Source organism: Boleophthalmus pectinirostris, unplaced genomic scaffold (assembly GCF_026225935.1).
Source record: "Boleophthalmus pectinirostris isolate CB_2022bp ecotype Guang Dong unplaced genomic scaffold, ASM2622593v1 HiC_scaffold_8, whole genome shotgun sequence".
NCBI lineage: Eukaryota > Metazoa > Chordata > Actinopteri > Gobiiformes > Gobiidae > Boleophthalmus > Boleophthalmus pectinirostris.
The window spans coordinates 39,589,645-39,661,733 of record NW_026571515.1 but is presented as its reverse complement, the minus strand read 5'-3'; the positions used below and the strand labels follow the sequence as shown (position 1 = coordinate 39,661,733).

Sequence of the window (72,089 nt, the reverse complement as noted above, 5' to 3'; positions counted from 1 at the left end):
AGTTTTCAAACTTTTGAGACGGGAGACTGGGACCCCCAAAATAACTGTGCAGCTGACTCATGATCCCCACTGGGATCTGGCACAAAATAGATGCTGATGTTTTCATTTCAATGGAAAAACAAAGTGGCAAGAGTTTATTTTTGTGCTTTTCTCCTGAATAGACTTAAAAATGACTTTACACAATTATGCTATGAGGCTAAAAATGTGTAAAATATATTTTGGAATCATCTCACAACCAATATACAACTACATTTACAGAAATACATGGAAATAAAAGTCATTCTCCATTTTGTTGCACCATTAAAATGAACACAAACCGACCTGTTTTCTGAGGACACACTCACACTTCAGTTGTCAGTTGGGATCTTCTCGAGTACTTTATGGTGTGGAGAGTGCGAGTCTGGACACTGGTGAATCTCCACAAGATCCGATTCATGTGATTGACAGGTGGATTAGCCAATCAGGATGCATGATTGGTTCATATCAAAACAAATATGGCTTAGAGAAATGTAATTTTGTTTGTAAATAATAGTTGACCAACAAGCTCCTTCACTTCACAAGTGTCACTGAACAAAACAGATCTGATTAGACTATATTTATAAATGGAAATGCTCTGGAACAGTCCAAAACGGCCGTCCAGTCTACCGGTAGTCGATCGTACTAACAGCAGAGGGCGTGAATATGATAATTTGCCCATTTGTTAAGCATAAATTGCAGAGGCCTAAAAGGTGAGAAAGAAAAGTGGGTTAATTGTTTGTTTTAACACGTGTCAAAGACGTCAAACAGAAAACGTAAGGATGAAGGTGGATGGGAAAAAGCTAAAGACAAAAATGCTTCAAAAGTCCCTTTGAAATGAAGTGATTTAGGTGTTTTTGGTAATAAACAATCAGAAGTACTTCATCTTTATATGTTTTCTTCAATAATTTCATTACTGATTTACTGAAATGAGTCATTATTATAATTGGCCTGTTTGTGGAGGAAAGTCCAGGGCTGTTTTTTGGTCCCAATACGTCCCTGTAAATCAGGCATGTCCAAACTATGGCCCGTGGGCCAAATGCGGCCCTCTGACAAATTTTTCTTGGCCCTCAGGCTTCCAGGTGAATTGGCCCAAATTACCTTGCATCAATGAAAAATTAACTTTTTACTGCAAGTTTTTTGAAAATGTACCTTGATAAAGCCAATATTTTATATATAGTGTGTGGTTTTAAGGATCTTAGCATGAATAAAGACTGACGTCTCAATCTAACGTGTTAAACAGGCACATATTTCAATTATTCACTGTACTGAGCACCAGTCTACGGCCCTCGATCAGCCCTCTGCTTCATCTGTGTTTAGATATGTGGCCCTTGATGCAAAAGGTTTAGACACCCCTGCTGTAAATGGACATAGCTCCATCGACCTTGTCTCCAACTGACTTTACATGAAACTAAATTGTCATACCTCTCTCTGTAACTGCTGCAGTGAGCCTCGTCATTTTGGTCTTAAAATGTATTAAATATATTAACACATTCTTTATGATTCTGATGTTTTAGGGTTAGGGTTGTCTGTACATAAATTTCTATTCCTAATATGGAACTTGCCTTCAAATTTGCCCCTATAACTGCTAGCCTCATGAGCTTCATTTGACTGGAGCCTAATGCTGTGGGTGTCTCCCTTAGACCACTTCTGTACACAGTTTATAGACGTAACAGAGGGCATGGAAAGCAGACTGATTTCCCTCAGCATAAAAATACAGAGATCATCAGTCTGGATTTTCCTTTTAACACTTAAGACAAAAGCGTTCTTACCTGGTCTGTGTGACATCCATTCTTTTAAATTTCAATTAAAAATGAAAAACAATAAAGTGGGAAAACAGTTTGTTATTTCATTATTCTGTTTTAGTGTCAAACCTCTATTACCAATATTTAATTTAAAGTTTATTTCAATAACACCAATCAACAAACAGTCCGTGCCTGTTTCAGTTCTGATATTTTATTCTCTGTGGTTTATTTGCTCCACATGTTCTGCTGTTTAGTTCGCCGTGTGTGAATAATGAAATAACAAACTGTTTTCCCACTTTATTGTTTTTCGTTCTTAATTGAAATTCAAATGAATTGGTAAGAAATGGTACATGGACCTTACCTGACCATTTCAGAATTAAAGTTTTAGAGAATTTGAGAGGAGGACCAGAGACATTGCATGGACACTTTAAAACAGGGTATCCCCAGGTTTGACTACCCCCAATTTAAGACCTTTTAAAGACCACTTAAATGAAAATTAAGACCAACATCGCACCCAATATGTGGGCGAACAACACCTGATCCAATTTTAATAATGAACAACCAAATACTATATCTACAACAGGTTTGTCCACACTTTTCAGCATGCGAGCTACTTATAAAATGAGTTAAAAGTTAAAATAAAATAATCTACCGACTACAAAGCCAAGTAAACTGTGCTACACTGAAACACTCTGCACCTCACCCACAGTTTGAGAACTTCTTCTTTAAGAGAACTTCCCCAGGCACTTTGCACAAAACCGCGAAAAAAGTGAAGAAAGTTGGTAGGATTTTTAAACCTGTTTTTTTTTTTTTTTTAATTCCAAACTGGAGTTACATTGTTTTACTGGTTTTGCAGTGGGATTTAGCCTCTGCACATTTACCAAACACACATCGTGACAGATGCATTTTTGCATTTTTATTAGGCAAACTTCAGCTTCACATGTTTTTTTTTCCTCCCTCTGTTTAACATTGTACTGCAGCCCGGTTGAGTAACAAAAAAATAGGTTAATGAAATTTAAGACCTTTGTAAAAAAATTAAGACTTGGACAACATAATTTAAGACTTTTTAAGGCCTTAATTTTGGAACGTGAAATTTAAGACCTTTTTAAGACTTTTAAGACCCCGCGGTTACCCTGTAAAAGTTAAACACACACTCTACAACATTTCTTTGTAAGAGATTCAGTCTAAAATTTCCCAAATGATGCCACAATATTTAACTACCATATTACTTATACTTAAAAATCCTATCCATCCATCCATCCATTTTCTTCAGCTTATCCGGGGCCAGGTCACGGGGGCAGCAGTCTAAGCAGGGACTCCCAGACTTCCTTCACCCCAGACACGTCCTCCAGCTCCTCCGGGGGACCCCGAGGCGTTCCCAGGCCAGCCGAGAGACATAGTCCCTCCAGTCGTGTCCAGCGTCTGTCCCGGGGTCCTTCCCAGTGGGACATGCCTGGAACACCTCCCAAGGGAGGCGCCCAGGAGGCATCCGGAACAGATGCCCGAGCCACCTCAACTGGCTCCTCTCGACGTGGAGGAGCAGCGGCTCTACTCCGAGCTCCTCCCGTGTGACTGAGCTCCTCACTCTATCTCTAAGGGAGCGCCCAGCCACCCTGCGGAGGAAACTCATTTCGAGTGCTTGTATCCGCGATCTCGTCCTTTCGGTCACTACCCAGAGCTCATGACCATAGGTGAGGGGAGGAACGAAGATTGACGGTAAATTGAGAGCTTCCCCTTTCGACTCAGCTCCCTCTTCACCACAACGGTTCGATACAGCGACCACATCACTGCAGACGCTGCACCTGCCCACCTGTCAATCTCACGCTCCGTCCTCCCCTCACTCATACTACTTGAACTCCTCCACTTGAGGCAAGGACTCTCCTAAAATCCTTAATACAAAATGGATATAATCCTTAATACAACATAAATTAATTAATACAAAAACAGAAAATAGTGTCATATGGGCCTGCTATATTCAACATCCTTCTCCTAAAACATTTCCACACTTATTTTAAATAGGTGCGTATTTCAGGAGCTCCGAATGCAGTGACAGAAGATTGACAACGAGAAAACAAGTGCAGGAATGAGTGACATGTTTTGCTTATAAGAATATATTTACATAAGCACCAATCAGCGCTCATTAAAAACCGTTCTGTTTCCAATAGCAACAAGCTGAGAACAAAAAAACAGCTGACATAAGGCTCTGTTTACAGCTCTGTTGATTTTATTGACAGAGATATTGATAACACACATTTAATTGTTTGTCAAGATGATTTAGTGACTCCGTTCTCCCTTAAATCAAAGCTCTTGTAATATATTTTATTGTTTTTTTAAGTAATTACGTAAGTTTAAGTCTTACGCATTCAGATCATGTATTTTCATGCAGTACAGATAGATTGTATAAGCAGCTCTTGAGGTCAAAAAAAGTCAACTGTATTATAAAGCCTGTTACTGTGGAGAGAACAGGAAATGCTCTGTTAGCATATTCGTGTGTTACTGTGACGGTGAAACTCCGAAAAGTGCTTACAGGACGCTCAGAACGTGTAAGGTAAATGAGGATTAACTTCAGATCACACAGCAAAAACACACTAAAATTGAATTGAACTAGGTCTGTTTTTCACATTTTTAAGAATCCAGTGAGTCAGAAATGTGCGCGAAAGTTGGCAGTAAATATTTTAGTTGAGGTAAGTACAACAATAATCTGTAAAAAGGCTGTAAATGAACCACAGAAATACAGTACTTTTTGGACTATAAGTCACACTTTTTTCATCGTTTGGATGTTTCCTGTAAATTATATATTAAAATGTTCACACTGAAGCCTCAAGGGGGCGCTCTAGTCTTGTGTGTCAGTATCTGCTGCTCCTATTAATCCTGCACCACTTCACGTCACTGTGCTGCGCATGGCTCCTACAGAAAGAGCCTCTGTCCTGCTGCAACAACTGAAATGTTCAGATGAAAACAGTAATCGAGCAGCAGAAAGAAAGTTTGAAGTGAGCGAGAAACTTGAGAGGGACTGGCAGAAAGCGGGGATGGAGAACACACATGCAACTTTCAGGGTCGACAAAGCCTGGACTTCAGTGACACCGAAATCATCCTGTCGAGATTCAGAAATGCCAGAATAATTCTAACTGGAACTGAAGCCGAGTTTGACGACAGCTACACAGAAGAGGAAGCGGTGCTCTGTTTTCCTCCAGAGGTCACAGACTTGTTCAGCAGTGACACCGAGGATGAAGAATTGAATGGATTTAGTGATTTGGAGTGAGATGGAGAGTTTGGTAAACTTGTTCTGTTCTGTTGTTTATGTTATAGTTTATCTGAAGAACTGTGACGTTAACAGTCTGTTGTTCTTTGTGCTTTCAACAGGAAATGTCGGTTCCTGGTCTCTAATTTTATAAAATAAATTTCCCCCAAAAAGTGCAACTTATAGTCCAGTGTGACTTATGTATGTTTTATTCTTCTTCATTACGCATTTTTTTGGCTGATGCGACTTATACTCGGAAGTGACTTATAGTCCAAAAAAATCGGTAAATGAACCACAGAAATAAGAACTATCACATGACACAGGTTTTTGAAGACTTTATAGATCATAATGCTGCTTTTTTTGAAGAAGCGTCCCCCACCTGCATGCTATTGCTTTGCCTAGATCAGGGGTGTCAAACATACGGCCCGGGGGCTGGATCCGGCCCTCCAAGACCTTTAATCTGGCCCTCAGCTGATTTTCTACTAAAATATTTGAATTATATTTTCTATTAAAATATTGGTAATTTTCTGCGGCGCTTCTGTGCGTGGCCCCTCCCACCAGAGCAGCACAAATGAAGACTTGTCTCTTTCCAAACTCTCTTAAAGGACGATCGTTTTGACTGTTGACCGTGACACCCTTATCAGAAAAATGACGCAGCCCCTGGACCAACATGAGTTTGACACCCCTGGCCTAAATTGTTCCATAGTGTGGCATTAAATTTATCAATCTCCACTGGGACAAGCAGCTCATAGGGCAAGTTACAGGTCAGATCTGTAAAAATGTATCTGTATATGTAACAATTGCCATATGGATCAGTTTAATTTGTACATTGGAGGTAAAGTAACAGCATCGCTATGGAGACAAGTGGTGAAACCCAGAGATATAATTAATAGACACAGCGTTCAGTGCTAATGCTGTCATCCACTTAACAACTCGGCGAGTCTGGGAAGATTATGAAACACCGGAGACTAGTATATTTTCCAGTTATCTTTAATCCATAAAAATGTGAAATGCTGGCAGGTACCAACACATCAAGCACATTTAGGTGAGGTCAAAGCTTTGTTCAAAGTCACTGTTGAGTGTGTAAACCTTTTGGTGTTTTATTTTAGATTACAGTCCATCCATCGTTTTTCTTCTGCTTTATCCAGCCTTCACTTTCCACGCACACTTCCTCCAGTTTATTTAGAACGTTTTAGATTATAGTGATCCAGTGTATTTCTCATCTATGAATGTGTGTGGTGGAACCCTCTTCACGACCCCAGAACGGTTACATAGTGCACAGTGTTACATGTGAAGCACTTTGTGGGTTACAGTGTTGTATGAGAAGCACTTTTATAAATACAGTTTCATAGCTTTGAGGATTGCCTACATTAGTATAGCCACTAGTCTACATTACTAAAGTGTTTCCCGTTCCTTTGGTTCAGACTTTGTGGCACAACTACAGGCTGTCCCAGAAAATTTGACATCATTTCGCAGACCAATAATTTTGGCAATTTTTGTTGAAATCACCTCAAATGTTCACAGAATGTATAGAAACAGATCAAGATTTTAATTAGTAATTTAATGTTTTATTTTTGTACTGTTTTCAGGTTGAGCCGTGCTGTTCACTCCTAAAGACAAGTCACTCAACACTGTGCAGCTTCAATGCAAAATTTGGAAAAACTTCACCAACTGGCAAACAAATCTGGACTTGGTACCAAAAATGTAAAGAGGAAGTCTGATTATGCAGGGCTAAAGGATCTGGTAAACCAAATCATCATTCAAGGAATCTGGGTTTCCAAACTTGTTCTCCTTACAGACTTCTTGAGTTTTTCACAAACTTGTTCAACCTTCTCTTCTGAAACTGATGATGACCTATCAGATCTTTTAGCCCTTTAACATTTTTAGTACCAAGTCCAAATATGTTTGCCAGCTGGTCAAGTTTTTCAAAATTTTGTACTGAAGGCTGCTCAGTCTTGAGTGACTGTGTGCGAGCAGATTCCAAGATGCAAATTGACTTCTCTTTGGGAGTGAACGGCTCAACCTGAAAACAGAACAAAAATAAAACATTAAATATAAAATCTTGATCTGTTTCTAAGCATTCTGAGACAAGAACTGCTAAAATTATTGGCCTGTGAAATTACATTCTGTACTTTGTATATTCAGAATTTCCTTCATTTCCTTCACTTTCATACAATTTGTGGAGTTTAAAAGGCCCTATATTACACAAAATTGACTCATATGAGCGTTTAGCTATTTTAGAACGTTGTTATCTCATTAAAAACGCGTCTGGAGTTGTGTTTTATTTCATTCACGCGTGTTTGAGTAATCCTTTATTATTATTCTGTCTACATCTCCAAAGCTCCAAATGCTCTGTTCCAGTCTAAATATGCAGGATTTACACATGTTTGAATGAAATAAAACTCAAGGGCATGTTTTTGATGAGAAAACATAACATAACATAAAATAGCGTAATATAGGCCCTATAAACGTCACTTATTGCCTGTACTTCATATTTCAGCAGTCTTTTGTAACAGTTTAGTTACTTTTTATGTTATGAATGAAGCGACAAAGTGAGCTTTTAATATGCCAAAGTCTAGTCCATGTTCTTTTTAGACTATGTGGGAGAATTCTAGACTATGGGGAGGCCACTGTAGTCTTTTCTATTAACGGGAAACACAGAATTTTTTCTTTAGCTATGGTACAATGGCACCACTCTGTCTATGTGTCTTCTACATATGGGGCACTTCTTGGGTGTGGGGAAAAATTCGTAGCACTGGAGACAGGAGCACACGTGTCCGCACTCGAGAAAAACGCAATCTCTTTCCCGACTTAAACAAACGGTACAGCTGGAGGGTGAAATGGCGGTGTCATCCAAGTTCAGATCTTGTATCCTCTGTCTCTGCTGCGCCTCGAACTCCTCCATCAAACCCCTTTCGCGCTTTTTCTGCCGATAATGAGCAAATTTCTTCCACAAGATATAGACCAGGGTCGAGCAGGCTGCCATACCGAAGATAATCGTGATAATTTTCCACATTCTAACGCTACTTTCTTGTTTTCTCAGTAATGCGTCGTAATCCAAGTGGCTAAGGAAGTAGCAGTAGTGTTCTTTAGGTGGTTGTAGCTTGATAAGGTTGTTGTCAAGAACGAGCTCGCCGACTCCAGTGATGCTGTCCCCGATTCGTAGCATCTCCTCTACCTCGTGAATGCCTTTGGGACGTTCTCCGCTGATAAAATGGCCGATAGTGCTGGTGATGGACTGAACGGCGGGGTGGAAGTTTTCGTAGGTGGTCTCTAGTTCGAGCTCAGAGGCCTCCAGGGGGCGCACGACCCGCACACAGACTGAGACGCTGTCGTCCAGGGAGCCGATGGCGAACGGGACGGAGTTGGTGCGCTGGTGGATGACTTTCTCTGTGTGGTTCCTGCAAGAAGAAAAGAGAAATAAACTTAAAGATGTATTTATTTAAACGTGATGGAGAATTTCTTTTTTTTTTTTTAAACTGCATTATTACTTTTTAATTTATAAACACAACAGTTTACAGTGACACAAAGGCCAAATGATTAAAAGCATCAACAACATAAATAGATTTTTTATTGAGTTCACAATGTGCTGAATAAATATTATCTACGAAGGTGAACTACGTGTTAAGTTCTCTGGTCTGCTTGTCTCCTTGGAGTAATTGTCCTGCCAGAAATGTTCCAGTCTGGTATGTCAGTGGAGATACAGATGACATATTTTTCATGCAATAAAAGCACGAGCATGTTGAATTTGCATGTTATAAACGGTGAATGTGTTTATTTATTATTTATCTTATTTAGAGGCAATCCTGGTTTAGTGTGCAGTCAGCTGTAGCCTTATTTTGTTTGGTAAAAATGTGTAGAGATTATCAGACCACATCACTTCGCTCTACTGAGCATGTATCCTGCAGAAAGAGCCACTGTCATGTCTGGTGTCATGTTAGTGTCTTGTAGGATTTCAGTAGATTTCAGACTCTCTCGGGGGCGGGAATAGGTGTATGGATCATGTATGAGTGGATGTCCAGCTACTGAAGTTTGAGACATTTCTTTGTCATTTACTCCCTCACCTGCATTTAACACATGCAGGTCATTAAGACTCACTAAAGTTCATTTAGCATCAGAACTGATTTTATCACACGGTAATAAACTGTTTTAGTGCTGAACAAAATGCTCGTTAGTGTTGCAAATTCATGTTCACCACACAGACAGTGGTGCTTTCTGCACTCAGGCTGTACACACATCCACTGTACTGATAAACAAATAATCTGTCTGCTTTACAAAGTCCACTGAACCTGTTTGCACAGTTACTGCCCTCTAGTGATCAGCATGGTTTTAACTCAAGACATGCTTCTGAGGGACATTTTTCATGTCCACTGCCCGGGACTAATGCCCTGAAAGGAACTGTTATGTACAGAGTGATAGTGCTTTGGAACACACTCCCCCAAACCGTAACTGTTCACAGGCATGAAGTCAATATATATTCATTTCAAATGACTGGATATTTTATGGCTATATTATGTTTATGATGTATTGTGCAAAGTAACAGGACTGTGTTATGTGTTCACTTTTATACTTCTATAATGTAATGTTTTATTGTAAATTAGATTCTAATTTGGACCCCAGGAAGAATAGTCTTTAACTCTGTAAAGACTAAATAAATAAATAAATACATCTAATTACTTTCAAGTACATTTTCAGTCAGATGACAGAATGAACTCTTCACTCAGGGTTGCTAGATCCTACCACTAAAACCAACTCGTACTAAACCCAAAAGAGCTCTCTTTATGATGTGTCCTCAATATATGACAACTAAAAGTATCAGAGTTTAGTAGTATTATAGTAGTAGCAGTAAAATATTGCTGCTTTTAAACTTTTAAACAGATATTATGTTATGTTACTATTACCACATATGAACAGTGAAGTTAGTGTAGTTACACATTGACCATACACTGTAAACCATTTCATCTAATATTTGTATCACGTTTCTTCATTTCTAATGAGTCACTGTTAAATGAGTCATGTGACGCGGGCATACGGAGGGGCACCCTGGGGTGACCGGGCGCAGGGCCAGACCGTCTCGCCCTGTGGTTTTAGCCTGACCCTCACGCCGCATGTGAACCTGGGTATTTATGGAACACTCTCACACAACTCTGCAGCTGCTTCAATCACTTTATGCTGCCCTGTTTGAGAAATACAATATAACCAAATCTAATCAGACACAAAAACTCAAATAACAAACCTAACAGTGCACTATGTAATCTTTCTGAGCAAAGGTCTGCCACCTGCTTCTTACTGTGGAGATGTTATAGTTTTGCCTGGAATGAAATAAACTTATATTTTGCAATTATTTGATTACATGTCTTTTTCTTGATGAAAACAAATTTCTCAGTAATGATCAGATTTGAACCATTACCACATACTCATGAGCCTTATTGGCCCTCGCCACTAACAAAGTTAGCTTTGAAGTTTAGCTTTGAGTTCCGGAGTTGCCATGGTAACAAGGCTTTATGGAACTTTACATGTATGATGTCATCGGCGCCGTGAACCTGATGGAACCGGGAGGTTTTCAGGTTCTAGAATGTGATGATGTCATACTCCCAGACGGGGCAAGAGCCACGTTTCCCTGTTGACTGAGGCCGAGTGTTGTTAAGAAGTCACTGATATGAGACAAACCTCGATACAGTGCGCTTTCGATTCGATACGGTTCAGTAAAAAATAAAGGCTAAATCATGGAAAATCTTTGTTAAACCACTTCTTGTGCAAAGTTCATATGAAACACAAACATTTTAATCCTCAAAACAGCGAAAATGTCAAACGAGTTTCCTTCCACTAAACAAACAACGAAACTGTAGCTGTAACAAAATCATTTAGTAAAATAAACCAAAAATACTCTTGGTGATATATCGATAGAGCAGCCCACAATATCGATACTGTGTCATCACATTAAACGATACGATATATCGATATTTCAAAATTTTTGCACACCCCTCTGCTCTTTATCACACGAAGACCACAGTTCTTTAGTTTAAGGTCATGGTTTAAGGTCAAGGGTATATTTCCTCTGTTATTTCTGGCCATTTTTGTTTTATAATTGAGTTGTTTTGTAAGTGTTGCTGTACTTACTGTTACGCAGATAAAAAGTGCGACCTACTCTGTGAAATCTACTCTGTAAAGTCTCCTCTGTGAAGTCTACTGTTTGAAATCTTTGTACGATTTGCTCTGTGTCAAGCTCAGCTAAATGTGCCTTTTCCGTTAAGCGATATGTGATTTTCGATTTGTGATTTGCGATTTGCCTACTCTTATAATCTCCCCGAGGCCAAACAAAGCTTTGAGTTAAAGCCCACAAAGCTTTGAAGTTTAGCTTTGAGTTCCGGAGTTGCCATGGTAACAAGGCTTTATGGAACTTTACATGTATGATGTCATCGGCGCCGTGAACCTGATGGAACCGGGAGGTTTTCAGGTTCTAGAATGTGATGATGTCATACTCCCAGACGGGGCAAGAGCCACGTTTCCCTGTTGACTGAGGCCGAGTGTTGTTAAGAAGTCACTGATATGAGACAAACCTCGATACAGTGCGCTTTCGATTCGATACGGTTCAGTAAAAAATAAAGGCTAAATCATGGAAAATCTTTGTTAAACCACTTCTTGTGCAAAGTTCATATGAAACACAAACATTTTAATCCTCAAAACAGCGAAAATGTCAAACGAGTTTCCTTCCACTAAACAAACAACGAAACTGTAGCTGTAACAAAATCATTTAGTAAAATAAACCAAAAATACTCTTGGTGATATATCGATAGAGCAGCCCACAATATCGATACTGTGTCATCACATTAAACGATACGATATATCGATATTTCAATATTTTTGCACACCCCTCTACTCTTTATCACACGAAGACCACAGTTCTTTAGTTTAAGGTCATGGTTTAAGGTCAAGGGTATATTTCCTCTGTACAGACATAGCTTCACTCAAATCTTCCATGTTTTTGGGATACTCCTTACGGTTCGCCCGTAGCACGCCGGCGAATAACGCCTTCATTTCCTGTTTTTTCTGTGACCTGTCACGGCCACAGGCATTGTCCTAGAGAACTCAAATTCAAATCACAATTGCGTGATCCAGGCCTGAATGTGATGAAATATGAAATTTAATAAAAGTGAACTCTATAGCGCCCCCTAGCATAGACGTGAAACGTCAACATTATCGGATTAGTACCAAATTCGGGACATAAATTCTATGTATGATTACAAGCAAAAAAGTCTATTACGGACATGATGCATTTTCCACCACTGGCCAGCAGGGGCGCAAAGACTCCCCCAAAAATAGTTAAAAAATGATTACATGCCCATGTTTAATTGGATCGTGCTGAAATTTGAATCACTAATGTGTGATCTCAGCCTGAATATAAAACACTATAAAACATATGAAGTGCGAACACTATAGCGCCCCCTACCATTGACATGAAATGTCAACATTATCAGATTAGCACCAAATTTGGGGATTAAATTCTATGCATGATTACAAGCAAAAAAGTCAATCATTCTGCACCCCTATGACGAACAGGAAGTCGGCCATATTGGATCAAACATTCGCCGCCGTTTTGACTTGGGGGTCTACAAAAAGATTCAAGTCCCCGGGGTTTGGTCCAAATGAGCTCAGATTTGACATGTCACATCTACAGACATAAACTCACAGAAATTTTCAACTTTTTTGGGGATACTCCTCCCCCGTAGCACGCCGCCGAAAAATGCCTTCATTTCCTGTTTCTTTGGTGACCTGTCACGGCCACAGGCATTGTCCTAGAGAACTCAAATTCAAATCACAATTGCGTGATGCTGGTATGAATGTGATGAAATATGAAATTTAATAAAAGTGAACTCTATAGCGCCCCCTAGCATAGACGTGAAACGTCAACATTATCGGATTAGTACCAAATTCGGGACATAAATTCTATGTATGATTACAAGCAAAAAAGTCTATTACGGACATGATGCATTTTCCACTATTGGCCAGCAGGGGCGCAAAGACTCCCCCAAAAAATAGTTAAAAAATAATTACACACACAGGCTTAGTCCGATCGTGCTGAAATTTGAATCACTAATGCCCGATCATGGCCTGAATATAATACAATATAAAACATATGAAAAATGAACTCTATAGCGCCCCCTACCATGAAATTTCAACATTATCGGATTTGTACCAAATTTGGGGATTAATTTCTATGTATGAATGCAAGCAAAAAAGTCTACTACGGACATGATGCATTTTTCACGGTTTGCCAGTAGGGGCGCAAAGAATCCCCCCAAAAATATTTTTAAAATTATTACAGGGACATGCTTAGTTCGATTGTGCTGAAATTTGAATCACTAATGCGGGATATTGGTCTGAATATAATAAACTATAAAACATATGAAAGGTGAACAGTATAGCGCCCCCTACCTTAGACATGAAATGTCAACATTATCGGACTTGGACCAAAGTCGGGGGTTAAATTCTATGCATGATTATAAGCAAAAATGTCTATTACAGTCATGGTGTATTTTTCACGGTTGGCCAGCAGGGGCACAGAGAATCCTCCAAAAAATATTGTAAAAATTATTATATGCACATGTTTTGTCCGATTGTGATGACATTTCTATCAGTTATACACTACATGACCCTTATTCCATTGATATGTCAAATACAGTTATCAGGGATACAGCGCCACCTATATGAATGCACACAATTTATTATTGTGTGACATAAAATTTGTTTTACATTCATTTGTAAAACTTTGCCAAAACATTCACTGACGTACTCCTCATCATAAAAGTCAGTAAGACCTATGCCCTAGTTTTACACTTTTGCCTCTAGAATAATGTGTGTCGGGGCGGTCGCGAGTCCCCGGCATTCGCCAGGGGGGGGCGGTGCGCGCCCGGGGCGAGGGCCACCATCGCCGCGCACGGCTTTAATTTTTATTTGTTACTTCATTCACTAATCAACTAAAGTTTCACAGAGAGATTAATACTTTTTAGACTTATTATATCACATAACTTGCTCTATGCAGACAGAGATGATCTACAAGGGACTGCAAATGGAAACTAGCTACAGAGCTTTTTCACAATGGCTGGAAGTCCGGCCCAGTAGGATGTGTGTGGAACTTCCGGTCAATGTTTTTTTATGGCAACATATCTGTGGAAATGTCTGGCGTATTCTCCACCAGCTTCATAAATCTGCCCCATCACCAAATCTTCAACCAACAAGATCCACAAAGGATAAACATTCTAACATGAAGAATTTATCCACAACTATTAAGATAAGAAAGACAAAAGCTTAAAAACAATTAGCATTAGAGAACTACTGAGCAAAATAAGGTTATGGTCATGAATAAAACAAATAAAATAAACTGTTAACTCAGACTGATTCTAGAATTTAAAAAAAGTAAATAAATAATCAATTTCATGATGTTGATATTAACAAAGATACGTAAATCTGTGCAGTTTAAATGCTGGACATGTAAACTGTGAACATCTCTAGTATTCAAACTGCACAAATCTCTCTATATATCCTAACACCTACATAATGAAATCAATTTTTAATTTTAATTCTAGAATGAGTCTGAGTTACCACGTTACTTTTAATGAATTAATTATAATTTACGTTATTCATTACCATTACATTAGACCCCATCCACACCAATACGTATTTGAGCCGTTTTCGTTGTGGATGCAGTGTTCGTCCACATTAATCCGACTGAAAACAGCTCCAGAGACAGAACGATCTGGTGCCACCAGCTCCCACGAATTCATCTGAGTACAGATCTGATTCAGCACTGTGTGGACGCCTGAAAACGCTGATACACCGATGTACCGTATTTTCCGGGCTATTGGACGCACTCTTAAGCCTCTAACCCCATCAAAAAACGACCGCGTGCCCCGCAATCCAGAGCACCCTATACACAAATCCACTCAGGTGTCCCAGCACGACTTCAGTAAACTACAAAGCTGCACCACCTGCAGAACACACAAACACACACGGAGCAGACAGCGAGCGCGCAGCGAAAAACACCCGCAGACACACTCATCACTCCACGCCGACGAGGAACGGAACGTAGGAACGAACCGAAAAAGCGAGTGCAATGTGCCACTTCTAGCCACAACTGAACTGAGTCACTGCGAACACGTCGACAATCCGTTGGTCCCAGACAGCACCCTCCCTACATGCCACAACTGAACAAAGCCCAGAGTCACCGTGAACAAAGTCCCACTGACCCATCCAACTGTTGTGTTTCCTTTAAAATCCTATGCTGTTTATTTGTTAAAAAAAGTTTGAAAATAGACCATTTAATGACAGTGCGTCTTATAATCCAGAGCGTCTAATAGCCCGGAAAATATGGTAGGTCTATGCGCTGCAAAGTAATTCACCGCCAAAACGCTAAGAAGCTAGAATATATGTCCATTGAGCGCTTAGTTTATGCAAATTAGCCATGCGGTTTTAAGTTTCCTTTCTGTAAAATGTAAACAAATATGCTCAAGGAAGGCTTGTGGACACAGAAACAACGTGTCTGGACGCAGATCGTTTCCAATATAGTGATACATTTCAGTGTAAACTTAGACTTAGTTTAGCTCAGTAGTTCTCTAATGCTACCTGGTGGAGAATACACAGAACATATCCACAGACATTTGGCCGTAGAAAACCATTAACCAGAAGTTCTGCAGTCCTACAGGGCGGCACTTCCAGCTGTTGTGAAAAAGCTCTATTTGGTTATAATCTGATGCGTAACATCTTTATATCTTGTTTTTATTAGCTTTTTATGTCTCTCTCTTTATGTCTAATGTGCACTGTGACCTAAACCGTGCTGGTTGATGCAGTCTGTAGTTCTTTAAAGTGCAGTCAAAGGAGTTAGTACCAGAGGTGAGTGGTGCGATTCCAGACCATCTTCTTCTCCTTCAGTGTGAGGCGCTCGATCACACCTTTGCAGTTATCGACAAACTGACTGCTCAGGGTTTCATTCACAGCTTTCACCGCACCTGAGATGGAACAAATAACTTATTATAAGACCTGTTACAATCGAAAAACAAGCTCATCTCCGACACTTGAGGCGCCGCGCTCACCTTCTATAACGGCATAAGGGACGCATCTCCCCGGGGTCTCAGACAGGAGCTCGTTCAGGTCCTGGTCGATGGACACTTTTTTCGCTTCCTGTAAAAACGTAGGAGACAGGTTAGAAATCATTTTAGTGTAAAAAAAAAAATCATCTCTTTCATGAATTAATTCAATTGATGATGTATAAAATTAGAATAAAGTGTATATAGCTCATGAGGGGGGAAAAAAGGACAGTTGGAAATCAGTTAGAAATCAGAACGAAATGAAAAACCAGAAAATCCTGACTAAGCTGCTGGATCACTTCTAGTCCATCACACTATAATGATAAATGAATACTTCACAATGGACAGCTACACTAAATTTAGTATTTAGAATTCTCAAACTGCTTCAACACTGAGCTGACTGATGCATGATGACACAACAAAGTTATCTAAAAGCTGCAAAAAGATCAGAATCAGTATCAACTTCAGTAAAGTGATACATCTACATTTCTGTGGTACATTTTAGCTCACTTTTTTTGTGACATTTTAACCTCAACCCTTAACCCAGGGGGCCATATGTTCCAAAGCTTATTCGGTATGGTGGCCCAATGTAAAAATGTGTCCATCTGAATCAAATAAGTTTCAATATTTACACAAAAAATGCTTAAAAATGCAAATGAATGAATGAAAAAGCTCGGTTAGTGGTACTTTTACCCAAATGTGTGATTAGATATAACCTGTTACTCCACCTACACACAAACACTGCGATATGATTTGGGACTGGTCTGACCTTGAGTCTGTTGGCGGTGGTGGCTCTGTTCTTGTAGATCGAATAGAACAGAGCAGTGAGGGCCGAGCTCGAGGCCAAAAGCACCAACTGAACTGTGGACGTCTGACTGCCCAAGTCCATCCTGACGCAGCTGCAACACAAGAAAAAAAAAAGACATAATACAATAAAAGTGAGAGTTTTTAAAAATTATGTGCAAGTAGAATAGTCTAGAGGAGAGACTAATATCATAACTAGATACTAATTTGAGCAAGTAGGGATTTTGCAAAAAGTCTAATTAACAGGACACAATTTGAGCTTTCCTGAACAGTTTCATTTGGAGCTTTATTCTAATAAGATAAAGCCAAAATAAAGAAGGCACTATTATTTTGTGCATGAAAATTACTACACATGTACTATCTTACTACATTTCTACAAAAGGTGCATGTAGTATAGCAGGGGTCCCCAACTTTTTTCTCCAGTGAGCTACCTTTAAATGCCAGAGAGCTCCCACTTTCAGCAGTCACAAAATATAAGCGTAAAAATAAGAGCCACAACAAGCCTTAGATTTGGAACAGTTAGATGCCTAAAAAACTATATTAACTATTATCTGTTTATCAGTGCACCAAGTCAGGCATCATAATAATTTACATAATTTTACTTATTATCCACAATATCAGAATTCAAAAATGCCTTATTTGGAGACCCCTGTGGTATAGTAATTGTCATCAAATATTTAGTAAATTCAATTAATTTGAGGAGTACACAACATAATTGTTGTGATTGTAATAATTGTTTTTTCGACCGGTTTTATAATCTGTTTTAGTATACTGCTCATGTGCCTCTGACCTACGGTGACCAGATTTTCAAAATAAAAAACTGGGACATCCCTGGTTTGGGGTGGTTGGTAATAATACAATTGTGAAACAAGTGCGTAATTAAGGAAAACTGTTCTGCACTCGGCACTAATGTCAGTATAGTCACATTTTCTTTATGTTTAGGCCATTATAAAGAAACTTTTCTATATTTTGTCTAAACCAATGACAGTTTAGGCCTCTCTTTACTGTTGGCAGGCATTAGATTGGTCAAAAATAGGGACACCTGGGACATTTTTTTGTATAAAACTGGGACAAATTAGTAATTTTGGATAAATCTGCCGGGACAGGGGACACAGGGCTCAAATCTGGGACTGTCCCGGGTAAAGAGGGACGTCTGGTCACCCTAAGTACGCAACATAATTGCTGCTGTAATTGTAATAATAGTTTTGACCTGTTTTATGCTCTGTTTTGGTATATTGCTTTGTTTTCTTATGTGCCTCTGCCCATCAGACTTTACCATGCTCTAAAAATAATCTGGACATGCATCAGTGTCAAGTCAGGTGCAGATCTTTAAACAAACAAACAAACAAACAATTGTAAAAAATGAACAATATGACTGAAGGAAGTTCTGCATTTTACTCTAGTTTTAAATATATGTTAACCAAACTAACTCACATCTACTTAAACCGTAACTATACTTAACTTAGTTGTAACATGGCTTTATTTACATTTTCTATTTCTGTCTAACCTTCCAGCTTCTTAAATGTGCATCCCGATCTGCAGAGTTGGGAAGGTGACTTTTAAAATGTATTCCCCTACAGATTACAGATTACAGATTACATACAGACCTGGTTTAGTTCCCGGCAATGAGTGGAATTACCAAAAACAGGAAAATACCTCTGTGTAATCCATTTATTTCAACAAAGTAACTGTAACCCAGTTACCACTCACTGAAACAGTAACTGTAACTGAATACAGTTACTCATAATTTGTACTCTGATTACGTTACTCCCCAACACTGCCGATCTTTTGTAGTTCAGGAGAAGTTCACTGATCTGTCACTCGTCCTTAGCCGTTAGCATTCTCTTAGCTTCCTTAGCTCGGTGCTGTTACGCTAAATAGCCTGTTAGCATGTTTTACCAAACCGATTAATCGAGGCAACGGTAGACAAGATTGCTAAAACACAAATGTCTTATGATTTATACAAACTGGAAAAGTTACTGGAAAAGTCCGTAAAATGCAGATAAATACCGTGGATGTGCTTGTATTGCTGTTAGCTTCCGGAGCTCACTTCAAAACATGTCAGAAGAGCGGCGCATGTGTTACTCCTGTTCCGCCAGCAGAGGGCACTGTTGTACAAGACTTAGAGCTGTTACGACCCAGCTCATTGGGGTGAGAGAAGTAACAAAAATAAAACCAAGATGTAAAATGGAATAAATTAAATAATGTTTAATTAACAGGAATGTAAAGGTAAATTAACAAAAGAGACTAAAATATACAGAAAATAACCCAAACTAAGAAACAACACTACAGACAACGGGTTTTGTGCCACAAAAGGGGTCACGTAGACTTACAAAATAACGAGTGGTAAAATTAAGGGACACACACTAAACTATAACACAAGTTCCCCAAATTAAACTACATAAACCCACAAACAGAATCGAGTGACCAAATCAATAAAGGCACAAAACAAAACTGAACTGAACTGAACTGAACTCATAAACACACACACACAAAACAAAACTGAACTGAACTAAACTGAACTAAACTGAACTCACAAACACACACACACAAACAAAAACTGAACTGAACTAAACTGAACTAAACTGAACTCACAAACACACACACACAAAACAAAATGGCATATTGGCCACCAAGGCCAGCAGCCCCGAACAGGTGCTGGTAATCTCCTTAAGTATGGAGTGGTGGCTGCAGGTGAGGTGGGCATAGACTTGCCCACCAGTCACGAACCAGAGCTCCTGCAGCAGGAATCAGGAGAAGTCGGCAAAAATCACACAAACAAATTAGAGCTAAGGCCTGTGGCCATAACAAGAGCGCCACACTGCTCCACCTGTGATCATGGCAGTACGCAGGCACAAAGACAAAGTTTACAATAAAAAAAGGACTATAGTTACTGGTCACTTTTAATTAGGACAGTCCCTATTTACCCGGGACAGTCCCAGTTTTGAGTCCTGTGTCCCTTGTCCCAGCAGATTGTGAGAATTATTTTCTTATGTTGATGTTTCACTCTAATTTTAATCATATCAAAATGTTCCTTATTGTTTTCTCTTGGTTGCTGCCCCAAATCAAGGTCCAAAAGGGGGCGTACATGAACCCAGTAGCCTGATCAATATGCCTGTGAAGTATTCTGCAAAACAAGTTGATCGAGATGTCTGTGAACTATCCTGCTAAAACGAGTTAATCAATAAGTTAATATTTTAACAGGATGTCATGTATAAGAGCTGTCTACTCTGCTGTCATTTTGAGACGCTTGTGACCGAATTCTGTAATCACTCGAATCTAGTCCTGTAAACTGCTTACGCTAAAATAAAGACCTGTACGCAGACCTTTCCATCTCCTGGAGTTCTTTCTTAAGTCACTCGTAAGTCACGTCTAGAACAGCCAACAAGATTTATACAAAACCATTGATTTGTCTCAGTTTTGTACAAGAAATGTCCCAGGTGTCCTTATTTTTTGACATATTTGATCCCTGCCAAAATTAAAGAAAGCATAAATTGTCATTTGTTTAGGTAAACTACAGAAAAGCTACTTAAACATGACCAAAACACAAAGAAAATGTGACTATACTGGCTCACATGTTAGTCATAAATAAGTAATGAATGGACCGAGTGCAGAGCAATTGTTCTGTGCTCGTTTCACAGTTTTATTATTACCAGCCACCACAAACCGGTGGTGTCCCAGTTTCTGATTTTGAAAATCTGGTCACCCTGCTTTTAATCGCAGTTTTAGAATCATTATAGATCAGTATTTTATATAAAACTTAAAAAATTAAACCAAAATACAGTGAAACTAAACACTAAATCAACTCTTTGTTGGTACTAAAACTGCACATATGGTGTGTAAATAGCATTTTCTACTGTTCCAAGTCCTTTTAGGCAATTTTAGTATGAACTAGTTAAATCAGAAAGTGAGTGTGTGCTGCCTACAGTGGCCACTGCAGTTTCAAGTACTATGTGACATCAAGCAAGACTTCCTTGATTAAAGCTAGGTGTTTCTGCTTAAAAAACAACAACAGGCTGCAGGGGCGGAGGTAGAAGCGTTGATACCTACAGACCAATCACACTGTTCGTACCAAACAATCAAACTTTATTTATAAAAGGCCACACACCCACCAGCAGTTTTTGCATTCCAGAGACAGTGAAAGGGCATCTGGCTTGCTAAATCTCCATCCAGCTGCTTCAGTGTGTGCAGCCTCTGGTAAAAATGATCGCAAGTGTAATAAAAAATAAGGCTTGGTAACTTGTGACATATCCAGAGTGACATGAGTCTGATTGGCCTGTGAGAATGTGATATAAGAAAAAGTTGCTTTTGTTTTTCACCTATACTTAAAAGAGCACCGTTGTCCTCTGGGATAAACTTCAGCATTAGTCAGCTTGTTTTGCAACCTCCACACCACACAACATTCTTTTTCAGTTTATTTCTTTATTGGTTTAGTTTTCCTCTGGTCACTCGTTCTCGTGGCTCGGTGACAGACAGAAATAGGGAGAGCAGATGGAGAGAACAGATTTATGGGAGGAGAGCTGAGAAAACACTGTAAAAAAAAAGATCCGCATTAGGGCTGCAAGATTAATCGTAATTAAAATTGCAATTTTTATGGAAGCAAATCATAAAGGCTGCAGTTTTTTTTATGGCTAACTCTGTAATTTAGATCTGCAAGAACAAGTTTTGAAATGTGATTCTTGTGTTAGTTTGTCAGGTCATATTTCAGTCTTTTTGTCGATTCCTCTGGACACATTTAAATGTGAACTTTGAACTTCTAGAATTTTATTATTAAAACATAAATCACAAAAATATTTCAATATTTTTCCCAAATTGTGCAATTAGACTACGGCTCAAAATATTAAAGGTGCACTAAGTAATTGGGCCCCGTCAAGCAGAAGTAAACAGCAAGGCCAAAAATTCAAGTTAATGCATCTGATATAAAAATGTATTGAACAGATACATATGTACTCTAGTTTATGAAACTGTTGACCTTTTTTCTGTACCATTTTTGGTTCTAAAGTTCCATATGTTTTAAACAGACCATGTATGAAACATGGAACTAAAATTATTTCCCAAATTTCAAAGACCTGCAAATCATGTAAATAAATGGATGTATTTCATCATATCTTGTGTTATTCCATCTTTGAACTGTTGATGAAGGTACATGATTTTTTTTTATAAAAGTATTTAAAATGATAAAAATTTGCTTGGAAGAACTGACATATTTTATAGAAATAGTTTCCTTTCATTTTGAAGTAATATTAAAGTTTTCAGAAGAAAAAAACTGACAAATGATGTAAAATCCTGCACCTTCTACTTATTTGTACAATTTTCCCTCCGTTACTTTTCCCTCCGTTACCATGACCTTTCTTAATAAAAAATCTCATGACTCAAAAAGTAAGAGGTTTTTCAACCTAATCTTGTACCATATGGTAGAAAACTATATGAAGCAAATATTCAAACCAGTTTGTTAAGGATATGTAAGTGAGAACCAAGAGTTATCACTGTTTGGATTTATTGAACAAAAAGTGCTGCATATTTCATTCCCTCTGTTACCGACATGAGTTTTTAAAATTTTTTGTCAACAACTTGAAAGAATATCACAGGTTTAACTTGACCCTGTTGGAGTGTAACTCTTTCCTACATTCTGATACTTTACTTATTTCAATAGTTCCTCTAGTTTCTGAATAAGAGACATTTGAATGTCAAAAATCTGCCCCTGTTTCCCTCTGTTACTGCTTGACCAGACCCAACTGTGACAAGTGACAGGTTAGATCTGCAGAGAGGCAAGCCCACTCACAGTCATACATATATATATATATATATATATATATATATATATATATATATATATATATATATATATATATATATATATATATATATATATATATTCACACTAAAAGCACTTGTAATTTCATAAACATAAGATACATAGAGCCATACATGCCAGAGCAAAAGCATCTCCATGGAGACAAGCACTGGATAAGTTACAAAGTGCCTATGTTACACAGTTTTCTGACCTATATTTACAATGTGCTTTCCTCATCACAAACAAATCCCGAGTTGTGTTTTGTTTTATTCACGCATGTTTAACCCACAAAACCCTGCATATTTAGGCTCAGGTTTTCTCTCAAACAGAAAATATTCCAAAATTGTGACCTCATGTCGTACTACAAGAAGTGCTCCACTGTGTTTTTTAGCTCTATATACTTTCACTAGAATAATGTGAATAATTTCAAACCCTGGAATTGCCAATCTCTACTGAACTAAAGGTAAAAGGAGCTGTTCACTTGAAAACTATGGAGATAAGTTAGTGTCTTTATTATCAAATAAATATCACACCATTCACAAATACATTTCTTGGTCCAGACACAAATATAACGACATTCACGAATAGACTTCATGACTTACAAATAAATGTAACAACATTCACAAATTTATTTTTTTATTTTATTTATTTATTTATTTCGGTCACAGGTATATTTTGACTTTAATTCATAAACAGTCATATTTAACATATACAGACCGAAAAGGTGCAGGCTGAAGCTTAAGCTTAAAATGCATTTCTCCACTCAAAAGAAAATGTTACACGATTCACAAATGTCAGTGCAGTTACATTTATTTGCCAAGTGGTGAACTTGCATTTACAAACTACTGTACAGTTTTGTGACAACCCTTACATTTATTTGTGGATTTTTGAGACCTTCCTGACAGCGTTTGATGTAGTGTTGTAGTCAAGACTGCACTAATCGAGACCAAGAGGGACCACAGGGTCCAGAGACCAGGACAAAACCAAACCTCTGAGGGTTGAGACAAAGTCAAGGCTTTTAAAGGTTGAGACCAAGCCAAGACCAAAATCACGACCCATCGAGACCAAATCAAGACCATCTTTGTCATTTTCCACATTTATTTGTATTTTACAGTTATTTTGGGACAAATATATCAATGCTTTTATAAATCTATCTCCATTCTATCTGATTAATGTTCATTTAGGCCTAACATTTGGACACTCACCTACAGTTTGAGAACCCTTTCTTTAAGAGAACGTCCACTGGCTCCTTACAGAAAACTGTGAAGAAAGTGAAGAAAGTGGGTAGGATTTTTAAACCTGTTTTTTCAAGTTTCTAACTGGAGTTACATTCTCTTGCTGGTTTTGCAGGCGGATTTAGCCTCTGCACATTTACCAAACGCACATTGTGACAAATACAGATGTATTTGGGCACTTTTATTAGGCAAACCCTTACCACAGGGGTAAAAACTTTATTGCTGACAGCAGCCGTCAAGTGTCAGACCTCGAGTCCAAGACAAGACAGAGTCCAAGTGCCTTTAAGACTGAGACAATGCAGAGTCCAAATGCGCTCGAGTCTGAGACGAGACCAAAAAAATTGACCGGTCTCGAGTAGTACTATGACACTAGTTTGATGCACAAATGTGTGGTTTATGGTTGAAAACATTGCACTTCTATTGTGCATAGTTAGTGTTAGGTCCATAGGTTTGAGATAATTTTCAGGTTGACTGGTGAAAATGGCAGGGGAAGATAGTTCATCAACTGTCTAACTTGTTTATCTCCTTGTAATTTACCTTGTTTAAAGTCCTTAATTCGTAACTGAACTTAAAAGGGAAAATTATCGTCCAGGTTCTGTCATTTTGACCTAGTCAGCTGGGTTTTCAACTGCATCAAACGGTGTCAGGAAGGTCTCAGAAATCTACAAATAAATGCAGGAGCAATCACAAATATGTGCGGAGGTTTGTTCATTGGTTTGCATATAAATGTAACTGCACTGACATTTGTGAGTCGTGTAACATTTTCTTTTGAGTCGAGAAATGCTTTTGTGAATGTTGTTACGTTTATTTGTAAGTCATGAATATATTTGTGAATGTCATTATATTTGTTTCTGGACTAAGAAATGTATTTGTGAAAGGTGTGATACACTAACTTATCTCAATAGAAAACTACCACTTGATGACATCACATTTTGAGCATTTTGAGCTTTGGAAAGATCCTCCGACATGTGTGAATGAAACAAAACACAAATCTAGGTCTGTTTTTGAGGAGGAAACAGCACTGTAACACAACTAAAACCTTTAAAAACTTCAAAAAATACATGCCTTTCTTTTACTAAATCTTAAATATAATGTCAAATAATGTGAAGTTCTGATGGATAAACTACCTTTCTAACTGAAATATATTTTATTCCAGTCTGGTTAACTTGATGTTCTCCATAAAGATGATGAAAGAAGATTCCTATTGTCGTTTGGCTATCAGGATCTTGTGTGTCTGACTTGAGTGTTTTCAGAGAGCGATCTGGTCCGCTTCAGAAAACTTTGTAAATGTAAACAGTGTCACAAATCACAGTATTCACTCTCTATAGGTGAGATTCAGCTGACGTCATTGTTATTAAAAGCCCGCGTTGCATGCTGGGAAATATTTTGGTCGGAGGCAAGAAACAGGATAGTGGTCAAACACAGTGCATAACCTCGCGTATTTCTCCCCGATAATGGTCAATTCCTGCTGCATTATCGGATGCACAAATAGAAGCACGGAAGAAGGAAAATGTCTTTTTATGTTCTGAGTGAAAAGAACCACTAACGGTGAATTAAACGGCTTTCAAACATTCCCAGAGCAAACGTAGAAGATCCTAACAAACCATGGACTCCAACAAGTTCAACAACACATCGAGACTCTTGGAGGTTTTCATCTTTTCTGCTGTGAATGGCCCAGGAGTTTCCACCAAGTCATTGTGGATATCACTGAAGTGAATATTTGTCCAGGTAGTTGGCGATTCTGACCAGAAATTTGGTTTGGTCCACCTTTTGTAGGGGTTGAAAAGGGTGATTTGGCTCCATCGATGCTTATGACCAATTTCTGGTCAAATGGTCTTGGGTCCTCTGCTGTTAGAGTGGAGAAATAACCGGGATCAATACCCTTTACATGCTTTCTCACTCCATCCGTCATGTTGAATTAGTGTTTCTTGCCGTCGACCAAAATAATTCCCAGCATGCAACGCGCACTTTTGTCAACAATGAAACTCACCTATAGAGGGAAAAGCCATTAGCCAGTGTCTCATCTGAAGTGCCATCAAATCTTCTGAACAAAACTCAATTTGGACAATTTAGGACAAAAGGGAAACTGCACAAAAGCAAATGATTTAAATTGAAAATATCTGTTCTAATCTGAAAGGTGCATTGTGTAACGTTTCTGGTGGAGAGTCCATCGAGTGCTTGTCTCCATGGAAATGTTATTGCTTTGTCTGGAATGATTCACAGTACGCCATTAAACCTTTCTAACATCGCGGAGACCAAAACAATACAAGTTACGAGTCAGATCCCCGCTCACAGTCAGAATGTCTGTTTTTCTAGGTATTTTTGAGCTCCAAAGTCATCTGTAATTGAATAAATGTAAAGTAGAGCTGTTTAATGTCATACTGTGGAACATTCCAGCACCTTTAAGTATATGCTACTTGTGTTTTTATTAATAATATTTTGAGATAACAATGCTCTTACTTCATTTTTGGATACTTGTAGTTGTACTACTGTTCTACTTTTCAATACATGTCACACTTAGTCCAATGAGGTTCATTTGGACTTCCGATAATTTATGTTATTAGGTTCTTTTCTCAGACCAAGAGTTTTCATACCTGACAGTTTCGGACTGCTCACTCACGGTCTTCCTCAGAGTCACGTGATGTTGCTGTGATGTGTCCAGTCAGCTGCATGTCCTGCAATAAAACGCACATCGGGGAAACAGGGAGGGTGTTCGGTCCATAAAAAAAGGGACACAGGACAGAATGCGAGAAGGAAACAGTGCAGACGTGCCCTTGAGCAACAAAACACAAAGCAGAGCAGGAACAACTCGAATCGGACATTTGTGACCACTGTAAAAGAGAGAAGCACGTTATGGACTGGGAGCAAAACATCATTGGGACAGAAGAAAACAAACCTTGTCACTTGATTAAAGAGGCAATCGAAATACAGAAACGTGCCCACGGGACGATAAACCGGGACGACAGGGCTTTTTTACTCTCACACACCTGGGATACTGTCCTGAGGAAGTGGGACTGCAGATGGTGCTGTCGTCCTGCCTCCACCAGTAGGAAGACAGCACCAAAACCTGTATAAGGCTACGTTTATATGATGATGGTCTGAACAAAAGATGCAAAAGTGGCATCCTGTCTACACTTTTTATTCCACATTTAGACAAGTGTTTTTGGGAGGAAATCTGCGTGCATACAGTGATGCAAAAGTGTGTGGAATTGGATTGGGTATGCATGTACTTAAAGCAACAAGGGCATCTTTGGATATACTAAAGTTTTCATGCCGCACATTTTCATCAGCTACTCCTTCCACAAAATTGTCCCACCATCGAATGGTTCTCCAGGTCTCGTCCATATCAGTCTGGCTCACCTGAGACCAACTGGTGCATCCAGAATTTGACAGAGGTGATTGCAGATCCTTCTCTGTTCACAAGTGTCTGTGCATTCTGTACATTTGTTGGGAGCCTCCTGTAAGTTTATTAGAGCTGACAGAGCAGCTTGAAGGTTCAACGCATGGAAATAATCTGACATGTTTGTTTCTGTACTGTATGTATGTGACGTAAACGCGTATGTGACGTGAGCAGATCTGACCAGAGTTTTGCGTCTTGGGCAGTGTAGACGGAAACACTATGGTGGAACATATACAACTTTTCCACTCTGGAGGGTGCTTTCAGATGTTTGCATTTTTAAGCCCCAAAAACGTGATCACCGTCTAAACGAAAAGCACTTCCGATAAAATATTTTGTCATTTTTACCCGCAAGCGTGCAGACACATCACAGCGACATCACATGACCATTCTGAGGAAGAGCGCTAGAGAGCAGGTCTGAAAACAAACTCTTGGTCTGAAACATGAACCTAATAACATACATGTCACACTTTCTGAGCACTTTAAAGGAGCTGTACCTGATTTTTACTCAAAAAAAAAACAAAACAAAAAACCAACAGAATTAGTTCAATTGAAGCAGTTTGCAATCATCCAAAGTTATTCCTTACATAGATTACACATTCAGAGCATCAACTTTCAGGGACTGGTGCTGAGTTTTGCCACCACAATATTGCGAACAACAACAACAAGCATGCTAACTGTGCACTTCCTGATTCTTTGACAATGAAACACTTAATATTCAGATGCAGACAAAATACTGTAGACATATTTTGACCTCAGCTGCTTACAATATACAGTATCTATCTGTATTGGGAAACGACACATTATGCACAAATACATGCTAACTGCGCACTTCCTGATTCTCTGACAATAAAACACTACAAAATCAGATGCAGACAGTACACAGCAGACATATTTTGACTTCAATGCGTATAATATATCTCTCTGTATTGGGGAAAGACACGTTTTTCTCAGATCCATGTAAAAATGGGGCACAGGTCCTTTTCGTTTTTTCACTCTTCTGTTCCGAGCGCTTTCTGTGCTCTAACAGGCCTAAATGTCAGCTCTGACAAAACCCATTACAGCACATCTTAATATTCCTTTGAAATCACCTTAAAGGGAAACGTGTCTGTGCTACGCCTGACCTCAAAAGACTTCCATAATCACCGCTTTAATGAGAGGCGCCTTTGTGCTGCTGCGAATCACAATTACAGATGAGTTACCGAATCTTCGACGCGCTCATTAGCAGAGGTGGGTGGTGCCATTTACTCGAGTAACATTTTGAAAGAGTAGTCTGTCAGATTTTTATTGCATTGTTTGTTTCAGTAACATGTTTCGATAAGTCTTGGAAAAAGAAGTGCATTGTTTTATGATTTTCCAGTGAATGCAAACTAAAAAAACAAGATTAAACATACATTTTCACGTGTAAATATTTAATCTGTTTCTTCTGTACTCAATTAAAGCTCCTATGTTAAGCAAAACTGACTCCTGTGAGCTTAAAATGTTGTTACCTCATCAGAAAAGTTGTGCTTTGCTTGAGTAATCCTGGGTTATTAGTAGTATGTCCACATTTCCAAAGCTCAAAATGCTCTTTTCCACTTTGTGATGTGATAGTTTTCAAGTTAACAGCTATCTTTTACCTCTTGTTTAGACTGAAAATTATATTGCTGAAGGTGTATGGCATTCGAAAACAGTGGAGCATTTCCTGAATTACCACAAGAGAAAAAATTGACAGGATTTGTGTTTTAAACATGTGTGAATGAACAAAACACAACTCCAGGTCTGTTTGTGATGAGGAAACAAGATTATAACATCATAAAATCTTGTAATATGAGACCTTTAGTGTATTTTTATTTTATATCTTATACCAATATTAACATCATATTATTACATTTTTTTTAATAGAATGTACCAGTACTTTACCATGTGCTCTTACTAGTTCTGATAGTAGTAGTAAGAAATTTTGCCTTATGAATTTTCGGTATTGATAATTTGATTCTGTTGTTATTGCTCTGCCAGGAATGTCCCACAATATGGTATTAAACTTATCCAACTCCATGTGGACAGGAGCCTACACTAACTTTAAGAAATCACAATTTTAATCTTTTCAAGCAAATCAAACATCTGTAATTGAAGAAATACCAAAGGTGGGACCAAGTCGTTGTTTTGTGCAAGACTCAAGTGGCAAGTCCGAGTCAAGTCCCAAGTAAAAACAGGTAAGTCCAAGTTGAGTCTCGAGCCACTGGCCTGTAAATCCAGTCAAGTCCAAGTCATTTGCTTTGAGCTTCAAGTCATTTCAAGATTTTTGTGATATGGATATATATGAATTTCAAACTAAATTGTACTTTAAAAGTCATGGTATATTTATCCTCCTAAGACCCGAGCTCTTGCATGGCATGCTTTATTGATTTGTCTTTGTGATTTGGGCTGATTGGGACCTGATGAGGAGCCAGGCTGGCGCCACCTAGTGCCTCCGCTCAATTTCATTTTTCTCCAGCATCTAGGTCAGGAATCAGAATACACTAGACAGTTCACAAAAACCCCAGAAGTGCAAGTTCGGGCATCAGCCAATCAGCAAAGAGCCAGACATTTTGTGTTGGCAACGATTCCCGAGATCGAGGATTTAAAGCCGAACAAAGAGAATGTTTGGTGAATTTTATCAAGGGGAAAGACGTTATTGTCCTTCTTCCTACAGGATTTGGGAAAAGCTTAATATACCAGTTAGGCCCGTTAGTGGTGCATTACATACGTCATGACCAAATAGCAGCGATTGGTTAAATGATAAAAAGCTAACAAATTCTAACACTGCGAGATCAGACGGTTTGCACAAAGTGAAATCGGCTAATAAATCAGTCTACCTGATGAGTACAAGAATATTTTTGTATTTATATGTCAACATATGATATATAAAACATTCATTTTATGTTTAATTATGTTGATAGAACACAATAAAGTCACAACTGAATAAAGATTTGCAAAAACTATTTATAGTGTCTGAACAACCCAAAATGTGTTGGACATACAGTTTATGTCCACATATTGACGCCAGGTCCTAGGAGGCTACATATAAGTATTTATATGAGTTGTAGAAAGCTAATTTTTCATTTTTAATTGTCTTGACAAGATCTTAGTGTGAATCATTACAGTCAAAATACAAAGAATTCAGATTTACATGTGCTAAATAACAGTTACTTTGTCTGAGCTAAAATGGAAGGATCATGTTGTATGTAATTCCCTCTGTTTTACTCTATTGTACTGTATATTACTGTAGTACATTTGAGGATACTACATCACAGTACTTCAGTTACATCCAAAATAACAAACACAAGTGCGAGGGACATGTTCCAGTTTGTTCCTGTAAAATTAAGCATCGCAACTGAAAAGAGACACATATTTTCTAAAAACATATATTTTTGTAAAGAGAAGCATCAAGTCTTCTCAAGTCACAGGCCTCAAGTCCGAGTCAAGTCCCAGTCCACTGACCTTCAAGCCCAAGTCAAATCCAAAGTCTCAAAATAGTCACTTAAGTCTGACTCGCATCCAAGTCACGAGTCACAGGTCCTAACCTCTGATAAATACGATAAGACAGACAAGTTTAAAGTCATACCGAGGAACATCCCAGACAAAGCAGTCGCATCTGCATGGAGACGAGCGAGAGGAGTGTACAAGAAAAATAAGTGAATCTAAGTAAATGTACATCATTGCTAGCAGACTTAATGTAATCATAGCCTAATAAGCAATCTCCATTATTGTGGCTGTGTCTGTGGTCTATAGAGACTCTTGTATCTTGTATTCACGCCATGTTCATTAACCCAGCGGTCCCCTCTACACTCTAATGTATTCAGTCAATCTGGATATCTATACTATGGGAATGGGCTCCTATTGATTTGCATTGCAGGAGCGTCTCTGCATTGGCAACAACTTCCTATAATACTGCAAGGGTTTCAGATTACATTATAACATCGCCTTTGGAATTTTAGTTTTTGCTTGGTATTTTAGCTTGTCTCCGTGGATGTGATGGCATTACCTGGAATGTTTCAAAATAAGGTATTGACCGTATCTTCAGACAAGCATGTTTTTAGTGCATTTAAATGTAAAATAGTACACAAGACTCTTGGTACCTGCTTAGAAACATATCTAGAGTTGTGTTTTGTTTCATACACACATGTTAGAGCAGGGGGGTCAGACTCATTTTGGTCTGGGGGCCGTACCTTCTTTGATCCCAAAGGGGCCAGATCAGAAAACTCATGTCATATATACCCCAAAAATAGCAATAAGTTTTTAGTTTTTAATAACGTATTTGTGCAGAGAAATGCAAATCTATTACAGAAATGTGTTTTAATTGACAAACTCTTTCTTTTACAAAATGTTATAATATTATGAACAACCTGAAACTTCAAGAAAAAGGCATTTTCAACACAATGTTTTAACATAGGGGAGTCACGGTCAACAGTCAAAACGATCGTCCTTTAAGAGCATTTGGAAAGAGACAAGTCTTCATTTGTGCTGTTCTGGTGGGAGGGGCCACGTACAGAGGAGCTGGAGACGCTGCTGTGCTAAGCACCACACAAAATTACCAATATAATTAAAATGTTTTAATAGAAAATCAGCCAAGGGCCAAATTAAAGGTGTTGGAGGACCGGATCTGGTCCCCGGGCCATATGTTTGACACCCCTGTGTTAGAGTAATTCTTTATTATTCTGTCACAACACACCGCACAGTCACAGGGTCATTTACGGATCCTGGGTGAGTCTGTTCCAGTCCAGATCAGATTAACAGGAATAGAAGAAAGGACATGAATCATGCAACAAAACATTAAAAATCTATTTTTTTATGTATTTATTTTGTGCAAGTAAAGTTTTACATTCTTATACAATGGAGCTTATAACATAAGTGAAATCATAATTTCATAATATTTCATCCCATCCCCCTCTTCTAAACTAACATAATGAGCTTTCTTTGGCATTTTTCAGACATTTTGCATTAAAGTATATGAACTTTTTACAAGTGTGGACAAAGAGTCACTGTTATAGCTCGGTATCACATAATCAGACCAACAATGGCAAAGTTAAAGATAAAGACAATGGTAACAGACAACTGATATGAGTAATGTAACGGACAGCACAAGAAAACAACAAACATAAAGCAGCACTACAGAAGGAAATATTGTTCTAATATTATGACCCACTCTTTATAAACTGTGACCAGACCATATGTTTATAGAACAACTTGAATTTATGGATATTTTGGCGTTGCTTGAGATGTGTAGACTGTTTCAGAGTTTTATTATCATCATCATCATCATCATCATCTTCATTTATGTGAAAAAATATAATACTAATAATACAACTATTACTAATACTAATAATAATAACAACAACAACAACAATCATTTCTTGATTAACTGATATATCTACTACTGAGAATTTTGGCTCTTTTAGTCCATGTAGCCAACTATTAACTACAATTTTGTGCCTCTTTTTCTAGAATTCTCTTAAGACTTAAACTGTAAGAGGTGCAGCCATTTCATTGTTACATTAGTGTTATTAATGTTTATAGATTCAATTAAATTCCTTTATTTAGATCTTCAATTTTATTTTCAATTATACAGCACTGAAACTTAAAAGTGCATTGTGTAACTTTTCTGGTGGAGGGTTTGTCAAATGCCTTTCTCCATGGAGATGTTATTGCTTTGTATGGAATGTTTCACAGTGTGGCATTAAACGTATGGAGACCAAACCAGACCAAGTTACAAGTCAGATTTGTGAAGAGACGACTCCTCTCACAGTCAGAATGCTTGTTTTTCTTGCTGCTTTTGTGCTATAAAACCACCTGTAATTGAATAAATGTAAAGTAGAGCTGTTTAATGTCATACTGTGGAACATTCTAGGCAGAGCAATGACATCTCCATAGAAGTAAGCAGGTGATGGACCCTCAACAAAAAAGTTACACGGTGTACCCTTAAATGTGTTTTAGTAAAATGAGTAGGAGTTAGGGATGTAACAATAACTGAAATATTGTGATATCGTATCGTCAAAAGTCTCACAACATCATAGTATCAACAGCTTATAAACATAGGGAACTACATATCCCATGATTCATTTCAGTGCAGACAACATGAAGAAATATGTTTTTTACTTGAATTCTTGGGATTATGACAGTAAAAATTCACACCAAAATCTTTTAAAAGCAAAAAGTGTCCTATCTACAATTATGTCAGCCTTTCCAAAAATATCGCAGTAAATATTGTACCGTGAGGTGTGTATCGTGATAATATTGTACCGTGAGATTTTTTTTACATCCTAGTAACCCCGAATTCACACCAGGAGCTGCAGCTGCGCTTAACGTAGGCGGAGCTGCGCGTACGAAAAGTTTCAATTCACACCAGAGCATCAGAGACGCTCCTGCTACGCAGCCTGCACATCTTCTCACTGTTTTCAGACATCACATTTTGTACTTGCTTTTTATCATTTATTTTATGTTAAAGTGTATTAAGTTAGAATGTGTATTAAGTGTATTGTGAATTAAGTGTACAACTGCAACGCATTTGCGTTTAATGAGGTTTAAATCTATTAGCACAAACATTAAACACCTCAGTTTTTTTTTCCCTTAATAAGGTAAAATCACGTATAATTAACATACATTATGAGCGTGATTAAAATCTTATGTCCGTCCAGGTAATAAGGCCTATACTTTTATATGTTGATACAGATGGATAAGGGAAAATAGTCGCTGAAACGGGCGAGTTTTAACGTTCTGGAATTTTAAGGGCAGGTCAGGACTAATTCAGGTGTAAACCAGGTCTAAACCACGTCTAAACCATGACTAAACCCGGACTAAACCAGGTCTAAAGCAGGTCTAATCCTGGAGAGAGAGAGAGAGATAGTGAACCCTGAGCCCCGTGGAGCAGGTGTCCGAAAAGCGCGACGGCTGCACGTACCTCTTCACCAAGCTCTGCACCGGTTCTTTCGCCCGCGGACACTCGGGGCTAAACGGAAGGACCTCCGAGCACATTCAGACATGAGTCTTGGTTCTGGTTTAGTCCTGGTTTTGTCCTGGGTTAGTCCTGAGTCCTTATAGAATTGGTGTCTGACATCGTAAATCACGTGCGCGTTGTTTACGTCGCTGTCTTGACTATGGTTAAATTATTTTGAAAGGGCATCGGAAGTTTATTTTGACACCACGTGTTTATTTCCTGTCTTTCCCCTGCTAAAAACCTTGGAGACGCGCCGTTGACGCTGCAAAATTTGAAGTTCAACCTATCTCGAGCAGCGCGTCAGCGTCAGACGCTCGTTGGACGCGCGTATGACACTGTCGGTGTGAACTGTCAGACCGGTTAAAATGGAGTTCTAAAGCAGCGCGTCTGCTGCTTGTGTGCTGTGCTGCTGCGCTTACGCGCCGTTGCGCTTTGGTGTGAATTGGGGGTAAGGGTGTGCAAAAAAATCAGAAGATCAATATATCATATAATTTGCAGTATCGATATCGTGGACTGCTGTATTTATATAATATATCACCTGTATTTCACTAAGTTACTTTGTTCCAGAGCTACAGTTTTGAAGCATGACTCATCAGCCAGCTTCACTTCATAGAAACAGTCTGACCTCAAAGCATAAGGATTTGTTCACTTTACAGTAGGGGGGTACTTTTTTACTTAAGAACATAGAAATCACCATTATTCACAAGCAAAGAATGCGATGGCTGGGAATCGAACCTGGGTCTACTGCTTGGAAGGCAGCTATGCTAACCACTATACCACCATTGCAAGTTGCTTGGCATGTCACACAGTGGCATCACGTTCCATTCACGCTGACATCACAGTCTCCTCAAAGGGTCTCAAAGGCTGCTATGCTATCCACTCTACCACCATCACAAGGTGGCAGTGACATCACACAGTGACATCACAGTGTCCTCTCATAGTGGTATTTCAAGTCAGTGAAATGATATGGTGACTCCGTACAGACAAAATCATATCAAAACCACAGATAGCTAGCAGTAGTAAGACAGAGAATGATTGAGTGCATATAAGCCACTACTGTTGATCCCAAAAGCTACGACTTCCCATACCGGGAGTTGAACCCGGGCCGCCTGGGTGAAAACCAGGAATCCTGACCGCTAGACCATATGGGAAATTCAGGCTGTAACCTATCGGTCACTTTACTAATCAAGTACAGAGACAATGCACACTGCACTGAGGGGAACTGTGCCAGTTTGATCGCTGATGCCGAACTGAGCCAGGTCGGCTTTGCAGTGTTCTGCCCTGATGTAGGCTTTTCAGCAGCCACCCTGGATAAGCTCCTTCGAGACACTGTCTCAAACACTGGCATTAACTCAACCTACCTGTGTTTGAAGACACTATCTTTAAGCAAAATAGAAAGTCCCTCGTTGTTGACAGGATTCGAACCTGCGCGGGCAGACCCCAATGGATTTCAAATCCATCGCCTTAACCTCTCGGCCACAACAACAACACTGTTGAAAGGAATTGAGTCAATGCACTCAACACTGAAGGGATCTGTGAAGAATCCCTGAGTCATCCAGGTAGAATCCATGGTGAGGAGAAAATTCAGTTTGTCGACTGGACAAAAGTTAGTTTGGTTGAAGACGTTTCGCAGCTCATCCAAGCTGCTTCTTCAGTTCTGGTCAGAATACTGGCGGACACATTTCCTTATATCTGCAGGGAGGAGCTAAGTAACTGAAACTAACATTGTTTGTAGCACAGACTCCATCACGTACAATGTGGCCAAACACCTGAAGACCATTCTGTCCCCTTCAGTGGGTAACACGGAGCACCATATTGAGAACACAGCTGAATTTGTGAACAGAATCAAACATCTCCAGTTCAAACCCAACGAGACAATGGCTTCCTTTGATGTGACCTCTCTTTTCACGTGTATCCCTACATCAGTAGCAGTGGAAGCAGCAAGGAAGAGACTACTGCAGGATATCAAACTAGAAAAGAGAACCAAACTGTCACTGGATCAAACCTGCCAACTGCTGGAAATCTGTTTAAATACCACCTATGTCCAGTTCAGAGGGAACTGCTACAGGCAAATCCATGGCTGTGCGATGGGCTCACTGGTCTCTCCTATCATTGCTAACTTATATATGGAACAATTTGAACAGAGGGCCTTGGCCTCTTATCCAGGACCTCCACCCACACATTGGTATAGTTATGTGGATGATAACTTTTCTAAAATCAAAATTCAAGATTTGGAACCATTTACTGTACATATTAACGCTGTAGATCCTAACATCAAATTCACCCATGAAGATGCCAAGAGCAACACATTGGCCTTCTTAGATTGTGCAGTAACGATAGGAGAAGACCTGTGACTCCAGGTTGAGGTCTTCAGGAAGCCCACACACACGGACCAGTACCTGCTTTTTGATTCTCACCACCACCCACTGCAGCACAAACTTGGAGTTATTCGGACACTACAACACAGGGCTCAAGTGGAGCCTACAAGCACAGAGAGAAAGGAGGAAGAAGAAGAACATGTGCAGAAAGCCCTCTCTGTTTGCAGAGATCCAAAATGGGCCTTCAACAAAACCAAGAGAACTACAAAACAGGACAACAGAGAATCAGAACCCAGGAGAAAGGGGGTAACTATTCCTTACATGGCTGGTGTTCCTGAAAAACTACAGAGGATCTTCAGACAACATGAGATCCCGGTCTATTTCAAACCTACGAACACTCTAAGACAGAGACTGGTCCACCCAAAGGACAAAGCACCGAGCCACAAACAAAGCAATGTGGTCTACTCCATTCAGTGCAGTGAAGACTGCAGTGAACGCTACACTGGAGAAACTAAACAGCTACTTCACAAGAGGATGTGCCAACGCAGACGAGAGAGCAGCAGTGGACCTCAGTCTTCTGTTCATCTCCACTTAAAAGCCACGGGGTACTCATCTGAGGACAGCGAGGTACAGATTTTAGCCAGAGAAAAAAAAATGGTTTGAGAGGGGAGTGAAAGAAGCCATTTTTGTTAAGAAAGAGAATCCTTCTCTAAACAAAAATGGAGGACTCAGACACCATCTAACTCCTATTTACAACTCCATCCTCAAACCTAATTCAAAACAAACGAGAGAACAACAGGTGTAGCCAGGTCAGGTCCAGAGGTGTGGAAGCTCCATTATGGCCATGAATTGTTCTGCTAATTAGACCCCACACCCTGTACAGGTCAATAGGCCGAACTAACTAACAGAAACTGTAAACAAGTAGGTGTGTTAGTTTCAGTTACTTAGCTCCTCCCTGCAGATATAAGGAAGTGTCCACCAGCGTCTGACCAGAACTGAAGAAGCAGCTTGGATGAGCTGCGAAACGTCTTCAACCAAACTAACTTTTGTCCAGTCGACACACTGAATTTTCCCCTCGCCACTGAAGGGATCTGACAACCCTCTGGCATAGTGACAATACAGCTACATCAGACACTTCTGTGTCTTCACATATGGATGTTAACCTGGAATGAAATGTGATGCCACTGGCACTACAGCAGCTCTCCGTAGACTCTGTGGCGCAATGGTAGCGCGTCTGACTCCAGATCAGAAGGTTGCGTGTTCTAATCACGTCAGGGTCATTAGCTTTCTTGATTACTTCGTGAATGTTGAGCAGTCAAGCAATAGAGATTCTGCCAGCCTCTGACAGTCAGCTGGCCTATTACGTTAAGAACTGTATATGTGCACTAGCTATGAAGAGCTAGGTTTTGGAAGGAAGAAATTCTACACACCAGTACTCCCCCAAAAACATAGAAATCACCATTATTCACAGCCAAAGATTGCGATGGGCGGGAATCAAACCCAGTTCAACTGCTTGGGAGGCAGCTATGCTAACCACTATACCACCATCGCAAATTGAATGGCGTGTCACACAGTGGCATCACGTTCCATTCACGCTGACATCACAGTCTCCTCATAGGGTCTCAAAGGCTGCTATGCTATCCACTCTACCACCATCACAAGGTGGCAGTGACATCACACAGTGACATCACAGTGTCCTCTCATAGTGGTATTTCAAGTCAGTGAAATGATATGGTGACTCCGTACAGACAAAATCATATCTAAACCACAGATAGCTAGCAGTAGTAAGACAGAGAATGATTGAGTGCATATAAGCCACTACTGTTGATCCCAAAAGCTACGACTTCCCATACCGGGAGTTGAACCCGGGCCGCCTGGGTGAAAACCAGGAATCCTGACCACTAGACCATATGGGAAATTCAGGCTTTAACCTATCGGTCACTTTACTAATCAAGTATAGAGACAATGCACACTGCACTGAGGGGAACTGTGCCAGTTTGATCTCTGATGCCGAACTGAGCCAGGTCGGCTTTGCAGTGTTCTGCCCTGATGTAGGCTTTTCAGCAGCCACCCTGGATAAGCTCCTTCGAGACACTGTCTCAAACACTGGCATTAACTCAACCTACCTGTGTTTGAAGACACTATCTTTAAGCATAACATAAAGCCCCTCGTTGTTGACAGGATTCGAACCTGCGCGGGCAGACCCCAATGGATTTCAAATCCATCGCCTTAACCTCTCGGCCACAACAACAACATTGTGGAAGGGAATTGAGACAATGCACTCAACACTGAAGGGATCTGTGAAGAATCCCTCAGTCATCCAGGTAGAATCCATGGTGAGGAGAAAATTCAGTTTGTCGACTGGACAAAAGTTAGTTTGGTTGAAGACGTTTCGCAGCTCATCCAAGCTGCTTCTTCAGTTCTGGTCAGAATACTGGCGGACACATTTCCTTATATCTGCAGGGAGGAGCTAAGTAACTGAAACTAACATTGTTTGTAGCACAGACTCCATCACGTACAATGTGGCCAAACACCTGAAGACCATTCTGTCCCCTTCAGTGGGTAACACGGAGCACCATATTGAGAACACAGCTGAATTTGTGAACAGAATCAAACATCTCCAGTTCAAACCCAATGAGACAATGGCTTCCTTTGATGTGACCTCTCTTTTCACGTGTATCCCTACATCAGTAGCAGTGGAAGCAGCAAGGAAGAGACAACTGCAGGATATCAAACTAGAAAAGAGAACCAAACTGTCACTGGATCAAACCTGCCAACTGCTGGAAATCTGTTTAAATACCACCTATTTCCAGTTCAGAGGGAACTGCTACAGGCAAATCCATGGCTGTGCGATGGGCTCACTGGTCTCTCCTATCATTACTAACTTATATATGGAACAATTTGAACAGAGGGCCTTGGCCTCTTATCCAGGACCTCCACCCACACATTGGTATAGTTATGTGGATGATAACTTTTCTAAAATCAAAATTCAAGATTTGGAACCATTTACTGTACATATTAACGCTGTAGATCCTAACATCAAATTCACCCATGAAGATGCCAAGAGCAACACATTGGCCTTCTTAGATTGTGCAGTAACGATAGGAGAAGACCTGTGACTCCAGGTTGAGGTCTTCAGGAAGCCCACACACACGGACCAGTACCTGCTTTTTGATTCTCACCACCCACTGCAGCACAAACTTGGAGTTATTCGGACACTACAACACAGGGCTCAAGTGGAGCCTACAAGCACAGAGGGAAAGGAGGAAAAAGAAGAACATGTGCAGGAAGCCCTCTCTGTTTGCAGAGATCCAAAATGGGCCTTCAACAAAACCAAGAGAACTACAAAACAGGACAACAGAGAATCAGAACCCAGGAGAAAGGGGGTAACTATTCCTTACATGGCTGGTGTTCCTGAAAAACTACAGAGGATCTTCAGACAACATGAGATCCCGGTCCATTTCAAACCTACGAACACTCTAAGACAGAGACTGGTCCACCCAAAGGACAAAGCACCGAGCCACAAACAAAGCAATGTGGTCTACTCCATTCAGTGCAGTGAAGACTGCAGTGAACGCTACACTGGAGAAACTAAACAGCTACTTCACAAGAGGATGTGCCAACGCAGACGAGAGAGCAGCAGTGGACCTCAGTCTTCTGTTCATCTCCACTTAAAAGCCACGGGCCACTCATCTGAGGACAGCGAGGTACAGATTTTAGCCAGAGAAAAAAAATGGTTTGAGAGGGGAGTGTTAGTAGGTAGGTGTGTTAGTTTCAGTTACTTAGCTCCTCCCTGCAGATATAAGGAAGTGTCCACCAGCGTCTGACCAGAACTGAAGAAGCAGCTTGGATGAGCTGCGAAACATCTTCAACCAAACTAACTTTTGTCCAGTCGACACACTGAATTTTCCCCTCGCCACTGAAGGGATCTGACAACCCTCTGGCATAGTGACAATACAGCTACATCAGACACTTCTGTGTCTTCACATATGGATGTTAACCTGGAATGAAATGTGATGCCACTGGCACTACAGCAAGTCATGTAGACTCTGTGGCGCAACGGTAGCGCGTCTGACTCCAGAGCAGAAGGTTGCGTGTTCAAATCATGTCAGGGTCATTAGCGTTTTTGATTACTTTGTGAATGTTGTGCAGTCAAGCCATAGAGATTCTGCCAGCCTCTGACAGTCAGCTGTCCTATTACATCAAGAACTGTATATGTGCACCAGCTATGAAGAGCTAGGTTTTGGAAGGAAGAAATTCTACACACCAGTACTCCCCCAAACACATAGAAATCACCATTATTCACAGCCAAAGATTGCGATGGGCGGGAATCAAACCCAGTTCAACTGCTTGGGAGGCAGCTATGCTAACCACTATACCACCATCACAAATTGAATGGCATGTCACACAGTGGCATCACGTTCCATTCATGCTGACATCACAGTCTCCTCAAAGGGTCTCAAAGGCTGCTATGCTATCCACTCTACCACCATCACAAGGTGGCAGTGACATCACACAGTGACATCACAGTGTCCTCTCATAGTGGTATTTCAAGTCAGTGAAATGATATGGTGACTCCGTACAGACAAAATCATATCAAAACCACAGACAGCTAGCAGTAGTAAGACAGAGAATGATTGAGTGCATATAAGCCACTACTGTTGATCCCAAAAGCTACGACTTCCCATACCGGGAGTTGAACCCGGGCCGCCTGGGTGAAAACCAGGAATCCTGACCGCTAGACCATATGGGAAATTCAGGCTTTAACCTATCGGTCACTTTACTAATCAAGTACAGAGACAATGCACACTGCACTGAGGGGAACTGTGCCAGTTTGATCTCTGATGCCGAACTGAGCCAGGTCGGCTTTGCAGTGTTCTGCCCTGATGTAGGCTTTTCAGCAGCCACCCTGGATAAGCTCCTTCGAGACACTGTCTCAAACACTGGCATTAACTCAACCTACCTGTGTTTGATGACTCTGTCTTTATGCATAATACAAAGCCCCTCGTTGTAAACAAGTAGCCCCAGAAACTGTAAAGAAGTAGGTGTGTTAGTTTCAGTTAGCTCCTTCCTGCAGATATAAGGAAGTGTCCATCAGCGTCTGACCAGAACTGAAGAAGCAGCTTGGATGAGCTGCGAAATGTCTTCAACCAAACTAACTTACATTAACCAATCACAGTTATTTGGTCATGATGTATGTAATGCGCCACTAAAAGGGCTAACTGGTATATTAAGCTTTTCCCAAATCCCGTCGGAAGAAGGACAATAACATCTTTCCCCTGTCCAAGGACTACAGATTAAAAACAGCCTCTCTGGCTGATTCTGGTACATTTACAACTGTTGATTAATGTACACTGTCCCTGTTAAACCAAATAAATAAATAAATAAAATAAAATTCACCAAACATTCTCTTGTTTCCGTCTTTAAAGCCTCAATTTTGGGAATCGTTGCCAACACAAAATGTTTGGCTTTTCACTGATTGACTGGTGCCCAAACTTGCACTTCCGGAGTTTTTGCAAACTGTCTAGTGTATTTTGTTTCCTGACGTAGTCGCTGGAAAGAAATGAAATTGAGTGGAGGCACTAGGTGGCGCCAGCCTGGCTAACAGTTTTGTTGCTTGTTCAGAGGAATGAAATTCGTTTTTGCGACACATTTGACATTTTCACTGCTGTGATGAAAATGTTTGTGTTTAATTTTCAACAAAGACTTTTAGTATCAAAGCCATGATTTAGCCTTTATTTTTATTGAACAGTATAGAATCATTTTGAAATACATTGCATCAAACTGAAAGCTCACTGTGTCAAGATACATCTCATCTTGTGAATTAAGTATTCGTGGTATGTATCGAATCAGCAACTTCTTCATGATACCCCGCCCTAAAAATGAGTAACTCAACCTGTCATAGACTCTTTAACTGGCCCTTGCTATTACTCCCCTGCCTGTAAACACACTATCCTGTTTGGTGAAACGTTCAACCCTCTTTGTCCTTGCGGCTGTATTTTGTTTCGGTTTTGCTGTGGGCGTGTTATCAAAGCAGCAATCTCATCAGGGCAACCAAGTGTTTCTTTCTGTCATCTTTCCCACTCGCTCCTCCTGTTTTTTACGGTATCTGAAGCTCGGCCCATAAATCAGACGGCTAACGCTAGGGTCCACTCGGCCGCTCTGGCTCCTCTCATTGATTACACCAGCGCCGGGGAAGTTAAGTGTAGCGCGCTGAACAGAGAGTCTTATTCAATTTGGCTGGCCCTGCTGTAAGAGAGATACTGTACAATGACCTGTGAACAGAATAGTACCACTGCTATCAACTGCTAATAAGAACTCTGGGAAATGAAGGTTAAAGAGCCTGAATGATGCTGTTTTATGATCTATACTCTAATGTTTCCTCATCACAAACACACCTGGAGTTGTGTTTTGTTTCTTTGACACATGTTTAACGCACAAAGCCTGTCTATTTAGGATGAGTTCTTCTCTCAAACAGAAAAAACTCTGTTCCACCTTGTGATGTCATGTGGTAAAACAAAATGTGCTCATACACCTTCACTAGAATCATTTAGATCATTTTAGCCCTGGAACTCCGATCTCTATTGAACAAAATGTAAAAAAAACAAAAAAACAAAAAAAACTGCCACTACATGACATCACAAGGTGGAACAGAACATTTTGAGCTTTGGAGATGAAGACAGACGAATAATAAACGGTTACTCAAACATGTGTGAATGAAACAAAACACAACTCCAGGTCTGTTTTTGAGGAGACAACAAAATCCGTGTATCATTCATTCATTTTTCAAAATAAAACCAAAAGTAAGAAAACAAAAAAACAAAAAAACATAAATTTTCTTCATTATTTGTCCCCAAAACCAAAATGAAAAAACAGATAATGATTAGTTTTTTCAGTTTTTGATTCTGTGTTTAAATGAATAATGAAATGTGACTTAACCTGCAATGCTGGTCTCAGTCCTGGTCTGGTTCCGGTCTGGTCCTGGACCTGATTTAGTTCTGGTTTAGTCCTGTTTTAGACCTGATTCAGTCCTGGTTCAGTCTGTATGTGGTGTAAAAGTCCGGTATCACAGTTTAAGTCACGAAAACGGGAAACGTTATCAATTTTTTCAATTATTAATTTAAACACAAAATCGAAAACTGAAAAAAAAAAATCTGTTTTTTCATTTTGGTTTTGGAGACAAATAATGAATAAAACAGTTATTTCTTCATTTTCTTATTTTTGGTTTTATATTGAAAAATGAATGAATGAATGATTCATCAACATTCTAACATGACTTAAAGCTCATGAGAGTCAGTTTGTGTAATATAGGATCTCAAGGCTAAGGTAGAATTTACTGTATTATGTTTATTCTTTCCTATTTAAAATAATAGTACGTAACTTTCTGGGCGATTAAAGTGCATGATTTCATGAAAATAGAAAGTTAAAGCCATACCTTGGAACATTCTCCATTGAGATAAAGTTTCATACTGTGGAATATAGGGATGTAACAATAACCGAAGAATCGTGATATTGTAACGTCAAAAGTCTCAATAATATCATGGACTGTCACAATATATCGAATTACAATATCCTTTGCTTAAATGCATGGTTTTATAGTATTGAGAGCTAATAAACATTGGGAACTACATATCCCATGATTCATTTCAGCACAGACAACATGAAGAAATATGTTTTTACTTGAATTCTTGGGATTATGACAGAAATAATTCACACCAAAATCTTGTCAATGTATTTTAAAAGCAAAAAAGGGTCCTATCTACAATTATATCAGCCTCTCCAAAATATCGCAATAAATGTTGTACTGTGAGATGCATATCGTGATAATATTGTAGTGAGAGATTTGGATATCGTTACATCCCTAGTGGAATACTATAGCCAAGCCCATTTAGAGTAAACATATTTTTCAGGGCAATAAAAACATTTGGAGCTTTAAACATATCGCTCTACATTCTGCCTCACTCTTTTAAAATACCACTTGTCTTATCGTCACTGAACCAAAACTCCTTTTCTGAGACCATAACTCCTGAGTGACTGCTGCTGTAAACCTTTATACACATGCAGCAGATGGAGACTCTTCTCCAGCCAAGTGCACCAGCTGGTCTTACACAGACTGGTCTTAACCCTGCGTCCCTCTTCAGTCTGGACGTTATGACCAGCCCATAGTTATGACTAGTGCACCATCCAGACTTAAGCCCTCTGTGTGCTACGTGACTACCCCCACGTCTAACTTTCAGGCCCAGTGGGAGCAGGTGAACGTCCTGTGACAGCTGAATAATGCCTCAGAGGGCCCACCTCATGCAAAATCAACTTTTCAGAGCTTTCTACCTCCTAAGAGTGATGTGTGGGCCTTGTATATGTCGCCCAAGTGGTTTTTAGATTGATCCAGCTTTTTTTTTAACAAATTGCAGCATATTTCTGCCACATGGACAGTCTGGTGTAATAATAGATTTTCTATGGGTGTTTTGTGGAGTGGGTAAGACTGTTTTTAGTGGCAGGATAACTATGGTCATTGACATGCACTAGTCTAGCACCAGTGACCTCTGCAAATACAAGGACTGGATGGAATATTTTAAAAAGTGTCTCCACACGTCTCCAACAGTCTGACTCACTAGGAAATTAAGTCCTATGTCCAAAATTCTGAATTGTCCTTTTAAGTAATGCTAATGTTGTTACCGCCACAAAAACAGACCTGGAGTTGTGTTTTGTTTCATTCACACTTTTGAGTAACCCTTTATTATTAGTCTGTCTATATCTCTAAAGCTCAAAATGCACTGTTCCACCTAACTTTCAGGCCCAGTGGGAGCAGGTGAACGTCCTGTGACAGCTGAATAATGCCTTAAAGGGCCCATCTCATGCAAAATCAATTTTTCAGAGCTTTCTACTGTCAGCTTCTCCTGGAGGCAGCCTGAACAGAGGATGTTAAGAAAGAGGCTTGGAGAGTTAGAAAAGTTCTCAGACATGTCTCTTTATTGGTTCAGGCAGATTCAGGTCTCAAGATTCAAGTTGATTCAGCATGATTTTGCCTACGCGGCGTCTCTCTGTGCGTCGGTCGTCCCTCGACAACGCGGTCGGCGTTCCCCCACTGATGCACAGAAAAACTGGGTGCCTTTTATACCAGCATAACTGTTGAGTTAACATCTTCATGGAAACATACACAGCAGTTTTGTCCCAACACGTGTCCCATAACAGACTGGCAGATGCTAAAGGTTGGAGACACACCCCTTATCTGTCCCATATACATTCACAGTCCATATGACATCATATCCCAACCCCATTGACACTCCAAAGTCCAAAAACATACACAGCATGTAACAGGGCAAATTAACATATGAATGAAACTTTAAAAACACAGGGTAGAAGCCCACACTACCTTCTAAGAGTGATGTGTGGGCCTTGTATAAACAAATTGCAGCGTATTTCTGCCACCCTCCCACGTGACAACGAACTAAAGCTGCTACAACGATGACGCAGCAGCTACACCTATGACACATCTGACGTAGCAGAAAGCGCTTCGCAATCGCCTCCCTCCCCTGCTCCACCTTCTCCACCCCGCATCGACTGACAATTCCCACACGAACACCTAAACAAAAGCGACAGCATAAGCTCATTGTTCTACACTGCAGTGTACATGATATAATAAGTTGATCTACTAGTGTTTATTAATACTTTACCAATCAGTAATGTTCAGCTGATGTGGACGCGGTGCTTGAGCTTCATGCACCTCAAAGTCCTCGTCCAATTCTGGGTCCAACACTTGCTTGTTTATGTGCAGAAGATACAATGTGAGTTATTTTGCATGAGACGGGCCCTTTAATAAAGTTAGACACTTAGAGGAGCCCAGACTTAGTCCAGCTGTGTTTGGAGATTGTGAGATGAAGTGAAGTGTGAAACAGATGCAGAAGGATGAATGGGGTGTTGAGGAGGAAGTGTCATTTTGATTAAACAGTTATGTGTTTATTGATAACCCTGGACTCCTCTGAGCTGATAACAGATCTGTGAAGCCCTGACGTCCAGAAGAGACAGATGAGACTTTGCTTTAAAAAACAGAAACTAGAGAGTATATTATTATTTTAGGTTTTGCAATTCACTCAAGACATTTGATCCTTTTTATCTTGATATTGTAGCCAAAATTTTAATTAGACTTTACAAAGAAACTGACCAGCTCTTTTCAAAGCCTTTCTTGTTTTAGAATGAACTGTTTAAGCAGTATGTATAACAGAACAAGTCTGCGTTGCATTGTCTGGACCTGGACTGCTCTAAATGTCAGTTAATTAGACCATTATTAAATCCACAATGCCTTACACTCACTTATAATGAAACTATTCATTCAGTCTCAGTCATAAATCCAACAATTAGCTCAAATAAGATGCATTATTGATTCTTGACCTCATAAAATATTAGCTCTTCCAAGTATTACACCAGAAGAGAAGATTATGTATATATATATTGTGTATACAACCCAAAAATAAACCAGGACTAGAACAGGAATGAACCAGGACTAAAATGGATTAAATTTAGAACCAAACAACAATTACAGTGAAGTGTGATTATTATTATTAAAGGAGCAGCTTTTAAATATATGTTCCCAGTTTGGCTTTGAATATGACATTAAGTACAATGCTCTGAAGTGTCATATTATGATCGTTAAAACAAAAGAGGACAAAAAGCTATCCTTTTTCTCTTTGTTCGGGAGTGCCCTCCAACTCACAGATGAGGTCAGATATCTTGGACATTATGTCACCAGTGACCTCTCAGATGATAGAGACATGTACAGGCAGCAGTGTGAGCTTTACGGTCAGGCCAATATGCTTGTCCGCAAGTTCTCCATGTGCTCCAGTCATGTCAAAAATGCTCCTTTTAATTGTTTCTGCTCGCCCTTGTATACTGCTAATCTACTACAAGAAAAAGAGTTTGCAGAGTTTGACAGTGGCCTATAATGACTCTTTGAGAATATTACTAAAAGTGCCGAGGTTCTGTAGCGCCAGTGAAATGTTTGTAAATTGTGGTGTGAGACCCTGCGTCGTCACGATCCGATGTTGTATTTATTCATTTATGTGTAGAGCCGTGAATCTGAGTAATCGAATCATTGAAGCTCTAGTGTGTCTGTGAGGAGCTCTGTCAGATTCACCTCTGACCTGTGGAGACACTGGTGCTCTTGTCTGTATACATTATAACATGCACTGTATATTTACTTTTTTTTTTCTTACTTTTTTCTTTTCAATACTATGAACCAGATATTACGTGTTCTTAATAAAAATTGAATTATTATTATTATTACTACTTTTTTATAATGTTATGATTATATAGTTTCAGATGCCAGAGGAGTGTTTAGCTGTATTTAAGTTTTTATTGCACTTAAGAAACATACAGTGACTCTTTTTTTGACCTGAAGGAGGGCTTCTGTCCGGTTATCTCTATGGAAATCTTGTTCCTTCAGCTATTATAAATTAGAATCCACACAGTAGGGCATACCACCAAACAACCACCAAACATGAGCAACGCTACAGTAACAGCCAATAAAACAGAGCATCAGAGGCAGAGGAGAGAAGGACACAGAGAAACAAACTCAAACTAGAAAAGCACTCAGAGAGCGCAGACCTCCGCCAAGGACTACCTCCATTTTTTATATAAATTGCGATAAAATCAGTCTTCTGGATCAGATCCGGATCAGCCTTTGGAATATGAAAGAGGATCCCATTGTCCATCCCTGAGTCAAATTTCATGGGGTTTGGTCAATAATTAACCGAGATATTGAGAAACAAAATTTTTGGCCCCATTTACCACAATGTTGACTAAAATTTCAAAGTGATCCAGAATCCAGGATTTCGTCCGGATCACCCCCAAAATGAAATCAGTTCTTCCTTTTCACATTTCCAACAAATCCTGAAAATTTCATCAAAATCGGTCCATAACTTTTTGAGTTATGTTGCTAACAGACAAATAAACAAACAAACAAACAGACGCAAACGCCGGCAAAAACATAACCTCCTTGGCGGAGGTAAAAATAGTGAAAATAATGAGAAGACTTTATTACTCACCTCTTGTAAAGTGGTAAAGTTACAAAAACAAGCTGCAACATTTCATCCATACTGTCCACAGAATTTCTCCTCTGCAAATAATGACCCCAGTGACACAAAACCATGCTATTAATCCAGGTTTTAAGGTAAAAAGGTGGGAGTAGTTCCTTACGTGTGTCTGTTTACATGCACACGGCGCATGGATCGAGGTGAAGCTGCAGTTACTTTAGTTACTTATTTAGCTACTTACTCTAATTCCTGTGGACTTTATCACTAGTCTTTTATGCTTTAAAAATCAAGTATCTGAAGTATTGCACCACATTTTACAAATAATAATAACACAGTTTGGACTTGTGTCTAAATTCGAAGTGCAGAGCTCTGATCTTTTGAACACTTAAGAGTCTCAAAGCGAAAGGAAACAGGAAACAGTTGAGTTGCGCTCATAACTGTGCAGCCTGTGGTTCGCAGACATATCCTGCAGCAGTCTTTGTGATCGGAGATTTAAAATCTCATAAGATTCTCCTCGTGTCTGTGGTGTGTGCTTTTTGTCACACGATTAAAAATAGTTTAAGACTGAAAAATCCTGTAATGTGTAATGGCCTTAACATGACGTTTAACACTCACAGGAGTTAATATTGACCTTTAAACAGCAAATCCTCCAGGTATCTTTCAGCTCAGTTTGAAACTATGATCATTTTAGAATGTTGCAATGTCACGTGAACGCTGTTAAACACTTACTAAAGTTGCCAGATGTATCATTTTGCCTAGATTTGTGCTTGAATCAGTGTAAAAACTCTCTTTAAACGGTGTAAAGTGTCCTGCTGGTGCCTGCTGTTGTTAAGCAGAGTGAGCAGATAAGAGGAGCAGACAGGCTGAGCTCTGGAGACTGAACTGCCCTAAATGCCCTCCTCATGCTCCGCTGATAACTCTCATGGCAGATAAATCAATAGTGAATATTCAGATGTGTTTGAGGAAAGGCCAAAGGGAAATGGATGTGTTTCATTTCGCACAGGGCTCTTCAGAGATGATGACGGCCTTTCAGACTGTGAAGGAGATTAATATGAAATCTCAAAAGGTTGCATAATGCCCTTAAAGCTGCACTATGGACCTTTTCTGGTGGCAGGTAATCCATCATCTGCTTGTCTCCATGGACACTAGGGGTGTAACGATATCCAAGTCTCACGATACGATATTTATAGAGATATCGTGGGAAATCTCATGATTTGGTGGTGAGGCTCATGATTAGGGATGTAACAATATCCAAATCTCTCTGTACGATATTTTCACAACATACATCTCACAGTATGATATTTATTGTGACATTTTGGGTAAGCTAACAAAATTGAATATGTGACTTTTTCCTCTTCAAATGCCTTGACAAGACTTAATCCAAAAAACTAAGACTTAAAATTGCTTAGAACTGTTATTTCTTCATGTAGTCTGCACTGAAATGGAGCAAAGGATCATGGTCTATGTAGTTTCCTCTGTCTTTTTTTAGCTAAGCCTCTTAATTTAAGCAAAGAGACTTGTAATTGATGGTCCACGATATTATTGTGAGAATTTTGATGATACGATATCACAATATTTCAGTTATTGTTACATCAATGATGGACACTACATTCCACAATATGGCATTAAAGTTTCGTATATTGCATTCATTCAGTTACAGGTGTTTGTTGCCTAAATACAATGGAAAACATGTATTGTTACTGCACGCAGCGTCACCTTTTTCCACAGATCTGACTTGTAGCATTTAATGCCATAATGTGGAACATTTAGCAAAACAATGATGACTCCATGAAGAAGGTGGCAGCCCCTGTGCTTGAAAAAATACATAATGCACCTTTAATTAATTGATACTTTGTTGTGACATCACGCTGGGGTTGCTCTACATGTTAGCCAGGCTGGCGCCACCTAGTGCCTCTGCTCAATTTCATTTCTGTCCAGCGACTAGGTCAGGAATCAGAATACACTAGAAGGTTTGCAAAAAACGCGGAAGTGCAAGTTCGGGCACCAGCCAATCAGTGAAGAGCCAGACATTCTGTGTTGTCAACGATTCCCGAGATCGAGGATTTAAAGCCGGCTGTTGTGACTGAGAGGCTAAGGTGGCTCACTTGAACTCTGTTGGGGTCCACCCGCACAGGTTCGAATCCGGCCAGCTCAACTTGGGGAAGGTGGTGTAGCCATGTTGCTATTTAAGATATTGTTTTTGTTGTTTTGTTTTTTCTTTTTGACAGTTGCCCTTTCGAGCGTTGTTGTGGCCGAGAGGTTAAGGCGATGGATTTGAAATCCATTGGGGTCTGCCCGCGCAGGTTCGAATCCTGTCAACAACGAGGGGCTTTCTATTATGCATAAAGACAGTGTCTTCAAACACAGGTCGACAGGGAGAGTGAAGGCCAATGTTTGAGACAGTGTGTCGAACGAGCTTCTATAGGGCGGCTGCTGAAAAGCTTACGTCAGGGCAGAACACTGCAAAATCAACCTGGCTCAGTTCAGCATCAGAGATCAAACTGGCAGTGGTGGGATTTGAACCCACACCCCTGAAGAGACTGGCAGCCTTAATCCAGCACCTTAGACCACTCAGCCACACTACCACGCACGTGAGAGCTCCATGTGACTTCACTGTGTGAGGTTACTTTGTGAGGTCAATTTGCTTTGCTTGCTGACTTTCCATTTATAGTTTTTGCTGCTAGGCAAATGACAGCAACTAGTGACAAAACCCAAATGGTGTTCTCTAATTATTTGCTTGGGACAGTCGAAACAGAGGTGACCACCACAGTTCCCCTCAGTGCAGTGTGCATTGTCTCTGTACTTGATTAGTAAAGTGACCGATAGGTTAAAGCCTGAATTTCCCATATGGTCTAGCGGTCAGGATTCCTGGTTTTCACCCAGGCGGCCCGGGTTCAACTCCCGGTATGGGAAGTCGTAGCTTTTGGGATCAACAGTAGTGGCTTATATGCACTCAATCATTCTCTGTCTTACTACTGCTAGCTATCTGTGGTTTTGATATGATTTTGTCTGTACAGAGTCGTCATATCATTTCACTGACTTGTGATATCACTATGAGAGGACACTGTGATGTCACTGTGTGACATCACTGCCACCTTGTGATGGTGGTATAGTGGTTAGCATAGCTGCCTTCCAAGCAGATGACCTGGGTTTGATTCCCAGCCATCACAATCTTTGGTTGTGAATAATGGTGATTTCCATGTGTTTGGAGGGAGTACTTGTGTGTGGAATTCATTCCTTCCAAAACGTAGCTCTTCATAGCTGTAGTGCACATATACAGCTCTTAAATCTGAGCTTTCTTTAATAACATCAAAAATATTAAATTTAGCCCTATAGTATCAAGTGAAGCTGAATATAAATATGGATGTTGTGTATCATTTGGTTAGTTTTATGTCTCTATCATCATTAGTTTCTGAGATATAACAAAAGTGTCATTTCTTTGGCACCTTGCACACACACACACACACAAAAAAGAGTGTCTAAAAACACACAAAAAAACATAAAATTGATTTCAGCAGCACATGTTCAGGAGCCTGTGATCAATATGAGTGTTCATGGTCCTGTTTAGGAGTTTTATGTTCAACTAGAAGGTGAAAGTGACTGAAAAACTGTTGACAAATGCAAGTTATTTGAGAGAGACTTGTTTAACAGCTCAAATCAGCTCACCTCTTTCTAATTCCAACTAAACCTGTTCTTTCTGGTCAGATTTTGTTAAAAGAAACCTCCAAATAAAGTTTAACTTGAGTAACGGAGTGTAACCGGATGTAACCGGACATAACCGGACATAACCGGACATAACCGGACATCCCTATTTCCCTAGGACAGTCCTTGTTCTGAGCCCTGTGTCCCCTGTTCCATCAGATTTGTCCAAAACAATTTATTTGTCCCAGATTTATCCAAGAACTGCCCCAGATGTTCCCATTTTTGACCAATTTGATACCCGCCAACAACAAAGGGACCAACAGATATTTTTTTGTTAAAATCCCATGCTTGAAAATGACCAGAAGGCAAAAAATGCACTAACAGAAGTTCCACAAATTTTAACCGACCCACATGTAAATTGAGAATGAAGAATATTATGGCTTTTTTCACTATTTTATTTGCACCAACCTTTCCAACCCAGGCGTGTTTTTTTTGTTCTAACACATTTTAATTCTAGGCTCTGTAATAAAAATATGTGTAAAGAAATGTCTGTAACCTTTGTTTTTATGTGCTTGTTTAAGATGATATGGCCATAACCGGTGTTTGTGATTTATTGTACCGCCCAAATTGAAAGTTATGAACCCCAAATGAAAGTTTCAGATCGTTTCTCATTCTCAGGGAGGGAACTGCTCGGGGCATTTATTTCCCAGAATCCTATTTGCCACAGGAGCTTGGTGTATCTCTTCATCTGAGTCATTTTTCCAAAAGCGAAAGTTTATCACACTAGAAGTTCCAGGCTCCTCTGAGAACTATATACTTTAGGGAGTAAAGGATCTGTCTTCTGTTTGTGTCAATGGGATGTTATTGCCTGAAATCTACGTAGCAGTATAGTATTAAACTTCCAATTTCATAGAAGACATGCAGGTCCAGTTACAGGTCAGGTCTGTGGAGAGACATCACCCCTCACGATAACAATGCATGTTTTTCAATGTATATTTAAGCAACAATAACTCCTGGAATTGGACAAAATCAGTGCTGTACAGTGGAACATTCAAGGCAAAGCAATAACATCTCCATGGAGACAAGTGGCTGACCCTTACGAGAAAAGTTACATAGCGCACCTTTAACTAATCTGAACATGAAATAAGTTCATAGCAAGTTTAGCATTCCAAAAAGGGAATATATTATGATATTTTCTATGTTATAATGTTGTTTCCTCATATGAAGTTGCCAATGTCTACTGACTTAAAGGGCCCATCTCATGCAAAATAACTCTTTTCACATTGTATCTTCTGCACATAAACAAGCACTGTTTGAGTTTTGGAACATCCATTACACAATAATTCTGAAATCTTACTGATTTCTTGGAGACAGTCACAGACCAGGAACTAGGAAAGACGGACTATTGCTCATCCCCCCGCCCGTCCTGAGAAAGCACAGGCTCCGCCCTCCAAACGTGACGTAGACTCTGAGTGAGCCGCCCTTCCTCCGCCCATCTCAGGGAGGGAGGGGGAGACAGACGTGCACCCTGATAGTGGTAGGAATAAACTTTTATTCATCATGGAGATACAGCGCGTTCAGCCTGCATGTGTTGGACCTGGAATCAGACGAGGATTTTGAAGTGCACGAAGCTCAAGCACCGCGTCAACATCAGCTGAACATTACTGATTGGTAAAGTATTAATAAACACTAGTAGATCAACTTATTATATCGTGTTCACTGCAGTGTAGAACAATGAGCTTATGCTGTCGCTTTTGCTTTGGTGTTCATGTGGGAATTGTCAATCGATGCGGGGTGGAGGCGGTGGAGCGGGGAACGGGGACGGGTGTGAAGCCCTTTCTGCTACGTCAAACGCATCATAGGTGTATCTGCCGCGTCATTGTCGTAGCAGCTTTAGTTCGTTGTCACGTGGGAGGGTGGCAGAAATACGCTGCAATTTGTTAAAAAAACGCCGAATCAATCTAAAAACCATTTGGGTGACAAATACAAGGCCCACACATCACTCTTAGAAGGTAGAAAGCTCTGAAAAGTTGATTTTGCATGAGATGGGCCCTTTAAAGATAAATTGTAGCGGTTCACTTTAAAACTACCACCACATGACATCACAAGGTGGAACAGAGAATTTTGAGCTTTAAAGATATAGACAGACTAATAATAAAGGATTACTCAAAAGTGTGAATGAAACAAAACACAACTCTACGTCTGTTTTTGAGGCAGTAACAACATTCTAACACAGCTTAAAGGGACAGTTTGGAATTTTGGACATAGGGCCTCATTTCCTAGTGAGCCAGAGTGTTGTAGACGTGTGGAGACACTTTTTGAAATATTCCATCCAGTCCTTGTATTTGCAGAGGTGCTGGTGGTTATCCTGCTACAAAAAACAGTCTTACTCACTCCACAAAACACCCAGAGAAAATCTATTATTACACCAGACTGTCCATGTGAATGTCTGTGTTGATAAAATAATGTCTAAAATATAACTAACCTTGCATCGCATGAATCGTCGTATGTTGAGGGATTATTTTCTCATATATTAATCAGCCGCTGCCAAGCTTTCTATCAGGAAGTACAACTCACTGCTGCTGCTCAGACATAAGTCCTTCAAATGTAAGGTTGGTTTTACTTCTAAAATCATTCTATCAACACAGACATTTATATGGACAGTCTGGGGTAATAATGTTTTACTTCAGGTGCTTTATGGAGTGGGCAAGGCTACGTTTATATGATGATCGTCTGAACAGAAGACGCAAAAGTAGCGTTGTGTCTTCACTTTTTATTCCGGGAGGAAATCTGCATGCATACAGTGATGCAAAAGTGTGTGGAATTGGATTGGGTATGCATGCCAGACGCCTAGGTGGTGATGTATGTGACGTAAACGCATACGAGATGTGAGCAGATCTGACCAGAGTTTTGCGTCTTGGGCAGTGTAGACGGAAACGCTACAGTGGAGCTTATTCAGCTTTTCCAAATCTGGAGGTTGCTTTTAGATTTTTGTGTTTTTAAGCCCCAAAAACGCTGTCACTGTCTAAACGAAATGCACTTCCGATAAAATATTTTGCCGCAAGTGTTCTCGTGTAAACAAACCCTGAGACTGTTTTTAGTGGCAGGATAACTATGGCCATTGACATGCACTAGCCTAGCACCAGCAACCTCTGCAAATACAAGGACTGGATGGAATATTTCAAAAAGTGTCTTCCACACGTCTCCAACACTCTGGCTCACTAGGAAATGAGGTGCTGTGTCCAAAATTCCGAACTGTTCCTTTAAACCTCTTAAGAGTCATCATCATTCACATTGCGTAATACGTCAACATTCGTCTGCGACCAGCTTTTTTAAATCCAACTTTATGAATGAGAACGTAAAGTTAATGTGACATAAACAGCCAGATAAAAAAGCACTCCAATTCGTTTCCCTGTTTGGAGTATGGATTTGTATGCAAAACTCACCCAGCCCCAGATAAAAAGCGACTGATTATCCACCGCAATACCATAAATGTATTTAAAGATTTACAATATCTAAAGTAACTTGTTCATTTCATCAAAAAAAAAATCACAAAATTATTTTTACTATGCTTTGTTTCTGTGTATTTGCCTGATACGCGAACTGAAGATGTCTGAATAATTGATATCCTTTGAAGGCCATACTCATTTATTTTTGCCCGAGTACAGATATAGTGTATAAGCAGCTCTTGAAGTTAAAATAAATCCGCTGTGCACTGTCTGCATCGAATTATGAAGTGTTTTATTGTCAGATAATGAAGAAGTACACTTTAGAGGTGCACTGCGTAACTTTTCTGGTTGAGGTTACACTACTGCCCAGGTTAGGGTTGCCAAGAATGTTCCACTCTTGCCACGTTTACATGATGTTTTTTAAATTCCAAATGAACTGTTCTGAATTAAATCGTACGGAATTAAAATACTCTCTGTTTACCCTGAGGTTTACATGGAAAGCACGTTAAATTGTCTTTATTTAATTCCGCTCAACGTCTTGGGGTCAGGAAGGGTTCTGGTTGGACAGAGACAAAAAAGTATTTGTGTTGACCGGAAGAAAACACACACTTCAGCTGCTACCGGCTTTTTTTTTTGCCGTCTTGATTTGTTAAGCCACGGACACAAACATGATCTAAACTTTTTTCCGCAGTCGTTCCGATGATAATGAAGCAGCAGCTCGAGAATTCTCTCATCACGCCTGAGTGTCAGAGAAAGGAGGAACAAGACAAACTGAGTCAACGGCTGCTCTACCTCAGCCCACTCCTGCGTCCAGCATCATTTCATTATTTGCAGTTCTTCCAGTGCACTCATTAAAAAACCTATTTCGGCTCGATACCATCATTTGCTCCTTGTCGCCATCTTGCAGTGTGTCATTGAGTCAAAAGGGCGACTCAACGACCGGAATAATTTTTAAGAAGAATAAACGTTTACATGATCGAGGAATAAATTAATTCAGAATATTTATTTTTCATTTAAAATCGGAATAAACCACCCACTTACTTCGGAATTAAGTTTAATTCAGAATAAACATTTTCACTATTATTATTTCATTATTTAATTTGTGGCCATACCAGCTTATCAAAGCTTGATCCCATCAGATCTCAGAAGCTCAGTGAGGCCGGGCCTGATTAGTACTTGGATGGCAGACCACTGGGAAACTGGTGTGGAGAGAAAGAATAATGAATCTACAATGCTCTGTGAAGCGTCATTGTGACATACGGACTCAGTCAAGCAGAAGTATACAGTAAGGCCAAAAATTAATTTTTTATTAATTTAAAAGTTAAGTTTTTAAGTTAATGCATCTGATATAAAAATGTATTCAACAGATAGCATATGTACTCTAGTTTATGAAACTATTTACCTTTTTTCTGTACCATTTTTGGTTCTAAACATATGTTTTAAACAGACCATGTATGAAACATGGAACAAAAATTATTTCCCAAATTTCAAAGACCTGCAAATCATGTAAATAAATGGATGTATTTCATCATATCTTGTGTTATTCCATCTTTGAACTGTTGATGAAGGTACAGGATTTTTCAAAAAAATGCATTTAAAATGATAAAAATTTGTTTCGACGGACTGACATATTTTATAGAAATAGTTTCCTTTCATTTTGAAGTAATATTAAAGTATTCGAAAGAAAAAAGCTGATAAATGATGTAAAATCCTGCACCTTCTACTTGTTTGCACAATTTTGCCTCCATTACTTTTCCCTCCGTTACCATGACCTTTCTTCATAAAAAATCTCATTAGTCAAAAAGTAAGAGGTTTTTCAACCTAATCTTGTACCATATGGTAGAAAACTATATGAAGCAAATATTCAAACCAGTTTGTTAAGGATATGTAAGTGAGAACCAAGAGTTATCACTGTTTGGATTTATTGCCCAAAAAGTGCTGCATATTTCATTCCCTCCGTTACCAACATGAATTTTTAAATTTTTTGTCAACAACTTGAAAGAATATCACAGGTTTAACTTGACCCTGTTGGAGTGTAACTCTTTCCTACATTCTGATACTTTACTTATTTCAATAGTCCCTCTAGGTTCTGAATAAGAGACATTTGAATGTCAAAAATCTGCCCCGGACCCATATGTCTGTGAAAAGCGCTATATAAATAAAGACTTCATTGGAATTAATTGTGTACATGGTCTTTTTTAAAGCGGAATTCATTTTTATTCAGAATGAAATAACTAATGTTGTTATTCAGACATTTGTTAATCATTACCACTTGCCTAAATAATGTGAAAATTCTATTATGATTACTCTGGAGTATGGCCTTAAAGGTTGTATGGAGGATTTTTTTTTTGTTTTTTTTGTTTCAAGTTGTCAATGATAGCATTATAGAGGTGCAGTAGCCTTGTAATTATGATGACCAAAAAAAAGAGAATAAAAATTCATCAACTCTGGACGTGGTGGGGCCAGCTAAACATTTGCCAATAGATAACGACACTGCCTCGTTATCTGTTAGCTGACAGGCTATCAATCAAACTCCCTATGTTTCTAGCGTAACTGACCTGCCTGCGCGCCGCCGGTACGTGGTTTACGTACGCCTGTCACGCAGTCCACAGACGCAAGACGCACAGACGCTGTTTACTCCACCAATGCAACAGTTCTTAGCGGCTTTTTTTGACCTATATCTTCCTCGCAGTTAGCACAAAGTTTGTTGCAATGGCAGACAAGAATCCAGGAGCAGTTAGCCGCAAAAGAAAGTCCGTTTTTGAGGTCGCTGAAAGAAGAAGACAAGGGGAAAAGCAGCGAAGCCAAACTAAGGTGATTCTTGTAGATTCATTCCAGCGATGGCGCGACTGAAGCAGACGCAGGGTCTAAAGACTGAAGCACTGGTCGCCAAATTACTCCTGGACAGGTAACTTCTGCTTATTATGAAAACGTACTTTATTTCCAAGAGCTAGTCAAACGTTTTTCAGGACACGAAAGCGATATCCTATGTCTGAAAACGTAATTTTCAAGGCAAAGAAAGAGTCCGCTTGCTGCTGCGTGTTGTAGCTAGTTCATTCGCACTGAATCTCCGCGCAACCTTCTCTGCTCCCCTTTCCTACTCCTGTCCCCGCTGCCCGTTCCGCTCTTCCCCCTTCTCCTCACTTCTACGGGCACGGAATCTCCGCGCACCGCTCCCCTCTCCTCTCTCCTCTCTCCTCTCTCCCTGCTCCGCTCTTCTCCCTGCTCCTCACTTCTCGTCCGCGAACGAAATGTCCGCACACCCGCTCCCCCCGCTCCTCACTTCTCCGCCTTGCCTAACCAACACTGTAGTTAGTTGTTTACAAGTCATGTGCAGCTCACCGGCTGTAAACAAACCTGTTTCTGGCGTAGTGAGGAGGCGGGAGAAGGCGTTTCTACGTAGGGAGCTGTAGGGGAGGGGGGGTGGTTTCACGCATGCGCAACATTTGAAAAAGGACAAACAGTCGCTGGATTTCTCGTTCCTTGGAAAATCCTCTATACAACCTTTAACAAATGCTTAATAAAACATAATGAGTCTACACTTTAGAAAAGCTCTCAGACAGACTTAAGTAACAGATAATAACTGACTGAATTAGCATTGCATTGCAGGATTAGTAAATCATTATCTCATGACTTATTAATCAGTGATAAATTTTCAAATTTGTACTTAAATACTGTAAATACTTAAATACTGTACTAAATATGCATTTACAAATACACACACAAATGGTTAGTTTATGAATAATTAATAATTAAGAGTAACCATTTGCAACACAGGCTAATTAAGTGCAAGTTAAGTGCTAATTAAGGTAGTAATTATGTATTTATTGGGCCTGAATGACTCTTAATGAAGTATTTGTTCATTATTAATCAAGTCTTTGTTCATGCTTTATTAAGGCTAAATAAGGTGCAGTTATTAAAGGGCCCATCTCAAGCAAAACCATCATCTTCTTAAGAATTCACCTCAGCCTATTGAATATAAGTTATGATGTATTCCATGGATTCCACCTTCAAGGCACTCAAAGCTTTACAACAAGGAACCATTCACCCACTCACCCACACATTCATGCTAATGCAACACAAATTTGCAGCTGAATAATATTAATTTTATCTGCCCCCCATCTGCATTAAAGGTCCATCTCATGCAAAATCAACTTTTCAGAGCTTTCTAACTTCTAAGAGTGATGTGTGGGCCTTGTATATGTCGCCAAAGTGGTTTTTAGATTGATTTGGCAGTTTTTAACAAATTGCAGAGTATTTCTGCCATCCTCCCATGTGACAACGAACTAAAACTGCTACAACGATGACGCGGCAGATACACCTATGATGTGTTTGATATAGCAGAAAGCACTTCGCACCCACCTCCTCCCCACCTCCGCCCTGCCTCCACCCCGCATCGGCTGACAATTCCCACATGAACATCTAAACAAAAGTGTCAGCATAAGCTCACTGTTCTACACTGCAGTGAACATGATATAATAAGTTTATCTACAAGTGTTCAATCAGTAATGTTCAGCTGATGTGGACGCGGTGCTTGAGCTTCGTGCACCTCAAAATCCTCATCCGATTCTGGGTCCAACACATGTGTGGCTGAACGCGCTGTATCTCCATGATGAATAAAAGTTTATTCCTACCACTATCAGGGTGCACGTCTGTCTCCCCCTCCCTCCCTGAGATGGGCGGAGGAAGGGCGGCTCACTCAGTCTACGTCACGTTTGGAGGGCGGAGCCTGTGCGAGGGGAGGAGCAATAGTCGGCCTTTCATAGTTCCTGGTCTGTGACTGTCTCCAAGAAATCAGTAAGATTTCATAACTATTGTGTAATGGATGTTTCAAAACCCAAATTGTGCTTGTTTATGTGCAGAAGACACAATGTGAAAAGAGTTATTTTGCATGAGATGGGCTCTTTATGTATTACCAATTATTTTTTATTTAGAATTAAAGCTCTCATGTAAATGTGGCCACTATGGCATTAAACCTATCTATCAAATATTTATTCAGTTACATGTGTTTTATTATATTTTGAAAAGTGTATGTGCCTATTCACAGATCTGATTTTAACCTAACCTGGTGGCATTCTTGTTTCCATAAAGTTAGAAAAGTTGAATGCCATGGAACGTTCTGGTAAAGCAATAAAATACTTATGCAGACAAAGCAGGCAGCAGTCCCTCCACCAGAAAAGTTACGCAATGCACCTTTAGCTTGCAGTTGTTGTTTTTACGATCTCAGCAAACTCTCTGTTGAGAAAAGCACTGACAAACTCTTAGTGTTGAATAATTCGTAACCTCAGAATACATAAGGTAAGTGAGGAATGACTTTGCCAACTGTTTAAAAAGATCTCATTTCGTTTTTGGTGTTTTCAGACAGACAGTCTAAATCAGGTGCAGCGCCTTTGATTTGTGCATTGACATCGTCTTGCCCTTCTCCTCTCTCCGCTGTGTCTTTATATGAGCAGTCAGTGTCACTCGAAGCTGGAAAGACTCAATCCAAGCCTCGTATTGGCAGACACATTAAAGCAGTCCAGACGAGCAGCATTAATGAGATTACATGAAACATTTACACCAAAATTAACACAGGGTCATATAAGTCCCCAAACAGAGGAGAGCCAAGCGCGGCCTCGTCCTCCATCTTTACAGGCGCATAAATACAGAGGTATACCACTGAGACGGGCCAATGAATCAGGCTTTGGGCTCCAGCCATTTGGAACAGAGCTGGAGGAGAACAGAGTGGACAGAGCTACTGTATACATCCACAACAGATATTTTTTCACTATTGACACTTCGCAGCTGATGTCATCAACATTTCTTACAATTGCGAAGATAACTAGAGGCACCGCATTATCTGAAGCTCTTGTTACTCAAGTTAAGACTTTCAGGGCTGCCAACGTTTTACTAAAGCTTGGACTAAGATTTTGGTCTTGGAGAGACTGTGCTTCTGTGGTTACTCTCAGCAGATCTGCTTTTTTATGGGGGTCACACATCAGGATGTAAGATTTACGCAGTGTTGTACAAGTTCAGGTACTGTCAAAACTTACTGAAGTGTCAAGCAGAATGGACGGTCTATAATATTATAGGCCAGCAGTGGGCAATCATTTGTTCCATGGGGCCAAGTGAGAAACAGAAAATACTGTAGAGGGCCAAGCCAACATGCTGAACTGTATTGTATTTCTTTATAAAAAGCAGTGAATATCATTATTTTGATGAGCTGGTAAGACCATGGATCTAATAAAAACTTTTTATTATAGTTTATAGATTTTATCACAATTCTATGGGTACATGGTAAGAGTTTATGTTCTGACTAAGCAATGAAAAAGTGAGGCTACCTTACAAAAAATATCATTTAAAAAACACCTAAAAAAAATTAAAAGCAAAGCATTTAGTCCATGTCTGAGGCAAAATTATAAAATATGTTTATTTCGTAATTCCAAATTGTCTTAAACAGGCCAATCAGAGCTAGCCAGGCTAGCGCCACCTAATGCCTCTGCTAAATTTCATTTCTCTCCAGTGACAAGGTCAGGAATCAGAATGCACTAGATGGTTTGCAAGAATGGCGGAAGTTGTAGTCCGTGCACTAGCCAATCAGTGAAGAGCTGTGAAGCCTTAACGTCAAACTCAAGCGTCTGTCTGGGTCCTTTTTGTGGTACAGAACAACAGTAAACAAAGCGTCGAGATGGATGTAGACGAAGACAGACATTCTGTTTTGGCCATGATTCCTGAGATTGAGGATTTAAAGCCAGAACAAAGAGAATGTTTGGTGAATTTTATCAAGGGGAAAGACGCTGTCCTTCTTCCCTACAGGATTTGGTGCATTACATACGTCACGACCAAATAGCAGCGATTGGTTAAATGATAAACAGTACTCGCCTACTGTCGAGCGAACAAATCCTAATGCTGCGAGGTCAGACGGTTTGAAACCAGCTGATGAATCAGGCTGATCAGAGCCAACCAAAGGGCCGTATGTGGCTCTGGAGCTGTACAATGCCCAGGTCTGTTATAACTGAAAAGCATAATTATCTCTTGAAATGGGGGTCGTCTCTCCCAGTGGAGGCTCGTGGCACCTGGACCCCATCTTCATTTTACTCCTGAAGTTTAGTCCAGATCAACAAATGTGACGTTGCAAACACCAGCCAAATACAGTATAAAAACTAGATTCTCTTTTACAGTTTATAGTTTTATAGTAATGTACAGTCACTTACACTAAAATTATAAAGTCCACATGCCAACAGAAACAGCATTTTAAGATCTCAGAGGCAGTGTTTAGTAATGTTGTGTCCTCAGGCAAGACACTTCACCCACATTGTCTAGTATAGGCGAGTTTCAGCTGACGTCATTGTTATTAAAAGCCCGCGTTGCATGCTGGGAAATATTTTGGTCGGAGGCAAGAAACACGATAGCGGTCAAACACAGTGCGTAACCTCGCGTATTTATCCCCGATAATGGTAAATTCCTGCTGCATTATCGGATGCACAAATAGAAGCACGGAAGAAGGAAAATGTCTTTTTCGTATTCTGAGTGAAAAGAACCACTAACGGTGAATTAAACGGCTTTCAAACATTCGCAGAGCAAACGTAGAAGATCCTAACAAACCGTGGACTCCAACAAGTTCAACAACACATCGAGACTCTTGGAGGTTTTCATCTTTTCTGCTGTGAATGGCCCAGGAGTTTCCACCAAGTCATTGTGGATATCGCCCAAGTGAATATTTGTCCAGGTAGTTGGCGATTCTGACCAGAAATTTGGTTTGGTCCACCTTTTGTCGGGGTTGAAAAGGGTGATTTGGCTCCATCGATGCTTATGACCAATTTCTGGTCAAATGGTCTTGGGTCCTCTGCCGTTAGAGTGGATAAATAACCGGGATCAATACACTTTACGTGCTTTCTCGCTCCGTCCGTCATGTTGAATTAGTGTTTCTTGCCGCCAACCAAAATAATTCCCAGCATGCAACGTGCGCTTATGTCATTGGAGGGGCCATTAATGCAGAATGGCAGTCTGTCTTCAGTCAGTCCACCCCAGGGCAGCTGTGGCTACAACTGTATCTTACCACCACTGATGAAGTAAATGAGTAATGCACTGCAAAGCATTCTGGGCATTTTGAGAGGTGCTATAACAGTAAGATCAATCCCATCAAAACCAAGAGAACTATAAATGTATGTTCTGTTAAATTAAACTTGCTGTGTAATATAACTTTCTTGTTCAGTACAGTATTTGTATTCCTTGAAATCAAATACTGTACATAAGTAATCTCCGGGCTGCCCCACACTACCTCACACACCCCCCTTCGCAAACTTCTCTCTTGGGTTTTTTGCACCATTGAGCTGTATTCTTGTCCTAAAATCCAATTTCCAGTCCCCTCACTCCTGCTCTTCCTGTAATCTGCTGATGTCAAAGTGTCAGTGCAATCTCTCTAGTCCCACACTTTATCAGAGGCTTCAGAGAGGGGGATGGAGGAGCAAAGAGGGGGGAGGGGCAAGGTCAGAACAGGCCATCTTCTGGTTTGAGGGCAGATTACTGACACTGTGCACCACATTCACATAGTTGAATTTGTTGAAATAAACCCCTATTATTATATTTAAACTAGGTTAGATTAGGTTAGGTTAGATTTGGTTGCTTTTATTTGTACACATAGGTAAAGTTGTTTCGCAGATTTGAGAGGCAAGTCCCACATTTCACATTTCATTCATCCACATTATGAACAACAAACACGTATAAAAACACAATTACAAAAAGTGTGACAGTGCAGAGTAGGTTTGTTCCATAAGCAATTAATTAAATTCATCCATCACGCTTGGCTAAGATCACAATTACTATTAAATATATATAAAAAAACACAGGATTTTTCCAAGACAAATGCACTAAAACTGATAGATAGATAAAAAGATTACAATTTATTCATAAGTATGATAGCAGCTGGAACGAAGCCCCTTTTAAAATGATTCGTTCTAGATCTTGGGAGTAAATAAAAACCTCTGACAAGAAAGAAGCAGCTGAAACTCTGCTGAAAGTCAGTAATCATGTCCTTCATTTTGGATACATTTAGGTGCAGATTTGTCTCTTTACACCATTTTACAACGTCATCAACAATTGGCCCATGTTGTTATTCATTTTTTCTGAAGCAAGATCACAATTACAGAATCATCTGCATACTTTATTATTGTTCTATTCTCATAGGTACTTTGAAACTTATTGGTGTACAGTATAAACAGCAGAGATGAGAGAACACATCCCTGTGGTGATCCTGTTGATGACATCATCTGGTCAGAAAGGACCCCACTGACCCTTACGCTTTGTGTTCTCTGGGTTAAAAAATCAAGAACCCACCCCACAATATTAGAACCAAGGCTAAAATGTTCTAAAAGCTTTTTTTTTTTTTTTTTTTAGAAAGAATGTGTGGTTGGATTGTGTTGAATGCAGATGAAAAATCAATCAAAAGAAGTCTTGCATGCATTCCAATCCCCTCTAAATGCTTAAAGAGTAAGTGTTGTAAAGTTACTGTGGCATCCTCTACTCCTCTTTGAGGCCTGCAGGCAAATTGCATGGGGTCAAACTTACTCACAATTTTACTCAAAATATCTGATCTTATCAGTTTTTCTAAGTTTTTCATAACCACTGACGTTAGTGTGACAGGACTAAGGTCTGTCTATATAATAATATTATGTATTTGCCTGGGATCCATCCTTCTTCAATACTTTATGGAACATTTTGTGTAACTGTGATAACTAAAATAATATGTCATTTTATCAACACAATGTGCAGGAAAAAGTTTTCTTCAAGATCAAATTGTTTTTATTTATTAAAAAAGCACAACACTATAACTGTATGTTTAACTATGGAACCTATTCATAATATTAAAAGTATAATTCTTCATATCCATAAAATTTTTAAACTATTATTAACTTTAATAATTATCGTAATATAATCATCGCAATTCTTTAGGTCATGATAATCCTGTCACCAAATTTCAGTATTGCCTCATGTCTACTCATAGTAGTGACGATTGTAGCTTCCCGAAAAAACACAACACGAAACACATGCAATGGAAAGATTGCGGCGCTGCTGTGCATAGTTTTAGAAATAATGAGGAGCGGATGTATTTTATGGGTAAGTTTAGAGAAAGTGACTTTTATAGATTTCAAAGTGATGATGAAGTTGATTATAAAATGGAAAACAGCGATAGCGACGGAATTTCAGAGATGGACAGAGGCGGACTTTTATGAAGATGAGAATGCCTTTGATGCATCTGTGTGGAGTCCTGCGATAAACAAATAAACTATCGGGGACTTTACACTTGATTATGAAACAAAATTGCCCCGGAATCTGGATGTTGCTCAGGCAAGTCCTTTGAAATATTTCAGTCTTTTTTTTCATATAGTACTCAGAACATGCATATGTCAGATCCTGATTGTAGTTTTTTTTGTTTTCGATTTTGCACCTGACCAGATAAACTCTCATTTTCAGTGAGCTGTTATAAACCTGTAAATAAGTTGAATCACATTTAAACATCCAGAAATAAAGAGTTCAGAGTCTAAGGTTTCCAGAGATACAAATATGTCTGTGTTTACAATTAAGTTCATGAGTGTGAAAATCATTTATAATCACTCGTGGAAGTTTTCTTTTATGCAATTATGGGCAGCCCTAGTAATATATGTATGGGTTGTTCCTCGTAGGCGTCCAGGGGGGAAAGAGTTCAGACCAAAATGACAAGGCTCATTGCAGCAGTTACAAAGAGAGGGGAGACAATTTCTCAATCTAAAATCAATTTCAGCCAGAGTTCCTCAATATAAAAAACAGAGATATCATTCTGGATTTAGGCATATAACGTAAAATATATATATAGAGTGGTACATGGTGAAAATGCTTTAAGAACAGTTGCCCTACAGCATCCAAAAATCCAATTTCCAGTCCACTCACTCTTCCTTTTCCTGTAATCTGCTGATGTCAGAGGTGTCGATGTAATCACTACAACCCCAGCCTCTATCACCAGCGTCATTGGAGCTGATGTAGCGTGTAACCAGGTCTGAGCACACAAAACCGCGCGCACGCCCACCAAATAATTGAAGGAGATTCTGGACAAGGACGCGTTCGCCTGCAGCTACAGAGGGGAGCCATAAAGGAAGACCGGGGTAATACAAAAAGGGCATCTGGGTTATTGATTTCATAATTAAGTCCGTGTAACTGCTTCAGGTGACGTCAGAGGAGAGGGAGAGCGTCACGTTTTTCGCTGCTCCTGTAAAGGATTGGTCACGGTGTGGGGAATGAAATCTGTTCACGCTGGTTGTATACGGTCCTGGGGAAAAGAATAAGCCTCAAATCCTTTATCATTAAATCAAGACGTAGACTCAGACAAACGTTATTGATCCACGAGGGAAATTATTTGGACACAGTAGCTCACACAACACAATAAAATATAATATAATAATAAAGATTAAAAACTATAAATTGTAATAATAATTGCTTCTGTGTCCAAGTAATTTCCCTTGTGGATCAATAAAGTTGAAGCCTAATACTATATATTCAAAATAAGTAGCAAAATATCAAGAAACTAGGGTCAAATAAGACCAGATTTTTCAGACTTTAAGTCACACTTTTTTTCATGGTTTGGGTGTTTCCAGTGACTTATATATTAACATTTTTACACAGACATCAGCGAGAGGCTCTAGTCTTGTGTGTGAGTATCTGCTGCTCCTGTTCCTCCTGTACCTCTGTCACTTGGCTCTACTGCACATGTCTCCTGCAAAAGAGCCTCTGTCCTGTCTGTATCATGTCAGTCGATCGCACCATTACTTCTGCACCACTGAAAATTAAACATTTAAACAACATTTATAAAAGACACCTGAGAAGACTGAACACAATTGCCCCCAAAAAGAAAATCAGATTTTGCAGATTACAAGCTGCAAGTAGCAAAATCAGCAGCTGAAAACAATAATCGAGCAGCAGAAAGAAAGTTTGGAGTGAGAGAGAAACTTGTGACACCGGGAGGATGCACCATGAAACTTTCCTGAAGTCACTGGATGGACAAAGCCTGGACTTCAGTGACACCGAAACCATCCTGTCGGGATTCAGAAAGGCCGGAATAATTCTAACTGGAACTGATGCTGAGTCTGACGACAGCGACACAGAAGAGGAAGCGGTGCTTAGTTTACCTACGGAGGTCGTGGAGTTGCTCAGAAGTGACACCGAGGATAAAGAATTGAATGGATTTAATGATTTGGAGTGAGACGGAGGGTTTGGGAAACTTGTTCTGTTGATTATGTTATAATTATCTGAAGAACTGTTCATATGTGATGTTAACAGTCTGTTGTTCTCTGTTCTGTTGTTAGTACTAGAACTTGCCTTTCAAGATGAAATGTCGGTTCCTGGTCTCTGATTTTATAAAAAGAAATCCCAAAAAGTGCAACTTATATATGTTTTTTTCTTCTTCATTTTGCATTATTTAGCTTATTTGGCACTCTGACTTATACTCCAGAGTGACATATAGTTAAAAAAATATAATATAATTATATAAATGTATAATTACAAGTAAAAATAAAATTTTGTAATTCAAAATATGTCTTGCTATATACAAGATTCAACAAAATTGTTCAAAGTTTACAAATGGATTAAATAGGTTAAATAGGGGTCTAATGCGATGGGATTGTGTTGTGATAGAGCTCTGAATTGGGAATGAAAGTGAAACTGAAACAAATTTGATTTTAATACATTGTTTTCATTGAATATGTGTAAAGTTGTCAGCTTCTATGCCAGAGTAATAAGAGGTTTCAACTTTTTATGATCGGAAAATGCTTTTCAGTGTCTGTGGAGCACATCCATGTATAATGTCACTCTACTTGTCTCCACATAAAAATGTTTTCACTTTAAATTTATCCATCTCCATGAAGACATGGCAAAATTTAATAAAATATAATAAGTAATTAAGATGTAAGATGTAAATGAACAAAGACAAATTTAACAAAGGCTCAAATTAGGTTAATCATTATCTCAACAAAAATCTACAAAACTAACAAAACCAGACAAAGAACAGAGTGTTTAAATACATGAGAACCAACCAAAACTGAACAGAAGAGGGGAGAATTTGAATTTGAATAAATACAAAAAAGATGAGTCTAAAGCCATTCTGTGGAGCATTTCAGGCAGACCCCCCCCCACCAGAAAAGTTGCATACTACACCGTTCAGGTCAGGCAGGTCGTCACTACGGTAAGGTCGGGGGTCGGTCTCCAGGACATGAATGTACATGAACGCTATGTCCTCAAGAAACATGAAACCCAAGTGTCACGTGTGCGGACGCTGGTTTGTTCATCCTGTTCCGAGCAGCGCTTTACAATAAGATCCAATCACGTTCAACAATATGAAGAGGTCAGCATCTCAAATGGAGGGCAGGTGGTAATACACAGGACAGAGAAAAGAAAAGCGCTGAACTTGATTACACTGTGATAGGGACACGGTCGACAACTGTGAGATGAAAGAACAATGATGATGAAACACTGATGATAGTTATTGTTTTATGTGAGAGGCCTGTAGGCTAAACAATAAACCGGTGATTCCCAATATGGGCTCTGGTAATGGTAATGAAGAGATGGGTTAATTGTTTGGAATGTGGGGTATTTTATAATGAACACTGCTCTGTTTGTTAACCATAAAACAATAATATTTTCCTTTATGGCTTATAGACTTTATTACGGTGACCAGAGGCAGTCCCAGTTTTGAACCTTGTGTCCCCTGTCCCAATAAATTTATACATAACCAGTGATTTGTCGAGCTTGATTCATCAGCTGGTTTCACTTCGTGGAAACCGTCTGACCTCGCAGCATTAGGATTCATTCGCTCGACAGTAGGCAGGTACTTTTTTATTTAACCAACCGCTGCTATTTGGTCGTGACGTATGTAATGCGCTGCTAACGGGGCTAAATGGAATATTAAGCTTTTCCCAAATCCTGTAGGTAGAAGGACAATAACGTCTTTTCCCTTTGATAAATTTCACCAAACATTCTCTTTTATCAGCTTTGAATCCTCGATCTCGGGAATCTTTGCCAACACAGAATGTATGGCTCTTTGCTGATTGGCTGGTGCCAGAACTTGCACTTCTGGGGTTTTTGTGAACCGTCTAGTGTATTCTGATTCCTGACCTAGTCGCTGGAGAGAAATAAAATTGAGCAGAGACACTAGGTGGCGTCAGCCTGGCTCCTCATCAGGTCCCAATCTGCCCAAATCACAAAGAGAAATTAATAAAGCATGCCATGCAAGAGCTCGGGTCTTAGGAGGATAAATATACCAGGACTTTTAAAGTACAATTTAGTTTGAAATTCATATAAATTCATATCGCAAAAATCTAAGCAATATTTGTTACTTGAAATGACTTGAAGCTCAAAGCAGATGACTTAGACTTGACTTGGACTTACTGTACAGGCCAGTGGCTCAAGACTCAACTTGGACTTGCCTGTCTTTACTTGGGACTTGACTCAGACTTGCGACTTACGTGAAACATGCACAAAAACAACTTGGTCTCACCTTTGGTATTACTTACATTAATTACAGATGTTTAATTTGCTTGAAAAGATTAAACTGTGCTTTCTTACAGTCAGTGTAGGCTCTTTTGCACACGTCTGACTTGTCACTTGTCACGTGCTTCATGGAGTTGGATAAATTTAATGCCATATTGTGGGACATTCCAGGCAGAGCAATAAAAGTCAAATCAAATTATCAAGATGGAAAATGCATAAGGCAAGACTTAATCTCACCTATCAGAACTAGTAAGAACACAAGGTAAAACTACTGGTACAGTCTATAAAAAATGTGTTAATGTGTGATATCAAATAAAAGTACACTAAAGGGCCCATATTACAAGACTTTCTGATCTTATAATGTTGTTTCCTCATCACAATCAGACCTGGAGTTTTGTTTTGTTCATTCACACATGTTTTAAACACAAATCCTGCTGTTTAAGATTCATGCTGATTTCTTCTCTTGTGGCAATTCAGGAAATGCTGTTTGGCTGGTGCCCGGACTCGCACTTCTGGGGTTCTTGCAAACCGTCTAGTGTATTCTGATTCCTGGTTACACAGTACGCACATTAGCAAACACTGCCAAAACAAAAGTAAAAAAAAAAAATGTTCACGCTGCAGCCTGAAGTGACCCAAATCCGATTTTTTGGCCTCTATGTGACCTGTATCTGATCTTTTAATGACAGTCTGAACGACACAGATTTGATTTTTTCAAATGTGACCCAGGACACTTGGATATGTGCTCCTGAAACTGATACATATCCGATCTTTTGACATGTGACTTCAGTGTGAACGGTCAAAGCTCATTCATTTGACCTACACGTTATCAACAAGACACAAACGTCACTATTCTGCTCTGAGGTAGGTGAAAATTGTTAATGAACTCCGTGTCACTGAAGCGAAGCACATCACCACTCACCACTCTTATCTTATCTTGACTACATCTCCGCATCCACATGTCCCTCAAAACGCCACGACCAAAAACCTCGTCCTTCTCCTTCTCAATCTCCTCCTTAAAACAAGTAAGTTGTTCATGTTCTGGCTCCGGTACGAGAGGAACTTTAAAATCTCCAGGTGCTCAATGCTGCGTCCATGTTTGGACAACTTCCGTAAACACAGAGCACGCTCACTGCGGTTGATGTCGTCGTGTCTCCAGTGCACATGCGGGACACTTTTGGGCCGTTTAATGTTCACACTGGAGTCACATACAAGTCGCATTTAATTAGAAATGTGAACGACCTCGCAAAAACATCGGATTTCACAAAAAAATCCGAATTGAGCCCTGCAGTCTGAACGTAGCCTAAGATCATTACGAGCGTTCATGGTCCTGAGTTTGATTTTCAAAAAAAGGCTTATCTGTTGTAGTTCCAGCTAAGTCTGCTCTTTCTGGTCAGATTGTGTTAAAATAAAGTTCTAACAAGGCCTCAGACAGAGCAGTGCTTACAGTTAGCATCACACCCCAGGTAATGTTGACATCAGTGGCAAAGTATGGATAGAACATGTGATGTGTGGTATGGCTTTACTGTTTAGAAGTTGGTTAGGAGTTGTTGTTTTTTTTGAGTGTGAGCAGAGTCATGAAACAGGATGAACAGTACAGGAAACAGATCTACTTAATTATACCCTCTTTTTGTATTTTTATTACCCCTCACCCCCAAGTGGTGTCCCAGATTTTGAATTTGAGAATCTTGTCGCCTTAGACGGTATATCCTGTCAGGTAAGAGAAGGGAGTCTGTGTTGCCAGCATTTCTACTGATAAAATGCTCAAATTTGGAAATGTTTTCAATTCAGATGCAATTTAGATAAGGTTATTTTTCTGTCAATCATCATATCATCTTATCATATATCAAATAATATAACTGATATAATGTATTTATGTTATGATATTTGT

The 72,089-nt window shown here is 39.6% G+C and overlaps 1 protein-coding gene, 11 non-coding genes and 2 pseudogenes across 12 annotated transcripts; 7 read left to right on the top strand and 7 right to left on the bottom strand.

Annotated features, from left to right (window-relative positions):
• Window positions 1-4,420: 4,420 nt before the first annotated feature.
• mul1b (mitochondrial E3 ubiquitin protein ligase 1b) lies at window positions 4,421-18,976 on the bottom strand. The gene is made up of 5 exons (XM_020932222.2): window positions 18,900-18,976; window positions 16,855-16,984; window positions 16,092-16,179; window positions 15,887-16,007; window positions 4,421-8,402 (listed from the first exon to the last, which is right to left on the bottom strand). The coding sequence occupies exons 2-5, from the start codon at window positions 16,972-16,974 to the stop codon at window positions 7,673-7,675; spliced, it is 1,059 nt and encodes a 352-aa protein (XP_020787881.1). The 5' UTR covers window positions 16,975-16,984; window positions 18,900-18,976; the 3' UTR covers window positions 4,421-7,672.
• Window positions 18,977-34,988: 16,012 nt separating this feature from the next.
• LOC110165686 (uncharacterized) lies at window positions 34,989-37,586 on the top strand (annotated as a pseudogene).
• Window positions 35,350-35,421, bottom strand: trnae-uuc (transfer RNA glutamic acid (anticodon UUC)). Its single transcript has one exon. It is a non-coding gene; the product is annotated as a tRNA-Glu (tRNA).
• On the bottom strand, window positions 35,675-35,756 carry trnas-uga (transfer RNA serine (anticodon UGA)). The gene has a single exon. It is a non-coding gene; the product is annotated as a tRNA-Ser (tRNA).
• Window positions 37,587-37,796: 210 nt separating the features above from the next.
• trnaw-cca (transfer RNA tryptophan (anticodon CCA)) lies at window positions 37,797-37,868 on the top strand. Its single transcript has one exon. It is a non-coding gene; the product is annotated as a tRNA-Trp (tRNA).
• Window positions 37,869-38,432: 564 nt separating this feature from the next.
• Window positions 38,433-38,504, bottom strand: trnae-uuc (transfer RNA glutamic acid (anticodon UUC)). The gene has a single exon. It is a non-coding gene; the product is annotated as a tRNA-Glu (tRNA).
• LOC129412356 (uncharacterized) lies at window positions 38,499-44,855 on the top strand (annotated as a pseudogene).
• Window positions 38,758-38,839, bottom strand: trnas-uga (transfer RNA serine (anticodon UGA)). Its single transcript has one exon. It is a non-coding gene; the product is annotated as a tRNA-Ser (tRNA).
• Window positions 40,634-40,705, top strand: trnaw-cca (transfer RNA tryptophan (anticodon CCA)). The gene has a single exon. It is a non-coding gene; the product is annotated as a tRNA-Trp (tRNA).
• On the bottom strand, window positions 41,270-41,341 carry trnae-uuc (transfer RNA glutamic acid (anticodon UUC)). Its single transcript has one exon. It is a non-coding gene; the product is annotated as a tRNA-Glu (tRNA).
• Window positions 44,856-50,859: 6,004 nt separating the features above from the next.
• On the top strand, window positions 50,860-50,941 carry trnas-uga (transfer RNA serine (anticodon UGA)). Its single transcript has one exon. It is a non-coding gene; the product is annotated as a tRNA-Ser (tRNA).
• A 178-nt stretch (window positions 50,942-51,119) lies between these two features.
• Window positions 51,120-51,202, bottom strand: trnal-aag (transfer RNA leucine (anticodon AAG)). The gene is given in 2 exon segments: window positions 51,120-51,154; window positions 51,165-51,202. It is a non-coding gene; the product is annotated as a tRNA-Leu (tRNA).
• A 256-nt stretch (window positions 51,203-51,458) lies between these two features.
• trnae-uuc (transfer RNA glutamic acid (anticodon UUC)) lies at window positions 51,459-51,530 on the top strand. The gene has a single exon. It is a non-coding gene; the product is annotated as a tRNA-Glu (tRNA).
• A 185-nt stretch (window positions 51,531-51,715) lies between these two features.
• Window positions 51,716-51,787, top strand: trnag-ucc (transfer RNA glycine (anticodon UCC)). The gene has a single exon. It is a non-coding gene; the product is annotated as a tRNA-Gly (tRNA).
• The last annotated feature ends 20,302 nt before the right edge of the window (window positions 51,788-72,089 follow it).

Excerpts from the sequence above, each read along its gene's own strand:
- mul1b (XM_020932222.2), bottom strand. The coding sequence starts at position 16,974 with ATGGACTTGGGCAGTCAGACGTCCACAGTTCAGTTGGTGCTTTTGGCC. Across the intron at positions 16,180-16,854 it reads CCACCGCCAACAGACTCAAG|GAAGCGAAAAAAGTGTCCAT; the intron begins GTCAGACCAGTC and ends ACGTTTTTACAG. Across the intron at positions 16,008-16,091 it reads CCCTTATGCCGTTATAGAAG|GTGCGGTGAAAGCTGTGAAT; the intron begins GTGAGCGCGGCG and ends GTTCCATCTCAG.